Source organism: Phascolarctos cinereus, unplaced genomic scaffold, assembly GCF_003287225.1.
Source record: "Phascolarctos cinereus isolate Bilbo 61053 unplaced genomic scaffold, phaCin_HiC Scaffold_3;HRSCAF=262, whole genome shotgun sequence".
Taxonomy (NCBI): Eukaryota; Metazoa; Chordata; class Mammalia; order Diprotodontia; family Phascolarctidae; genus Phascolarctos; species Phascolarctos cinereus.
This window is the reverse complement of record NW_027555736.1, coordinates 95,458,509-95,519,456: the sequence shown is the minus strand read 5'-3', so window position 1 is coordinate 95,519,456 and position 60,948 is coordinate 95,458,509. Positions and strand designations below refer to the sequence as shown.

The following is a 60,948-nucleotide window of genomic DNA, read 5'->3' as shown; positions in this document are numbered from 1 at the left end:
CTGACATACTGGCCAGAACATGTGGGCCTTCACACAATCTCAGATATCCGGCTTCTCGCTAGCCCGGTTTAAAAAAAAAAGTAAAACTAAATGAATGAAAACTCGACCTTCCACATATTTAGTTCACGTTTCCTAAGTACATATTCATCAGCTGTCTCCAAACCTCCCCTCCTTCCATTAGAATGCAAGCTCTTTCGAGACAGGGATCGCATTTTAGCCTTTCTTAGTATTCTCTGGGCTTAACTCAATCCTTGACACATGTCGAGCACTTACTAGTTAGTTCACAAGCATTTATTACGCGCCTACTATTTGCCAGGCTCTGTGGCAAGTGCTGGGGACACGAAGACAAGAAGTCAGTCTCTGCTCTCAGGGGTCTTACATTCTAATGGGGGAGACCACGTGCCAAGAACTGTCGTGTGGTCTTTCACCGTTCCAGACAGATTCCAGTCTTCTTAACAGCCTGATTTTATTTTATTTTTTTAATTAAAAAAAAAAAAGAATAACTTCGCCAGATCTGCGTGCGCCTCCTATGAAGTTGGATCGGTTCTTCTTTCCCACCTTGGCTTGGAGCATCCCGGGCTCGCCGCCGGCCTCCTCTCTCCCCTCCCCCCTCCCCGCCTTCCCTTCCTTCCCGGGGCCGGAGGGGCGGGGCAGAGAAGCCTCGGCCGCGCCCCCTGGCGGCCTGGGAGGGCGGAGCGGCGGCGGCGGCGGCAGGCGGAAGGAGAGCGGTGTCAGCGCAGTGCCACGGTGTCTGCCCAGCCGTAGCCTCAGGGGGTACCCCGGCGGCCGTCCCGAGTGCCCCCCATCCCCGCCGCTCCCCGGCCGCCCCGCTGAGCCCCCGCCGCCCGCGCCCTCTCCCTCCCTCGCTCCGTTCGTCCCGCCCCGCGCCCCGCGCCGCACCGGCCTTCACTCTGGAGCGGCCCCGGCAGCCGCAGCAGGGGCGGCGGCGGCGGATCGAAGAGCTCTCCAGGTCGTCCCGGGAGAAGCTGCTGCAGTCCCGGGACAGGATGTTCTCCAAGTTCACGTCCATCCTGCAGCACGCCGTGGAGGCGGTAAGGCCGCGGGGTCGCTGGCAGCACGGCAGGCCGGGGATCCGCGCAGGGCCTACCTAGCGGGCCCGGGACTCGAGGGAATGGCCAGGGGTCCCCGCGAGGGTCGCGGGCTCGGCGGAGGAGGCCTCCCGGAGGCGGAGAGGACACCCTGGAGGTGCCGGGGTCCATCACGGCCTCCCCGGGGCTGGTGCCGCTGGTCCCAATCATGGCGGGGGAGGGCAGAAGGAAGGAGAAGAGGGTGATCCGGGCTCGTGGCCCCGAGCCCGGCGCTGCGGGTCTGGGGCCTCTGCGTCCGGCGCGGCGGGAGGTGGGGCTCAGCCAGGGGCCCCCCATTCTATTCCTCCATCTAAGCAAAGGCGGGCCTCCTGACACCTGGGCCCGGCAGGGGCCACCCCCCCATCCCCACCCTTGGGCTTCCTGGACCGTTAGCCCTCCCCTGGAAACAGCCTTCCGGGCCGAGCCCAACAAAACAAAGAACCGGACCCCAGGGGTTGTTTTGGTTTTCTTGAAAGGAAGAAGGAAATGTTTCCTCGCTGTGCTCCCCGACCTTTGTGGGCCCAGTTGAGAACGGCTCCTTTCATAAGTCCCTACTGGCTCTTTGCTTTTTTCTTTTTTTTTCCAGGCCCTTAGGTGCACTTGATTGATTTTTGCTTTTCTGAATTGGGGCTTGGGGTGGGGAGCGGGGTATTAATGAAGTATGGATTTGAACAATACCTAGGCTTTCACCAGTGCCATCTGTTTCATTCCTTGTCTTCTGCCTTTCCTGGATCTTTTCTTTTATCCAGCAATTCTGTTTACTTTTTCAGGATTTCAGACACACACACACACACACACACACACGAGATACTCTCTAATAAATAGGAAGAGGGAAGTGGGTAAATGAACACAAAATGTAACAGTGCCTTATTTTTTAAAAATATTTTTTGCCTTATTTTAAAGCTGATAACGCTTAGATTAATCTTCTGCAACTTGAAATAGTTTTTAATAGTCTAGTTCCATGTTGATTTTTTAAAAAATAGTGTTCATAATTCTTGCGTTTGTCATATGGCAGGCTATTTAATTATCAATGTCATCTTTCCAATAGTTATAATCCCTTTATTAGGTTCATTAACAAAATAAAAATTTTTTAAAAACCATACTTTTGTCAAGTGAGAGTTTAAACAGACAGGTGTTGATTTTAGCTCTATTGGAAGTACTGTGAGAAAACTTGGACAGTATGAGGTCAGGAAGGAGGGAAACTTTTAGCAGTTAAGAATGGCATTGAAGCTAGAGAAAATAGGATAGATTTTAAAACTCAAGTATAGTGTACATTTATTAGTTTTCTGTGTTCACCTCACTTAGTTAATTAACATGATCCTTCCAAAGATAATTAAAATTTCGTCAATTTAGAATAGCAAGGATTTTAAAAAATTTTTATTTATTGTGGTTTATTATTCCAGGTCATTGGAAATAAGAGATCTGCCATTGTTTCAAATCATCTTTTCAGGATGCTATGTATGGCAGTTATACTTGGAAAGGGTGGAAGACAACCTTTCTTCCCCTTTTTCCTAATAAAATTTAAGTCTATCCTAAGGCCCAAGTTTTCTGCCTTTATTTATCTTAACTTCTGTAATTGCAAATGTTGGCATCCATAGACTATCACTATGATATTGAGTTCTTTGGTTTCCTTCAGGTTGTTTATAGAAATCAACAGTCCTTTTTCCCTGTGATCTTAGGAACTAATATGGGCCTAGGAATGTAAACATTTTATAGAACTTCTATTAGTTTAGTGTTAATGTTTTTAGCCAGTGTTGTCTCTTCTGTGATACTAGATTTCATTAGAATTTGCTTCTTTGTAGACTGAACAACTTTGCACTTTTAAAATTTTATTCTATTAACATAGGATAAGAAATAGGGACTGGAATGGTGATTTCAGTAATATAAGGAATTCCTAAATGAGGAAACTCCCTTTACTACTATATTTCAGCATCTTCTCTGCCACTTAGAGCCTTGAGAGTTTCTAGAGCCCTGAGAAAGTAAAGTGACTTGCCCAGCGTCACACAGCCAATATGTGTCAGAAGACAGATTGAAATCAGGTCTTCCTGGTTTTGAACCCAGTTCTTTCTCTCTACCCATCCTCTTATGAAATATTGTATTAAATCTTAATCTGAGTTTTCATTGTGTTCACTATATTTAGTTCACTTTCTTCCTTAGTCATCTTTTAAATCCAAATGGCATTAACTTAACTCTTAGAATATTTTTTCCTCATAGAAGTCTTTATTCTTAGCTCATTCTATTGATTGTCTGTGGTTTCTCTCTGATATGATTCAGTCTGAATGCAGCTTTCCAAATGTATAATTATAGGGGTTTCATGAAGATTAGTGGAAAGTGGTATTGTTTTTCTTCCAGTGCTTGTGCTGAATAATTTTTAAATCATTTTTAGCCTTTTTGATATTATTACTTTCCAGGTTTCTTCATTCTATGCCATCTCTTGCAACTTATTTTTCTGCTGTTTGCTGAATCATTAGAATTATCAAGCAATTTGTGAACATGCATTAAAACATTTTGGAACTGGAAATTTTGCTTGTTTAGTAAAGGTTTCTTATTTAATTTTATCTTAGTTGCAACTAAGATATTTGCAAAGATCATTATATTAAAATGTGCAATAAGGTATCCTATTTTGGATTTAGGTGAGAAATTCATATCTTGGGGAAAAATTAATCTATTGACAAAGAAAAATTATTTTAACAGAATTCCAGCTAGCCCTCTTTGGTTTTAACTGGCTTCTGTGAGCCAGTAAAAATCATCCATTATACAACTGTAATCCTTTGTTTATTGCCAGTAAACAGATCAGTGTTACATGCCACACATCTGAGATGTGTTTTTAGATGATTTGGGGACTATATCATTTGAAGCAACTAAAGGGGAAATAAGTTGCCTTCTTTTACCTTAAATTCCTTGCTAGTCTAATTCCAGTTTTAAGGAGTATGTTTCCCCAGATAGGATAATATCCCCAAGACATTATGAAGGGGGATAACCATGTTTACTTTCAATTTTTATGTAAAATCTTGTTTCCCTTCAACTAGGTAAGAAGGGATTTTTGAGGTGAATAATCTCCAAAATTATTAGTTTAGGATTTAAAAGGGCAGCTAGGTCACACAGTGGATAGAGCATGGGGCCTGGAGTCCAGAGTCTGGACGACCTGAATTCAAATCCAGCCTCAGACACAAGCTATGAGATTCTATTTGCTTCCGTCTCCTCATATATAAAATGAGTTGAAGAAGGAAAAAATGGCAAACCACTCCAGTATCTTTGCCAAGAAAACCCCAAATGAGGTAATGAAAAGTTGGATACAGCTAAAATGACTGAACATCAACAAGGATTTAAAAAGTCAAATTCATAATACAGTATTTTGTTCTATCTTAAATATGTTTATGACTCCACCCCAGAACCATTTTATAACATGTGCATAAAAAATTGTGCTGTGGAGGTTAAACAGAAGCATAACACATGGCCCTTGCCTTTAAGGTTTGTATTATCTTATTGAGGAGATGACATATTATCAACACAATTCAATTATAATATAAGGAAGCATGTGTCATATGATTGCTACAGACAATAAGTATTAGAGCAGGAGAGAAATCATTGACTGAGGTAGTTAATGAGGACCTTCTACAGACTAGATTTGATCTAGGCCTTAGGGGGTTGACAGTATTTAAAGAGAGAGGAGGATGGTAAGGGCTAAGGGGAAAAGAGAATAGCACAAAGGAAAAGAAAGGTAGGAATGATTTTATTTTTTGAAGAACTGTTTGGTCAGGATAGATCATTTAACATTGGTATTAAACATATGTGCTCGTTATCAAAGCCAAGAATGTGTTTATTACCCTGAGGGAAACCCCCTTTTTTTTTTTAAGGAAAAGTTATAAAAGATTATTCACCATTAGTCCCCATGTTTGGAAGTTGATAGGATAAAGCTAAACTCCAAAATAAGATATTTTCTTAATCACACTTCTTATTTTTTAGTGGAAGAATTGAAGTTTCTATGCAGTGATTGATTCCACATTTCTAATTTACTACTCTTGCATTCAAACAGACAGTTCTGAGGGGGAGGAGATCACATTAGACACCTCACAGATAACTATGATATATGATCAGTGTAGTCAAGTTGCAAAACAAAATGTACTACCCTTAGTCCAAAGGGGATTAGCAATGGAATAGGTAGATTTACTAGGGAGTCATCTTACTAACCCCTTATTTTAAAATTGAAAACAAACTGTTATTTGGACCTTTTTAACTTTCTGTTTAAAATTAAGTTTCTTATTTCAAATCTCATTCTTAGGAGAGGGGTATTACAGAGCAAACACATGGTCCATGTTGATTATAGCTGAAGCCCAGTCTTGAACTCTTTATTTCTCAGTGGCCCATCCTGTAAAAAGATTGAGTTACATTGTTAAAATGATCTGAGACAACTGCTACTTCCTTTGATTCATCTATCATTCTTTCTAAATCTGTTTCTAAATCTAAATCTCTCTGAAGATTTGAAAATGAAACAAAAGGACTAAATTTTTAAGAATAACCTAGATATGTCTTCTGTATTAGCTACTAAATTTTGAGATCTGTCACACAACTTATATTTCTGATGAAACTGAAATTATTTAGGGAGGTATGCATATTTTGAAGAAAAATCTTTCTAAAAGTAGGTATCAACCTAAAGCAAGATTTAAGAATAGCCTGTATCAACATTAATTTTTCCCTAGTTTACTATTCCTTTCTATCTTTCCCTTATTTGTCTCACACTTCAATGTTCCTCATATTATCCTCAATCTTCCTTGCATTTATTTATTTGCACCATTCCCATGTGCATGTTTTTCTTTTTTAATAAAGGATTTTAATGACTTAAAGATTTTGTAGAAATCATATTTCTGTTGAATAGATTTATTTTCTTTTAGATCACTAATGTTAGGAGAGGAAGTAGGAAGGAGAAAAAAGAAAAGGCATGACTAAAGATAATAGAAGTTATGCATTATGGGCAAATATTTTTAAGACCTACTTTTTGTTGTGGTTTCTCTTTTCATTTTCAAAGGGGACCATAACTTCAGGAAGATGATGACATGACTTGCTAATGAATTGGATTAGAGTGAGGGAGGGCTGTGCTAAGTCACCAGCCTCACTTTTTCCTCCAGAGGCATCTGGGTCCAGTATAGTAGATATAGATGTGGACGACTGGAGATGGCCCAGGATGCAGTAGCCTTTTTAAGCTAAACGTCTTTTCAGGTTCTCACTTTGAGAATTTCAGAGAATAGGCCTTTTTAAGAAGTGAGCCAAGGGATGACACCTAAAAGAATCAACTGGGAGGGGAAGACCCTCAGGGTTTCTGGCCAAAAGAGAAACAATTACTATGTACATTCACTCTGAGCCTGGAGTACCTAAAAAGTAGCCATTTAGTGGTGCTTTCCTGGGACCTAATGTTGTCCAATCCATGAGAGCCTGAGTGAAAAGAGGGCCACTTGTGACCTCCAGGCCCAAGGTAACCCTTGCCTAAGAAAACTAGGTAGGTTTCAGCCGTCAAAATGTGGACTCAGATGGCCCTGGAGGAGAAAGTGAGGCTGGTGGCTTTGAACAGCCCTCACTCTAATCCAATTCATTTGCAAGTCCTGCTTTTTTTGTTAGAATTATCTATAAGGCTGACTTGAAGGGTTTCTTTGGATGATCCTGTGTTCAAGTGTTGCCTCAGAAATTTACTAGCCATAGGATGCTGGGCAAGTCGTTTAACTCTTCTGATCCACAGTTCCCAGTTATTGAGGAGAATAATAACACTTCACCAAGGTGGGTTGTTGTAAGAATCAAATGAGATAAATTATATAAAGTACTTTACAAACTTTAAAACACAACATAATTGTAAAGTATTATTATGATCCGTCTCTTGAGTATAGAAGTTGGTCCGAGGGTGTTCTTTCAGTCTTATATTCATGCTAAGTGATTTTAAAATAATAAAAAGGTCACAAATAGGTATCCTACTTTGTTGAGTGGCATATGAATAGCAGTAGGCCTAGAGACTGGTCCTAGAAGTTCATTGATATGGGGAACTCCCTGATAAGGAAACTCCTTCTACAAATGCCGTTCTAGACTATATTTGTAATTTATAGTCTTAGAGAGTCAGATAAGGATTGAAACTAACTTTTCCATCCATTATACTATACTGCTTCTCATGTAAGAAAACACACACACACACACACACACAGATAAAAATGTGTGTCTCTGTACTTATATGTGTGAATAACCAAATATAGTTTGTTAAAAGCATGTATTCTTCTTTTACTTGGAAATATGGGGAAATAGTTGGATATTTACATACTGTTTAGTCTAGCATTTGTTTAGGCATTGGTATTTCCAATTTCAAGTCCCTTCTGGCAATTCTTATACTTATTAGTTTCCCTAAAAATAACAACAGAAATAGTATGAAATTTTGGGTCCTCTGTTCAGGATTATAATGAATCACTATCAGTCTTAAATTTGTAGCTATCAAATCTATTCATTCTAAGTCAGACCTGACAGGCTCTCTGCCTTTAATAAAGTAAAAAGTAAAAAAATAACAGTTACTAGCTCTGTTACCCTGGGCAAGTCACTTAACACCAATTGCCTCATCAAAAAAAAGAAAGAAAATAGGCGATTTTGATCCTTAAAATGCCCTGAAATAAATTTCACAATAGAACTAGAAAATATCCTTTTGAAATATAAAATTGTGACATAAAGTAACATAGGTATATTTCTAAAATGACAATTTGCTAAAATATGTGATATTCATTTAATATCTAGTACAGCACAAATTGGGAAAGACTTAGTTTTAAATGTCTCTGAAAGTGTTACCTTTAATCTGCTTACTTAGTTGGCTTTATATATTCTTTTTTGCTGATGTGGAAATAGTACTGCTTTATATTTTAAAGTCCAAAGTAGAAAGTTCCCTTGATATAGTTTCATTCTTCTGATGCTAAATATTGATATGAGTTTTAGTTTAAAAATAAATATTGGCAAAATGAGGATGAGTTAACTGTTTTCTTTGATAAAAACATGGCACATCTTTACCAGTAGATTAATAAAAAAAAAATTTTAAACCATGCCAAGAAAAGATAATGGTCTAACAGTAATGCTAAATTGTAATCCTTGTGTTGATAATTTATATTTTCCATCTTCTGTATAAATTCTATTTCTATTTTCTTGGTTTAGACTTTTTTATGGTTCACTTTAGTACCTGATCTAGAGGAAAAGGCATTTAAAAGTGGGTATTTTATATGATATCATATATATAAATAGACTAGAATTCTTTTTCATTCTATGGAAAATAAAAAAATGCTGTTTTCTAAATTATGAGATATTTCTTTTTGTTTCTTTGTAGCTTGCACCTTCTCTTCCTTTACAAGAAGATTTTGTTTATCACTGGAAGGCAATTACCCATTACTACATAGAGACTTCAGGTAATTTTTTAATTGGGTACAGAAATTGTATATGAAGAAAAGCTAGGTTTATGAAATGCTGGGATCTCTTTTCATTACCTAAGTTCCCCCCAAAAGGCGGTTTTTTTAGACAGCTTCTTCTTTGATTCACTTTTTAGAAACTAAGTCTTTCCCAATTTGTGCTGTACTAGTTATTAAATGAATATCACATATTTGAGCAAATTGTCATTTTAGAAATATACCTATGTTACTTTATGTCACCATTTTATATTTCAAAAGGATATTTTCTAGTTCTATTGTGAAATTTATTTCAGGGCATTTTAAGGATCAAAATCGCCTATTTTCTTTCTTTCTTTTTTTTGATGAGGCAATTGGCATTAAGTGACTTGCCCAGGGTAACAGAGCTAGTAACATAGCAAAGGCAAATAGTAGACAATGTCACCCTTCATTTTTTTATTCTTTGTAATTGGAAATGTGTCCTTTAGTGTCAGACCTAATTTTTTGCATCCTTTTCTGTTCAATCTGGATAGCAGAAATTTGCAGAAATGTTTATTAAAGGGTGCTACCTTTCCTGATGACTGTGCTTAGCTCTTGAATTCCCACCCCCGGCACCATTAAGGAAAACACATTTACCATGACACACTTCAAGTTAATTTCTTTTCATTTATTTTTCATCATTAAGGAGTCATTCTAGTAGTATTTTTTTATTAATGATAAATAGCAAATACTCATTATGATCTGGTGAATTTGTGGAAAATTCATGAATTATTTTCAAATCAAGATTTTAAAAAAACATTGTATCAGTCAATTGATCAGTAAGTATTTCTTTAGTGCCAAGGACTATGCTAGGCACTGGACACACAAAGAAAAATGAAACAGCCCTTGCCTCCAGGGAGCTTATATTCCATTGGAGGAAAATGAGATGTGCACATATAAGCAATGTACAAAGGACCTATTTTTGTAGGGAGAGGAATGTTATGGCAGTAGCGCCTGAGTGGATCAGTGCATTTAGGAGGGGGCACTTAAGCTGAGTTTTGAAGGGAGGGAATTAAACATTCTAAGAGATGAACATGAGGAGATAGGAGTGCATGTCAGGCATGAGTGAGGCAGCCAGTACAAAGACAAATAGCCAGTAGCCATCTTTTCAGTATGAAAACTATCCCAGGGAATAAAAAAGAAATGGCTCAGTCTCCAATCTCAAGAAGTTTCCAATATCTTTCAGAGAAAATATTCACAGATGGGGTCAGCTAGGTGGCGCAGTGGATAGAGCACCGGCCCTGGATTCAGGAGGACCTGAGTTCAAATCTGGCTTCAGACCGAGCACTTGACACTTACTAGCTGTGTGACCCTGGGCAAGTCACTTTACCCCATTGCCTAACCAAAAAAAAAAATTCACAGATGAAAATTACTAATAAGCTGAACAAGGACAAGGACTAACCTATTTCCTATAATTTCAAATTCCCATAAATTCCCTGGTTCTGAGCAAGTAACAAATAGCTTAATAAACGTTGTTAAATACATGTGTCATACATACAATGTATATGCAAATTTGTGTACAACTCAGCCTATCAACAAATATGCATTAAATGTCTATACTTTGTGTCAGGCTCTGTGCCAAATAGCTGTCAATACAAGTGAAAAGAATGAAACAATAAGCTCATATTTTATACAAATCAGTACATCAAGTATATGCCTACTAGAATGTGAGGTGTGATTTTTTTGTGGGGTTGGTTTTGTGTGTGTGTGTGTGTGTGTGTGTGTGTGTGTGTGTGTGTGTGTGTGGCAGTTGGGGTTAAGTGACTTGCCCAGAGTCACACAGCTAGGTGAGTTTCTTAAGCTAAGGGAATGTTGTTTTTTAAATTTGTATCCTTTGTATCCTTGCATTGTGCCTTATCCATAGAAAATGCTTAATGATGACTTGTCAAATTGAACTATAGCAACGTAGTACAGTACATATTAAATTTAGAAGTTCAGAGAAGACCCAACTAGAGGGGTTAACCAAGAATTAGCTGGACAAATAAAATGTATTATAATAATAACGTGAGCTTTTAAAAAATTCTTTAAAACTCATGAATCCATTATTTCATCTCTATTGGCATTCCTTCTTTTAACATTCTAGACAGAAACTTATCCTTGACTTCTTATTCTCTGAGATTTTTATCCACGTCCTCCTATCAGTGTTTCTCATGGGAGATACCCAGTGTGTGCTAGAGGCTTTCCTCTGTGTCTTCTAACATTATATTGATAGCAGTGCAACACTGTTTGCTATTCCTTACTCTCATCGCATGATTCATCCATTTTCTTTTGTGTCTAAACATCTCCTGAGTGACATCTTTTTCATCTTTTTGGGTTCAAGTTAGTGTTGGTAATTTATTTCATGCAGCCTATTTATGCCTGTTGTGAGTCTCTCCATGTCCTTTTGGATCATCCACAATTTTGAGGATCACAGAATCATAGCTTTAGAGCTAGAAAGGATATCAAATACCAAATAGTTCTTCTATTTCCTAATTGAAAATGGTTTATTTAATCTTTCTGGGCCTGTTCTTTATAAAAATGAGCATTAGACTTAATGACTTCTGAGTTTTCTTCCAGCTCTATATTATAGAAGCAGCGTATTGGAAAGAGTACTGGTTTGTAGTCACAGGACCTGGGTTCATGTTCCTATTCTGTACATAATACCTGTGTGACCACAGGCAAGATATTTAACTTCTCTGGGCCTCAGTTTCCTCATTTTTAAAATGAAAGGGTTGAGTTAGATGACCTCTTAAGGTCAGGTCTTGTCTAGCTCTTAATTCTATGATCCTATGAACTCCTTCCAGTTTAAACCTCAAGAGGTGAAACAATTTAACTGTGGTCAGATCAATAGTATGTATTTTTTAAAATATATTTTTCCCAATAAAAATTTATTTTCTCTCCCTGAAATGCAATAAGAAAAACAAGACCCTTATAGTAAATAGTCAAGCAAAAAAATTCCTGTTTCAGCCATGACCAAAAATATATGTCTCATTTTTGATGGTGAGTCCATTGCTTGTCAGTCAGGAGGTGGGTAGCTTACTTCATCATTGGACCTTTGGAATCATCGTCATTGTGTTGATCATGGTTCTTGTGTCTTTCAAAGTTGTTTGTTTTTAAAATATTGCTATTATTGTATAAATTGTTCTACTTATTTTGCATCTATTCATTGCAAGCTTGGCAGGTTTCTCTGAAGCCATCTCTTGTCATTTCTTAAAGTATAGTAGTATTCTATTACATTCATACATCATAATTTGTTTAACCATTCCCCATTATTGGACACCCCCTTGTGTTTTGGTTCTTTGCTGTTGCAAAAAGAACTGCTATAAATATTGTTGAACATATGAGTCTACAGGTAATAAGTTAAAAAAAACCCTTTTTTTGAAACCAAGTCCTTTGACTGTAAATCCAGTACTTATTCCACTGCACTTGCCATCATGGATATGTTTGGCATTTTGAAATTTCCAGTATATAACGTACTACAGAAGTATTGGTATTAAAAGCTTAAGATAATTGAAATTGTTATACAATTTCCTAGATGTCACTTAGGTCACTTAATACCTCTAACTAAATTCTGGGTCTAGCTCATTGTTTAATCTACTGTTATAATATAAAATCAGATTGAATTGGGGGCAGCTAGGTGGCACAGTGGATAGAGCATCTGCCCTGGAGTCAGGAGGACCTGAGTTCAAATCCGGCCTCAGATACTTGACACTAGTTATGGGACCCTGGGCAAGTCACTTAACCCCATTGCCTAGCCAAAGGGGTAAAAATGTGTGTGTGTGTGTGTGTGTGTGTGTGTGTGTGTGTGTGTGTGTGTGTGTGTGTATGTGTGTGTATATATATATATGTGTGTATATATATAATATATATATAATATATATATATATATATATATAGAAGAGAGAGAGAGAGAGAGAGAGAGAGAGAGAGAGAGAGAGAGAGAGAGGTTGGATTAAAAAGGGGAAAACATGTTTTCCTTACTAAATTAAATAATATGACTATAAAAGTGGGGGTGGGGAATACCGGGGGGAAATCTGTAATGTTTACTATGCCTTAACAGGAAATTTGAAAAGTCTAATCAAAAGATTGTCATTAACTTAAAAGGGTTTTCTTTTGTTTCCTACTATATTTAAAAAAAACAAACCCACACATGAAGAGATGATGACCAGGTAGGATAAATTGACTTTCCCAATATCACATGATAACCCAGTGACAGAATCAAGAAAGAACCCAATGGTACTCACTTTATTCTCTGTGCCTTCCTCTCCTCCCCAACTTTCCTCCCCTCTTCTCTCCAATCCTGACCCCAAGGGTACTCTCAGACAGCCAGTTTTCTTCATAATTCATCTTAAAAGTCAGGTTTTCCAAATTATAGTTAAATTAAATATTTTATTTGTTATTTTTGGAAGTGTTGAATTGATGTTGCTATTTCCTTCTGTAATCGTGTTTTCTTATGGAAAATACACTGCAATTCTATTTAATTCAAGAATGATTTATTAAACACCTACTATGATGCATTGTACTACTGGAGATACAGATATAAAAAAGATACACATGGCCTTGTTGGCTTTATAATTAGGCGGAGATAAAGCAGGCACAGAGAAATTAACAAATAGGATAAGTGCAAAAGAGGTTCTTTGTTGGTTATTTTGGATGAACAAGATTTAATGCAGAATATTGAATAGATTCTTTGAATAGGATTATGGCAAAAAAAGTATTATTTTTAATGGGAAAACATTATCATATGGATTCATCCACATTTTGTAGAGTCCAAATAGTAGTAAGAAAATAGAGGTATTTCATAATCTATGTGATTAAAAATACAAATATATTTTAATGTATAAGTTTGGTGGATACTATTTTTACTCTTTAGATGATAAAGCTCCAGTGACAGATACAAACATTCCATCTCATCTGGAGCAGATGCTAGATATCTTGATACAAGAAGAAAATGAACTAGACTTTGGAGAGACTGGGCCTTGCATGGAATATTTACTTCATCACAAGATCTTGGAAACATTGTACACATTAGGGAAAGCTGATGTAAGTTCTTAACTCATTCTGTTCGTATGCATTTTATGAAACTATGAATATTTTGAAATCAGAATATGGAGTGACTTGGGATCAAGCTTGCTAAAATTAAATCATTTATTTGTGTAGACTATATATTTTCCTTAGTGAGCAGAGGTCATTCATTTCAAAACTTTTGAATAACAAATAATACACTAAAATTCTAACACAAATAATCAAGTAGATTGGATGGCAGTACAAATAGATGGTCAGAAGATGGACAGTAGAGTGTGAAACATGATTTAGGACCAACTAATTATAGTGGATCATGTGACAAACCGGTTAGGATAAATTGAGCCTCAGGATGGAACTGCTAGAGCCAAGGGGTTAAATCTCCCACTTTATGATCTCATGAGGTCCTGTGCCCTGGAGGGAACCATCAGCAAACAAAACAGATGGCCAGGGTAGATAGTATATGGGATGGGAAATGTGGTCTGGGGTCTGGCTATATATATTGATTCAGGTACTTTTGCACTGGCTGACTCACCAACACCAATTAGAATAATCTAGCTTTTAGTTTCCTCACCTTTCAAATAATGGCTTGGATGCTAGATGATATCTCAGTTCTCTTCCAGCAATATAAAATTTTTTAATCAGATTCTATATGAATGATGTTCAGATAAGCAGATAGAGAAGTAAATTTTCTTTAAGCATGTCTTTCTAAACATTATAAATTTAAATTCTCTAAAATTATTAGTGATTGTATATTATATGTGTTTGATTTACATGTATGTGTATGAATAGACATTACTAAGTATCTTGTTGTCTTATTAAGTTCTCAATTATTCATTCAATTTTTATTTCTTCCTAGTATACCAGATGCTCTGCAATTCAGTTTTCACTGATTTTTTTTTGGTTTGTTTTTTTAAATAAAAGTACTGGAAAAAGATAATGATTCTTCAGCTACACTGGTATATTTGTAATTTGTAATAACACATATGTAATAGCATGAAATGAGAACAACATGTGAATTACAGAACAAATGTTTTTGTGACTAAAGTTATAGTTCATATTCTTTCCTGATACATAATTTTTAATGCTTAGAAAATGCTCATTGAAAGGCAGTATGATTAGTATTGATTATAGGACATGTGACTAATATAACTTCATTGTTAATTCCTTACCCATTTAATCTCACCGTGTCAGTTCTCAATTTCTTTTAATTTTTAGCTGATATTTCATGTTTAATACAACATATTTGGGTTTATATTTCAAAAACTTTATTAAAATCTTCACTAGCTATAAAAAATATAATGCATACTATTTTACAAATAATTAAATCAAGTACAGTTAAATCAGTCCATTAAGATACAATTTGTCCCATAGAATCCCATTTGTTTATATCTGTTTACACATTGGGAAATTTCCAGCCATTATTAAGTAGTAATCTCTTTAGTTGTGAAATGTAAGACCAACACTTAGAATATACATAATCTGACTTTGCTTGTGCTAAACTTAGATCTCAACATTATCTTGTCAACAAACTTTCAGTAATTACAAGTCTTTAACTTCACAAACCATGTAGTCTGATACAGAATTTTATTTCTAGAATATAAATTATGATGATTGATATTTTAATTATCTAATTGCATGTTGTGATTTTGAGGAGGCAATAAATTAATGAAAATTCTTTTAGCCATCTCTTCACTTTGGGGTTATTTAACCCCAAATATATTTATATTTATATGTATATTTATATTTATTGTCTGTTTCTCTTTTTCTTGTGTCTGTAGTGTCCTCCAGGAATGAAACAGCAGGTATTGGCTTTCTATACCAAACTTTTAGGAAGAATTCGACAACCACTACTTCCACACATTAATGTACACAGACCAGTGCAGGTATTTTTCCCCTCCTTTAACATAAAAATATTTTTTATTTGGTTTGATACAGAAATTATTTTAAATCTTTTCCTAAAGGTTCTAACAACACACTTGTCTTTAAAAGGGAATGTTTAAGTCTAATCAAATATTTGAGTTCCACATATTTATAAGATACTGTGTTAAAGTTCATTGATATAATTATCAATTTTTTATTTGAAATATTGGAGATACTAAGAAATACATTAGAAAATGAGAATATTTTCCCTATCTACATAACATGTGGTATATGCATCTTCTACAAATTTGAAGTATCAAAAAATCCTTGCTTTACTTTAGTTAATATTTATATGAATTATACAAAAGAATTCATTTTTTTTAAACAGAAATTAATCAGACTTTGTGGTGAAGTTCTTGCAACTCCAACTGAAAATGAAGAAATTCAGTTTCTCTGTATAGTGTGTGCAAAATTAAAACAAGATCCCTACTTGGTCGATTTTTTTCTTGAGGTATGTAGAAGTATGCTTTATGGCTAGAGATACTCAATACTGGTTTTAAGTTATAATTTTACAAGAACTTTGCTTTTGGAAGTAGTAAAGACTTAAACTACTTGTTTTTGTCATTTGCTAAGAATTAACTTCTTATTTAGCACTTGCTATTTTATTCCCAATTTGATGCTAAAATAATGCACTTGAATCACATTGATGGAATTTTCATTGTGAAATACAGTTTCAGAATTAAGATGTAGCCAACACTAAGGCTCAACTGGAAAGGAGGACACAAGGAGTAGACTAAAAAGCCCCTGTAGATACAACCTGCAGCCAGATTTGCTGTAACTATTGTCTGATAAGTCTGATATTGGATAGAGATAAGTGTAGATATCTAATTTTATGCCAGGTATAAACAATGGGTGGGGTTTCTCTTAGATTTAATATGTTAGGCAATGTGGCCAATTTTACATTATTTTACTGATTATTTTGCATTTTCTTTTTGTAAAAAATATGTTTTATTAAAACAAACATTTTTGAATTTTAGTTTTATACTTAGTGGGAAAAGTACATTTGTTGATTAGCCTCATGATGAGCAACATTAGCTTCAAGTATAAGCAAATGTTTCCTAGCACTGCAGTCACTGAGGATGGAAAATTTAGATTAGTATTCAATTCATGGTTTATTCAATATTACCTATAGGCACTTCAGGTAGGCTTCCAAGTTGCATGAATTTGGTGGAAGAAATGCATTAATATATTCTGAAAATCTTTTTTTTATTATGGTTAGTATATTAACTATGTTTCCTATTTATCAATGAGAGGAAAATGCATACTATAATTTGACTTAAAAGAAAATCTCTGAAATTAGAAATATCTTCTCTTGTAGTGGAAAGAATGGTGGACTGGGAATTAGGAGACCTGTATTGAAATCCTGACTATAGAACAGAGGAAATTTTTTTAATATAATGGTTAGTAATATTAGCTATGTTTCATATTTCTTTAACCTTTTTTTTGTGTCATGGACACCTTTGGCAGTCTAATGAAGCCTGCAAACCCTTCTCAGAATAATTTTTGTTGCGTACACTTCTAATAGGAGGAAATGATAAATTAAAGGTTAGTGAAAATAAAGATGTAATTTTTTCCCATCCAAGACTCCTTGTCCACGGACTCCAATTTAAGAACCTTTGACCTAGTCCCTACTAGCTTTGTGACCTTGAGCAAGTCATTTTCTCAGTCTCCATGGGGATGATAATATTTGTACTAACTACCCCACAATGTGACTGAAGAAAACATAATAAATCTTAAACTCTATAAATGTGTGTGCCCTTATAATCTCTCAGCTACCTACTGAAGTTTTCCAGCCATAACATGGATTTCTCAAACTTAAAAGTACTTATATTCGAAACTAACAATATTGTCTACTAGAGTTCCTTGTTTAGTTTGCTGTAATAAAAGAGAATAATGATCACTAATTAGTATATTCATTGGAAATGGTGCTTCTGAGCTGCTTGAAAATAGTTTGTCCTTGACATTCTGGATATTTTACCTGAAATATCTACTCTTTTAGTTTGGCAAACCTTGTCTCATACACAGTTAAAAGGCAAATTTCAGCCCAGCATGTCTGAATTGTTAGAAATTCAAATTAATTGAATCTGAATTAATGAAATTTTATTGTATTTCATTTTTTTACTAGTAAAATTTAGGGAATATGATTTTGTGTTGTAAATGGGAAGGGAAAGGAATTTCACAACATGAAATAAATTCTAAATACTTTAAGACTCTCTTTAAACAATTATATTTTATTTGTTTCAATGAAAAAAAAATTGCAGGGCAGCTAGGTGGCACAATGGGTAAAACTCCAGCCTTGGAGTCAGAAGGACCTGAGTTCAAATCCAGCCTCAGACAGTTGACACTAACGGTGTGACCTTGGGCAAGTCACTTAACCCTAACTGCCACATTCCCCCCCCAAAAAAAAATTTTGCCTTCTCCCATTCCCACTGTAATCCTCTCCCTCATTCCAATTGAGAACAAAATAACAAAACCCCTTGCAAACTTATGTAGTCAATCAAAACAGATTTCTATATTGGCCATGTCCAAAAAATTTTGTCTTATTCTGCACTCTGAGTCTTTCACCTCTCTATCAGGAGGTATCATGTTTTGTCATTAGTCCTCTGCAGTTGTGGTTGGTTATTATGCTGATAAGAGTTCCTAATTCTTTCAAAGTTGTTTGCTTTTACCATATTATTGTAATTGTTTGAATTATTCCAGTTTTATTCACTTCACTCTGCATTAGTTCCTACAAGTTTTCCCAGGTTCCTCTGAAACTCTTCCATCATTTCTTTTTTTTTGAGCTTTTATTTCATTATTTTATTTTTCCCCGTTTACATGTAAAAACAATTTTTAACATTCATTTTTAAAACTTTGAGTTCCAAACTCTCCATTCCTTCCTCTCTCCCCACCCCTTCATTAAGAAGGCAAGCAATTTGATATAGGTTGTACATGTGTAGTACTGCAAAAGATATCCATAATAGTCATGTTGTGAAAGAAAACATACACCAGAAAGAAAACCCTCAAGAAAAATGAAGTAAAAAAATAAGCTTCAATCTGTATTCAGACACCATCAGTTCTTTCTCTTTATCTCCAGAAAAGAGCTACTATAAATATTTTTGTACATATTTTTATCTCCTTTGGGGTACAGACCTAGTAGTGGTATTGCTAGGTCAAAGGATATATAGATGGTTTTATAGCCCTTTTGGGCATAGTTCCAAATTGCTCTACAGAATGGTTGAATCCATTCACAACTCCACCAACAGTGCACTGAAGTCTCATTTTTCCTACATTCCCTCCAATATTTGTCATGTACCTTTTCTGTACTATTAGCCAATCTAATAGGTATGAAGTAGTACCTCAGAATTATTTTAATTTGCATTTCTCCAATTAATAATGAGTTAGAGCATTTTTTCACATGGTTATAGATAGCTTTGATTACTTCATCTGAAAACTGATGATATCTTTTGATCATTTATCAATTGGGGAATTGCTCTTAATTTTATAAATTTGACTCAGTTCTCTATATGTTTGAGAAATGAGGCCTTTATCAGAGAAACTTACTTCAGAATTTTTTTCACAGTTACCATTGCTAACTGTATTCTTCTCCATCCTACCCTCCCTCCTCTGTTTATTCTGTTCTCTCTCCTTTCCTCTCTCCTGTCCCTTCTGAAAAGTTTTTTGCTTCTTACTACCCCCTCCTGTAATCTGCCCTCCCTTCCATCACTTGCCCCCTTTCTCTTATCCCCTTCTTCTCCTACTTTCCTGTAGGGTAAGTAAGATAGATTTCTGTTCCCAATTGATTATATATGTCATTCCCTCTTTGAGCCAGTTCTGATGAGATTAAGGTTCATTCACTCCACCTTACCTTCCTGCTTTTCCCCTCCACTGCAAAAGCTTTTTCTTGGCTTTTTTATGTAAGATAATTTACACCATTCTGCCTCTCCCTTTCTCTTTCTCCCAGTACATTCCTTTCTTACTCCTTAATTTTATTTTTTAGATATCATCCCTTCATGTTCAACTCACACCTGTACCCTCTTTTTAATATATGCTGCTTCTAACTACCCTAATAATGAGTAAGATCTTATGAGTTACAAATATCATCTTCCCATGAAGGAATGTAAACAGTTTAACCTTATTAAGTCCCTTATGATTCCCCTTTCCTGTTTACCTTTTTATACTTCTCTTGAGTCTTGTATTTGAAATTCAAATTTTGTTTTTAGCTCTGGTCTTCCTGACTCCAGGGCAAGTGCTCTTTCAGCTGTGCTACATAGCTTCCTCTTCCATTATTTCGTATAACACAATAGTATTCCCTGACATTTATATACATAAATTATCCATCCCCCAATTTGTAGACACCCCCTCAGATCCCAATTCTTTGCCACTTCAAAAAAAAATATAAATATTTTTGCACATCCTTAGAGTTTGTTTCAGTTAGGACTGTCTCTCCCTTAAGCTACTTTCCTTCTAATTCTCTCTCATTCTTCTCTTCTTTCCCTCATTTTTCCTGGTTGAGTGAAATATATTTCTGTACCCAACTGCGTGTATGTGTGTATGTATTCTTCCTTTCTTCCCTTGACCAGTTCATTTGAGAGAGAGGTTGAAGTGTCAGCTTTTCCCTCCACACACACATCCTCCTTGTTTGTGTAGACTCCTACTGTGCATGCACCCTGACTGTGTAAGATAATTTCTTTTCCTTTCCCTCTCAATTCTCTCTTCATTCTTCTCTTAAGATCATCAAGACATAACAGAACCACTCCCAGGAGACTCCCTTTATGATCCCTCATGATGCTAGAGATCAGCAGAGATACATGTATCATTTCCCCATTTTAGTATGTAAACAGTTTATGCCCTTGTTTAGTGCTTTACCATTGTTTATTCATGTTTACCTTTTTATGTTTCTCTTCACTCCTTTGTTTAAACTTCAGAGTTTCTCCACAGCTCTGGTCTTTTCATCTGCATTTCTTAGAAGTCTTCTGTTTCATTAAAGATTTTTTTTGCTCTGTAGGATTATACTCAGTTTTGCTGAGTAAGCCTGTTTCTTTTGCCCTTAGGAATACTGTATTATAGGTTCTTGATACCTTTATAATGGTAGCTACTAAATCATGTGTAATCCTAACTGTGACTTTTTGTTATTCGAATTACTTCTTTCTGACTGCTTGCAGTATTTTTTTCTTGGACTTGAAAGCTCTGGATTTTGGCTGATGTTCTTGGGAGTTTTCATTTGGGATTTTTTTTTTCACAAGCTGATCAGTGGATTCTTTTCATTTATACTTTGCCTACTGGTTCTAAGAAATGTAGGCAGTTTTCTTTTAAGATTTCTTGAAATATGAAGTCTCGGCCCCACCCCCCATTTTTGGGGGGTCATAACATTCACATAGTTCAATGATTATTTTTTTAAATAAGTTCTTATTTATTTCATTAAGTATTGACCAATTATGCGTTAAAAAGTTTAACAGTCATTTTAAAAATTCTCTCCTTCCCTTGCTCCTCTCCTCCCTCCTTGAGAAGGCAAGCAATTTTTTTTTTATTAATGATACATGTATATTCATGTAGAACTTGTTTCCATATTAGCTATGTTGCAAAAGAAAATACAGACAAAAATAAAAGCAAGAAAAATAAATATTAAAAGTATGCTCCAATCTGCACTCACAGTTCATCAGTTCTCTCTGTGGAGGGGCATTGCATATTTCATCATGGGTCCTTATAGAATTGTCTTGGATCATTGTCTTGATCAGAGTGGCTAAATCTTTCACAGTCGATCAGCCTTGCAATATTACTATTATTGTGTGCATTGTTCTCCTGGTTCTGCTGATTTAACTTTGCATGAGTTCATGTAAGTCTTCACAGGTTTTTCTGAAAGCATCCTACTCATCATGTCTTATAGCACAATAGTATTCCATCCCAATCATATACTATAGCTTGTTCAATCTTTCCCCATTTTATGAGCATCCCCTCAATATCCAATTCTTTGCCACCACAAAAAGAACTGCTATATTTTTGTACAAATGGATCATTTTCCCTTCTCTTTCATCATTGCAAATGGTTACTATTTTCATTTTTTTGCTTATATCCAAATCACCTGGCACATACTAGATGCTTAATAAATATTTGTTTATTGATTGCTGCATAGTAACTATTTATAGTCTATTATTTCCTTTGTAGTTATTCACCTCTACTTCATGTGCTCTCAGCTTGATTTCTCAAGATAATGATAAACCCTATTATTAGTACTGTGATTTTAGTTTGGTGAAAGGAAAATATTGAATTTACTTGCTAATCATTTTAAGACCTGTTATGATAGATTCTAATTTGTGTCTGTGATATAGTTTTGCTCATCTGTTTATGTGTCCCAACTGAAAACTTTTGCATTAAAATTCATCTTTTCCTTTAAGATCCTTTTTGTGTTTCAGGGAAACAAATTATTGTAGTAAGAAAGGTTGGAGTCTTATCTTTGAAGATAGTAATTAAAATGCCTTCAGATTGTTTCTTATTCTTGTTAAGGAGTACAGATGCCAAGAATATATGTTGAGATGTTTACATTTACAAAAACCTAGATTTATGAAAAAATCTTGAGTGTGATATTAAGTTATTTAAAATTTTACATTTCATAACTTTATTTGGATGCATATTATTCTCATGATCTTACTGTAATCATAATTGACATTTCCTTCATGACGACATGATTGTATGAACTTTTAGATCTAGTCTCAAAATTTTTTATGTTCTGTTTTATCTAACATACAGTATCAATAAAGAAAGTTAAAGCAAGTAATACCCAAACTAGTGGTCACTTGTCTCTGCTGAAAAGATTTTCCAGCTAGTATTATGACTATCATAAAACGGTTAAGGGATGTATTAAATCTATTAGATACATGGTATTATGTTGAGCTGCAGTATTGTTTTTTCTGAAGATAATTAATACCTTGTTGATTATTACAATAACTGCACTTATAAAATACTGATTGTAGAAGAATCCGCTTTTTCCCCCCCTAGGCATTATAGTTTTTAGGGCTGTTGGTATGACTTTGAGAATGTTGTGATTCTTTTCAGAACAAGTTAAAACCATTCGCTTCCAAAGGAGAATCAGATGTAGTTACAGAGGATACATTAAAAGGACAAGATTCCTTGACAACGGATACAAGGCAGGCCTCTCTGCCTGAAGACCTCTCTGGTAGTATTGGAATGGAGCCAACAGAGATGGAAGATGATCTTCCTCATCAGCCAGATGACCTGTCCACAAGATTGGATCAGCTAAATGTTACTTCACTGCCTGAGGCTTCTGCTTCTCGGCCACATCAGGATTACAATTTAGTAAATTCTTTGCTCAATCTTACTAGAAGCCCAGTAAGTTCTTTTGTTATTTACAAGTCTTGTAGTTTTCTTCTTGCATGGTTGTGGTAGCAAAAGTTTAAAATAAAACTTTTAGAATCTTAAAAATCTGTTCTTAGTTTAGAAGAAAATGTATTAATATGTTTTTCCCCCTAAAACTACTTATTGGAAGTCAGAATTGTGATTTGAAAGGCTACTATTTTCTTTTTTCATAGGATGGCCGAATAGCTGTGAAGGCATGTGAGGGCCTGATGTTGTTAGTAAGTTTGCCAGAACCTGCAGCTGCCAAATGCCTTACCCAGAGTACTTGTTTATGTGAGCTACTGACGGATAGACTTGCTTCCCTCTATAAGGCCTTACCTCAATCAGTGGATCCCTTAGACATTGAAACGGTGGAAGCAATTAACTGGGGGTAAGAAACTTCATTTGTACTTCTCCATAAAGAAAAAAAAAATTAAATTGTAAATTCTTTAGTAATTTCTGTTTTATAGTGACCTTTACTTTTGAAAATTGTCGTTTCTCTTCTAGGGATGTTTATATTTCACTGCTCTGTTTCAGGTTTGTAGAAGTACCTAATTTTGAATGAATGATTGTAATGGAGTGGGTATTGGAGAGTACCAGCAGTTATATATTTAAACTACTTTTCTTTTGTCTTTGTTTCAGAAGGTAATCTTTATGGATAGATAGTGCTAGTTCCCTTACTCAGGAATCAAGTACCCTAGCCCTGGTGATAAACCTTTCATATATTTGCCTGCCTGAATGCTTAGGATATCTACCTTTAAATTCTGCCCTTCCTTCACGTTTTTTAAAACCGGAATTGTAGTACTGTTTTAGTTTCTTACTTGAAAAAGGGACCTCTTGTTTTAGCTGTCCAACCACTGGTAGTCTTGTTATCACTCTGCACAGCAGAAAAGGGAAAGAAGACTTACCTACTTATTTATCATTTATTTGCAAATTCTTTTACCTTCCTTCACTTCTGTTCCATACCAACAACAAGGCAAACCTAGCTTTCTATTGTTAGTTTCCAGAGATTATGGGGAAGGTGAGAGGAGGTAATCAGGCATATTTTCTTTTCTCCTTAAATTCGGGTTTTTTTCCTCACTGTTTCCATTTTTGCACACTAAAAAAGACAACTGAAATGATTTGTTTTTCTAATCCTTCTTTATTTTCTTTTCACTACTTTGTGTAAACACTGTATTTTTGGGAATCATTTTTGCCTTCCTCATTGTCATATGGACAAGAAATGAACCCAGGTGACAGAATGAAATGTGTGCGTCTTGAAAGTTATAACTAAACTTTTTTGGATATCTTATACTAAGTACTTTTCTGTATATTACAGCTTGGATTCATATAGTCACAAAGAAGATGCATCAGCTTTTCCAGGAAAACGAGCCTTAATTTCCTTTCTCTCATGGTTTGATTACTGTGATCAGCTAATTAAAGAAGCACAAAAGGTTTGAAATATCTTTGACTCACAGATCATTCAAAAAATATAAATTTGTATCTGCTTATGTGAAATTTGAACTTCTTGCATGGCACCCAAGATAGATTTTAAGTATGTTAATAAAGTTTATTACATCACCTAGTTTAAAAAAAAACCAAATAATTTTTCCTTGGAAAATGACACAGACTGAGGTTCAAGGTCTGGATTTTTTTTATTACCTTGAATAAGTTACTGTGGCCTCACTTTCTAGTGTGTAAAATGGGCATAACATTTGCTTCCATAATTTTCAGAAATATTATAAAGCATAATGAAAATAACATATTTCTTTGAGAAAGTTAGAAAACTTGCTGTATTATAAGAAGGAGCTGTTGTAAATATTCCTGTAGCAATCAGTAGATTATTCCACGAGCTCCTCCCACCCCTGAAAAGGAAATGCGGTTTCATTTCTTAGCAGATTTACTTCAAGTTACTTCTCTGCTATTTGCCTAGAATGCTTAACTGTTATGATTTACTATGATCATAATGGATAGCATATGATGCTTTCAGGTCCTCCAAACACTTTACATGCATCTTTAATTTGACTGGTTTAACAGCCTTGTGAAGAAGGTACTGTTATCATTCCTATTTTACAGGGGAGGAAACTGAAGCTCAGAGAGGTTCTATGACTTGCCCAGGGTCACATAAGAGTGTCTGAGGTGGAATTCAAATGCAAATCTTCTGACTCCAAGTCCAGCTATTCACTAGTTTTCTGAAATAGTTTCTCAGAGAAGATAATTTGTTTCACACAAATGTTTTTTTCTGAGTGAAAATATTTTATGACATAAATGAGCTTACCAGCAGTCAAATTAGCTTATGAACTCTGACAGGTTACCTGGGATGCCATTTATGCCTTTGTCCTCATGTTTCTGGACATTTGTCTAATGTGTGTGGATAGGGCCGAGAAATAATGTATCATTTGGGTGCATCGTGTCAATACAGCAGGGACTTTTTTGGTCAGTCAGTAGGCACCTATTGTTCAGCACCTGTTATGTGCCAGACACTTCACCAAGCACTGGGGATACAAAGAAAGTGAAAAAGACAGCTCCTGCCTTCAGGGAGGGTATGGTCTGCTGGAGGAAGGCTGCGTCCAAAACTGAGGGAGAGGTACCTGATGAGGGCATGGTGGAGAAGTTCAGAGGACTATAGCTGGGTGGGAAATAAAAAGATGACAAGCCTAGGTGCCCTCCTTAACTGAAGGTCCTGGGAGGAGCTCTCAGCTTTTTCTCCTCTAATCAGTGGCAGCAGGTAGTGAAGAGGTGTGAGTTCCAAGGCTGAGGCAGTCTTTTGGGAGAGCACTGACCAGATGTCAGTGATTTTGTTGGTGCAGAACTCCCTCCTGCCAATGCAGCTGTCATCCATCATTTCCGGTCATCCTGATCTGTATCTTGTCACTGGATCTAGATGACTCTAGACGAGAGAGTGAGGCTTGTGATTTTGCACAGCTGTCTCTCACTTAAATCCAATTCACTTGTAAGTCAAGACATCTCCTTCCTGATGTCGTGGTCCTCTTCAAGAATGAAGGACAAACAACAACATCCATCATTTGTAGTCTTAGACAGTTGCCTAAGACTGGGAGGTTAAATTCTTTGTAGACATACAACTGTCAGAAGCAGTATTTGAACCTGTATCTTTCTGACCCCAAATCCAGCATTCTATTTGCTTTACACCAAGATGCTTCTCAGTTTAGGTCCATATGATCAATTTATATACTTAAGTAGGAAAGATTATTTTCCCCGCATAATTAAATTAGGAAATTACTTTTTAAATTTCCTAAATATTATTTAAAATACAGGGGTTTTTTCCAATTTATAAAATGTTACTCTTATATTGTATTTTAGTCTGCTGCTGTTGCTCTGGCCAGAGCTGTTCGGGAAAGGTTTTTCATTGGTGTTATGGAACCACAGTTAATGCAAACGTGAGTAGACTCTTTCCATCGAAAATAAATAATAATAAAATCAGTGTTTTTATGTCAGGTTAGTCTTTTCTGATAACACTAAGTATCTTTTTATTTTATCCAGTTCAGAGATGGGTATTCTGACATCTACCGCTTTGCTCCATCGCATTGTTCGGCAAGTAACCTCTGATGTTTTACTTCAAGAAATGGTTTCTTTTATTCTTGGAGAGCAGAGGGAACCAGAAACACTAGCAGAAATTAACAGACATCCACTTCGGCATAGATTAATTGAGCACTGTGATCATATATCTGATGAGGTGAGAAAAAAAATAACAATTTTGAATTTAACTTTAGAATGTTTAAAATACTAATATCTACTTATGTATATATAATATATAGGTATGTATATATTATATACATTTTTCCATGTATTTGGTTACTAAAATTTGGAAACAAAAACTGTATGCACAAAGGCAAGAATAATAATTTAAAAGATATTTTAAAATTCATTCTTATACTTTTGGTTACAGATTAGCATTATGACTTTAAGGATGTTTGAGCATCTATTACAAAAACCCAATGAGCACATTCTTTATAACTTGGTTCTGAGAAATCTTGAAGAAAGAAACTACACAGAATATAAACCTTTATGCCCAGAAGATAAAGATGTGGTGGAGAATGGATTAATAGCAGGAGCAGTGTAAGTTTTTAATGTGTCAACTGAGCATCTTAAGTAGACAGTTTCTTAAACATGGAATCTTAGAATTGAAAGGATCTGAGCGATTATCTGGTCCAACTTCATACCTAATGCATGAATGCTTTCTATAGTGTCCCTGCAGGATAAATAAGTATCATTAAATTCAACCTCTGCTTGAACAGCTCCAATGACAGGAAATCACTATTTGACAAGGGAACCAGTTATGTTTTAGGGACAGCTATAATTCTTGAAAAATCTTTCTTTAAGCTGAAATCTTCCTTTTCACTGCTCCTCCTCACCCCTCATCTCACAAAAAAGTAATAATTGGTTGTAATTCTTCCGTATTCATGAAAATTAATAAATGATATTTTCTTCATATAATAAAGCCCTTAAAAATATGAAGATAGCTGTATATTCTCTTTAAGTACTCTGTAAACTAAACATTCCTGTTCTTCTCTAATCCTCTTAGGGCATGATTTCACATCCACCATAATCTGTCTATTTCACTTTTTGCTTTCTCTTTCCTCATGTCTCGTTTTTATTTAGGAGATGAAAAAGCCAAATCCAAAACATTTTAGCAGTTTAAAAGTTTAGTTGAATGAAGCTTAGCTGTCATGACAGCATAGTATAGTACTACTAGATTACCAGACTTACAATTAAGACATTGTTTAAATTCCACTTCTGCTACTTAACTAGCTATGAGATCATGAAAAAAACACTTCATCCTTCTGAGCCTCAGGAAGCTCTCTAGGACTCTTGTTATAGATGGCTTGTGGTCAGTATCAATGGAAGAAGTTCCCACGGCAATTTTGCCCACACTGATGAAATGACAGATCCTAGACATATTGATAAATGGATATTTTAATCCTATCGTACTTTTAATCACAAAAAAAATTTCTGTCTGCTTTAAGCTTAAGACAAAATTGATTTAGATTAACAAAAGCTAACTTGTCAGTTATATATTAGCACAATATTCCTTTTATTGTTAGCTAAATGATGACATAGTATCTATATAGCAGAAACAGAATTTCAGAGATATTGTACAACTTGTACTTGATAGAATTGGAGGTATCTAGTCTAACTCACGTTGGACTACAAGATAGCTGATGATTTATTATTTAGCCTGCACTATTTCTTTATCACTGAGTCTTCGTGTTTCTGAAGCAGGCCATTCTACTTCTGAACATCTTTAATCGTTAAGTCATCTTTCAGTTGTGTCTTACTCTTCATGACCCCATTTTGAGGTTTTCTTGGCAAAGATACTGGAGAGGTTTGTCATTTCCTTTTCCAGCTCATTTTACAGATTAGGAAGCTTGAGGCAAACAGGGTGAAGTAATTTACCTAGGGTCACACAGCTTATAAGTGTCTGAGGCCGAATTTGAACTCAGGAAGATGAATATTCTGGACTCCAGGCCAAGTGCTCTATGCACGGTGCCACTTTGCTGACTTTGACCCTCTGCTACTTCTACCCGTTTCTTCTATTTAAGTCCTTTGGGTCCAGGTGAAACAAATTTAACCTCACTTCCATGGAATAGCCCTTCACTTACACAAAAGGCAGCTGTCATGATACCCTTAAGTCTTCTTTTCAAGCTAAATATTTCTTCAATTTCTTCAACCATGTTTATGGCATGGTTTCCAATTCCCTCTTCCCCTCTTCATCCTGAGTACTTTGCTTAATTTTTTAAATTTAATTTTTTTAATAAGGAACCTAAATACACAAAAAGGGACATTTTCCTACACACAGAAGAAATTCTGGTTTTTAAAAAAGTACATAAATTCTACATGTTGCTTTCAAAATTGTCCTACTTGTCTGTGCTTCTTTCTGAGCTTCCTTTTATTCTTTTCTGTGCATTTAAAAGTATCTTTTTTTTGAAGGGAGGGGTTTCACTATTGCTACCCTCCCTCTCCTGATCTCTTTCTCACGCTATCATTAGCTTTAATAGAGGAAAAAAAGCAACATTATTACAAATAAAGCAAGAGTTAGGCAAACTAATCCACATAGTGCCTATATCCAAAACTGTATGTCTGAACCTTGTGGCAGTCCACTCTTTTTCAAGAATTGGGTAACATATCTCAAAAAACAGAGTTGATCATTGCTTTGATCAGCGTTATTAAGACCTTTTAAAGTTATTTTTCTTTACAATGTTGTCCTTCATATAAATTGTTCTTCTGGCTCTGCTAACTTCATTCTATCAGTTCAGTACAATTATATATTACAGTTTGTTCAGCCATTCCTTAATTGTCTTAAGAGGCAGTCTAAAGTAGTCCCTCCTACTTGCTTTCAAGATCAGGAAACTTCTTTTCCTTGAGACTGTTTTCTCTCTTTGAACACTACCACCTTCCTAATCCTGATTGTTTCCTTATTAATTTTGAAGCATTTTTACACTATACTCTTTGTATGTTGTTCAACTTTCCTTCGTCCATTTCAGATAAGAGTGAAGTTCATCTGATGCCCACTCTCCCCACCCCTTCTTCCTTGTTTGTGCATTCCTTCCACATACCTAAATTATGAAAAATAGCAAATTCTACTCCCTTCTTCTGCCCTGGGCAAGTCACTTAACCTGTGCTTGCTTCAGTTCCTTTAGTTGTAAGATGGGGATAACAGCAGCATACCTCCCAGGATTGTTGTGAGGATCAAGTGTGATGATAATTGTAGCATGCTTATTAATACAGTACCTGGCACATAGTTATTGCTATGTAAATGTTAGCTGCTATTATCATTATTGTTACTATTTACTAATATTACTATAATTATGATTATTCTTTCTATATTAGTGTTTTCTTCCTTTTACTCTTTCTTCTGTTTCCCCTCTTAAAGACCCTCAGAATAGAACCAGTACACATTCTCTGATTTTCTTAACTCTCTCATTTCCTTTTAAATACAGTAAGGTTCTGAAGGGAAGAAGGGGGAGAATAAGCATTTATATAATGACTCCTATGTGCCACTAATAAGCAGTTTACAAATATTATCTCATTTGATCCTCACAATGACCCTGACAGGTAGGTGTTATTATTACCCCCATTTTACATCTGAGAGAACTGAGGCAAACAGAGGTTAAGTGACTTGCCCAGAGTCACATAGCTAGTGAGTGTCTAAAGCTGAATTTGAACTCAGGTCTTCCTGACTCAAGCCCACTGCTGTGTTCATTCTACTACCTAGCTGCCTCATCACTTATTCTCCTCTGTTGGAATGTTAGCACTCTTTCTTCATACAACTCCTTCCAGTTGCTAATACTTTTGTTGGTTTCTTTCAATTCTTGAAGTTCTGTTTCAAAGTTCCTACTTAGCTCTGGTCTTTTCATCATGAATGCTTGAAAGTACTTTATTCTATTGAAGGTCATTTTTCCCCTATAGAATTATATTCAGCTTTGCAGGGTAAATTATTCATGGTTGCAAACCCATTTTTTTGCTTTTTGAATATTATATTCCAAGATCTGTTCTTTTAGTAAAAGTTGCCAGTCTTGTGTGATCCTGGTCCCTTGATATTTCAGCTGTTTCATTCTGAATGTTTGTAGTATTTTTTCTCTGACATGGGAGCTGTGGATTTTGGCTATGACATTCTTAAGATTTTTCCTTTTGGCATTCCTCTCAGGAGGGGATTGGTGAATTCTTTTCATCTTTATTTTGCATTTTAATTTTATTAGTTCTGGGCTTTTTTAAAGAATGAATTTAAAGACTATATCAGCCAGGGTTTTTTTTTTATCATAGTTTTCAGAAAGTCCAATAATTCTTAAATGATTTCTCTTTCCCAATTGGATGTTTTTAATATCAGGCATCTTAAATTTTCTTCTATTTTTTGCAGTCTTTTGATTTTGATATTTCTAGCTGTCTCACAGAGCCATTGATTTCTGTTTGGTCTTTTTTAGTTCTCAGGGATTCCATTTCTTGGGTGATATTTTACTACTTATTCTTGTTCTGTTTCTCTCCTTGAGAAGTTGTATTTCATTTTTGATCCTTCGTTTTTTTGGTAGGTATTTGAATAGTCTTTGTGGAAATTTAGTTTTTTCTTCTGCTTACAGTTGTTATGGAATTAGATTTCAAATAACTTTTTATACTTGATGGTGTTTTCTTTCAGTTACTCAGTTTTCCATCTTAAATTTGTCAATTAGGGCTTTGTCCCAGGGCCAGCCCTACGTGTTCTCAACTTGGAATCCCTAGGTTCTCGCCCTGATTTTCACCTTCTTATGCTTAGCTCCATGACCATCACCCCTTATCTTTGAGGTTCAAAGCACTGGATCTTCAGAACCCTTTCTAGTATCTCAGGGCAAGGTATTAGAGACCACATAGCTCCTGAGCCTGGTCTGTCCCAGTCTGAGTACTGCGGTGGTTCATTGCTAATTATTTCCTGTTGCTGTTCCATCGGGCTTCTAAGATTTCCCTTCCTTCTCCCCTCTACGTTCTTTTTTTTTTTTTAAACCGTGTTGGGTTTTTCTTAGAGGAGCCCTCTACTCTTATTCCTTCTGGCCACAGAGCTTTGCAGGCTACAATGTATCCCTAGTTGTGCTGGGGTACTGTCCTGGAATGAGCTTGACTCAAGACTAGCTAACTTTATGCAGTTCAAAGGTAGATGAAAATCATTGTACTTTTTCATTGGAATTCTTGATCATGATTCAATCTAGTATAAACTTCAGGGTTTTACTAGAATGCTAGGTATATAGGAGCTGAGCAGTTTGCCTCCTATTCAGGTGGCCTTCTTGAAAGACATCCCTGTTTGCCAGACTTTTGACTATGTTGTCAATGTCTTAGAATGTGGTTTCCCAAAATTGTAATCATCAAGTTTGATATTGAAGTAGAAATAGAAAAAAAAAAAGAACCTTCCGTTTTTAGCAGAGTTGGGTGTGGAACATTATGTGTATTTTCAGGCTTTGCTAAGTTGCTCTCTTCTCCCCCTCCCCCATTTATTCTTTGTTGCAAGGGATGGCTTCCCGGGTGGTGAAAAGGAGGGGAGAGATTTTTAAAAAGAAGGTGATATAAAACAAATGATAATGCTAATTTGCCTCCCTGGGTAGTGAAGGGCCATGAGGGGGGGTGGGAAATATTTTTTTTAAGGTGATGTGAAAATGAAAGATAGCAATATTTTTTTTTCCTTGATGTGGTACTCAAATATGAACAAAATATTCCAGATGTCATCTGGATACAGTGGGACTGTAATGTTCCTTCTACTCTACATTTTATTTCTCTTTAAGCAGCCGAAGATCAAAGTAATTTCTTTGGCTTCCATGAAACAATGTTGAATCATACTGTTTACAATCCACTAAAATCTTCATGTATTTTTCACTTGAATTGTTATATGGACATGCCTCCTCCATCTTGTACTTAGGTCATTGATGTTTTTTTTAACCCAAGTGTAGGCCTGTTCATTTACTCCTATTAAACCATATCTCGTTAGATTTGTCCCTTAATCCTGCTGAATCAAGATATTTTCAGATCCCCATTTTCTTGTTTAGTTACTTTAGATCTCTTCTGTCTTCATGGGAGGCAGCTTGGTACACTAGAAAGAGCAGTAAGTTTATAGTCATAGGATTTGAAGTTGAATCCTGGCTCTGTTACTTACTACATGGGTAAGTCATTGAATGTCTCTGTTTCCTTACCTGTAAAATCAGAGTATTAGAATAGATGCCCTCTAAAATTCCTTTTAGATCTATATAATCTGTGTGTGGGGCATCCCTGACATGGACTTCCACCTGCAATCCCTTTTCATGGAGTGTGGGCCACTCGCTCTCCCCTGCTCTGGCTATATCAACTTAGTTCCCCCTTACAATGGCAGGTCTGAATTCCCAGAGAAGGGCCACCACCATGTGACCATGCTTAAACTTTTTTTGGTTGTGAGAGGTAACCCTGTTACACTCCCCCTACTTACCACAACTGTAGAGCCTCCACCAGTTTGCTTCCGCTAAAACAAACCCAGTCACCCAAAATCATGATAATATTACATCTTATACATAATCATTTGTTTAACAATATGGCAAAAGCAACCATAATTATAGCATTGCAAGGACCCATAAGCAAATACAGGAATAGACAATCTATTGCATAAACCTGGTTCACAGTCTTCCACCAACACACTCGCAGAAACTCGTGAATGAGCAAAACTATGTGCTTGGGGTTATTCACAGCTCTGAACTGCATGCTTTGATATCATTGATCCATTCAGGAACATCTATATCATGGGAAACCATTTTTCTACTTAATAATTTCCTGTTTCTAACTGCTCCCCTTTTGGCCTAATTTAATTCTTTTACTCTCAACTGATGAAGCATTCACAAGCTCTTTTAACTCACAGTCACTCTTAAAAAGGTGCTGAAAACGTGTTTGGCTATTTTGTCTACTAATTCCCTGCAGCCTAAGGTCTGCAGAAGTTATCCTGCTGGCTTTCTCAGCAATGCATAATCAATCTGGTGTTAACCAACACAATCAAACAGCAAATCAGCTTCAAAACCTTCCCCTGCCTGCTTTTCCCTTTCAAACCAGAGAGGGCAACAGAGAGCAATAGAAACTTCTGAGAGGCTTCACAACTGTACACTAGCTGTACATTGCACTAATGGGCAATAGTGGTATCCTAATGGAATCAGCCTTTCTCTAGCTGATTCTCCAGGAATAAGCAACTAACCCACTCTTCTGTTACTGGCTTCTTCTGGCAGCTCAGAGTTGACCTCACCATACCCTGCTTTCTCCTCCCTCTCTTGCCCTTTCTTCACCTCAAACTGTATGGTCACTCCCTTCTATGGCTCAGATCTCAGGTGCAGAACTTGCTTTTCTCTTTCTGGGTAAACGGTCTCAAATTCCTATTTTCTGTTAATTACTAAATCACCCCTCCTTATCTAAGTCTTGCATAATCTCCAAACAGCCATTTGATTTATCATTTTGGTTTGTTTTAACCTTTTAAGCCTAAAACAGTTGCCTATATAAGAGCTCTAGCACCATAATACTCTGCAGCCCCAGCCATTCCACTGTCCACAATCTAGTCCTCTTAACAGTCTCTGACTCTGAACTTTCCTTCCACATGCATTATGTAAGTTTTTAGTAAATAAAAGTTTTTTTTCCTTTCAAGCCACCAAACTCTTCACCTATGAAAGAAGAGTCACTGTACATCCTTTACAAGGTATTTTTAGCCTTATCATTGTATAAAAATTTATTTTCTTCCTTTTTGGCAAACTACTCACATACTACCAGAAAAACTGTATTTAAATATGGATTTTAGGGTGTTTTTTTAAGTAAACAAAAGTTCTTTTTCTTCCCCTTTCATGTACCAAATTGTTCTGACCTTACATCTAAATCCATGATTCTATGCCATCTATAAATTTGTTTATGCCTTCAGTAAGTAAATGATAGAAATAGTGAACAAAACAGATCTCAGTCAAAGGCAGATGCCAAGGTCAATTCACTAGAAATTTCAATCCAGACTGTCATTGTTCTTTGGTTTTAGTCATTAAACTAGTTCTGAATCTATCTAACTTTACTATCTTCCAGCCCACATTCATTATCTTTTCTACAAACATTTTATTAGAGACTTCGTTAAATGTTTTCTTCAGCTGTCTGCACTTGATTTCATCTTTCTGTACATGTCTTTCTAAAATCATTGTTGACCAGTGTGTCAACATCAGTCTTTTTTCTTCCTTACTTGAAACATTTGTGTTTATCAAGGAAATTTTGTTCTTCAGATCAACTTATCTTTTTTAATGCAGCTTCTGCTCTAGAATTGTAGTCTTGCAACTGCTTTTAGCATTAGGCAGTGCTCTAGCAGATGTCCAAATACCAGATTTCTCTCATCATTACTCTGTCATGCTTATGTGGCAGATTTGTGATCTGTTTCTGAAACTCTGTCCATTTCTTTCTGGCAGGTGCATGCTTACTGCAGTATTAATTTATACTTTTGTTAGTCCTAACACAAATGTTCTCTTTTATGCCTCCCCAATCTGGCTTGTGGTTCTTGCATGAATAAATCTTCTTGGTATACAGTGCTACTCCATTGCCCTTTTTGTCTTTTCCTTTTGGATTAAATGTACCTGTCTTTTGCTATGTTATAATCACATCCTATTCTCAAGTTAAAATCTATAATTCATTTATTATCTACTCTTTGCTCTAACTTGAGACCTTCAAGTATTATAGTGTTGGCTTTCTTTTTTGGATGTGATCTTCTGCGAATTAATTACTGGGCCTTTAGCTTTATTTTCTTTTCTCTTATATTACCTATTCCCTGTGATATTTGACTTAGTGGATGTGTGGATAGGTTGGGTTTTTGAGGTGGTGGGGGTTTTTTTTGCGCCTTCCTCTCTGTTTTCCTGTGTAAAACTAATTTGTGTATGTATAAGTCCTTAAACAAATATATTTTACTACTTGTTAGATGTACTTCATCTGGCTAAAAGTCTATAGTTTTCATATGTGAGGTCTTTATTAAGAAATCCAGATCTTTGTTCTCCAGCATCTTCTTTGTATTCTTAAAGTTCATATCCCACTTTAGAAATGTTGTAACAAATTTTTTTCCTTATTTCTAAAATTTAACTTAGGGATTTGGAAGAAGATCCATTATTTACTGATCTTTCACCAGAAAACACTTTGTCAAATCAAGAGTGGCTTAGTTCTTCACCACCTACTACTCCAGAACATCCCAAAAATGATGGAAAAACTGAAGTCCATAAAATTGTAAATAGGTAAGTTTCTGTGTAAATGTCTTTGTCTTTGTTTTCATTTTGTATGCATAATTTGTATGAATATTATTTACATACATACAAATTTTCATTTGAATTTTTCTAAATTGTGAAACTGGTGGAAATCTTCTCTTTCACAGCTTTTACTTATTTAATACAATATAAGGAAACTGACAACTATTTGCCAGTCTTAAAAATTAAAGCTGAGGAAAGTAGTCAAGCCCAAGAGGAGATAAGTTTGATTGGGGTCTAACTAAATATGCAAAAAATAATAACAGTGGTTTTTACCAGGATTAAAATATCGGTTGTTCTTATAGATTTTTAAATTAAATAGTTTGTTTATCGGGAAACATTAAACAATTCCACATTGCCTTTTGATTCAAATAAATTTTCTTGGACAAACATGTTTCTATCCATTTTCTTTTTCTGTTTAGACTTTACTGAATGAGGCCAACAAAATATAGACATTTATCTGCCTCTTCTTCCCAATGACCAAAAGCCTTTCTCTTCTCCCTTTGCTTAAACACTAATTTGAGATCTCATATTAGGATAGGGTTGATCTCTTTATAGATTTGCTTGTTATTTAAGATCAACAATGTCTTAAATTTACTTGGGAATTGTAAATCTGTTTCCACTGATGAATAAATATCATGTCTGCTTGTTCATGAGCAGAGGCAAGTTGTTTGATAAAACGCTTTTAAGTGTAACTTTTGAAATTACAGAAAAATATTTTGCTGGTAATGTATTTGCTATAAAGTTAAGTCAAGTAATATATTCATTTATAATTTTTCAAAGAAGTCTCCTCTTGAAGTGACTTACTTCTGCTCAAAAGGCATCACTAGGCAAAGGCATTTGCTTTTAAGGATACTGTTAAATGTAGAAACAGTAGTACTTAGTATATCTTACTTTTTTGTTTGTTTAAGTTTTCTCTGTCTGGTACCCGATGAAGCAAAATCATCCTACCAGGTAGAGGGCACAGGTTATGACACCTACCTCAGAGATGCTCATAGGCAGGTAAGTAAAAGCAACTAACGTTTTCATTAATATTTTTAAAAATGAATTCATTAAGGGGGTACAGACTCTGAAACGAGAATGGTATATAAAATTTATTTTCTATATCTTTGTGTATATAGATTTGACTTACCTATGCCCCTTTCTACTTTCCTGGTACTAGATTGTTTCCCTCCTTTTCTTCCTTCCTGTGGTGGACTTGACTCCACTAGCCATGTCTAATCACTCTTTCCCCTAGCGGAGAGCAGGATGGGAGGTTGTTTTTTTTGTTTGTTTGTTTGTTTTTAGATAATTGGGGTTAAGTGACTTGCCAGAGTCACACAGCTAGTGAGTGTTAAGTGTCTGAGGCCAAATTTGAACTCAGGTCCTCCTGACTCTAGGGTTGGTGCACCACCTAGCTGCCCCTGAGGGGTCTTTCTTGCATCTGAAGTTATAACTTCAAATGGTTTTCCTCATAGAATCATTTCCAGCTGCTAAACAAACTGTGGAAAGAAAGGTGTTCCTAGAATCCCCAGTTTGAAATTCAAATGTATTTTCTCAGGCAATCATTCTTTTAAACAACTGAATACTTGAAATGTAATCTTTCAGTCTCCCAAATTGTGAATTACCTAAATGTACTTGTAGATGATTTATGATTTAAAATAATATATTTAAACCAATTCTTTCAAATTGGCTTAACACCACATTATTTATGTTTGGAATAAAAGGTCTATAAATTTATAAACTCTAATGAAACAATATAATATAGATATTAAAGAGGACTCTGGATGATTGGTAAATATCAAAGTAATTTTCAAAACTACTTCTGTATCAGAATTTCAAAGAATTTAGTGTAAAAGTGCTTTTATCTGAGTTACACAAATAAAATATTAAAGCCTAAGGGCCAAAATCATTTGAAATTAATAGTTAACTTGAATTCCATTGTTTCTGATTCTCCCTTGTATAGTCTGAAGTCCAGAAGTGTAGTTATCTTTTCATCACTGCCTCTTTTCATTATTTGCCTTTACGTTCTAGGTCTTTATTTTTCAGAATGTTTTGTTATTATTTTATTGTATTCTATAAGGTATCTCTTTGGTAATTTCATTGGTATAACATTAAAATGATAAATTAATTTGGGCATTGTTGTCATTTTTATTATATTGACATGATATAGTGATGAATATTCCTCAGGCTCTGTAAGTTGTTTTTTTATTTTAAGGAGCACTTTGAATCTATACAGGTATTTTGTGTGCTTTGAAATTCATAGTAATTTGAGGGACTTAGCATTTTAAGCATTTTAATTGTCAGTTTTAAAATGACTTGTCTTGTTTTTTAATGACTGCTGTTGGGGGCAACTAGGTGGCAGAGTGGATAGAGCACCGGCCCTGGAGTCAGGAGGACCTGAGTTCAAATTTGGCCTCAGACACGTAACACTCACTAGCTGTATGACTCTGGGCAAGTCACTTAATCCCAATTCCTCACCAAAAAAAAAAAAAGACTACAGTTAATACTAAAAGGAGTTTTACATTTTGTCACAAATGTCTTTTGTTTAGACTAAGGAAAGTTTAAGGAGACACATTATAGGGAATATTCTTTTGTTTAGATTTTGGAAGTTGCCTATTTAAGAAGATAATGTTCTTTTTATTGTTGATTCTTCAAATTTTTGAATCGGAGATGAGAGAAAAATTCTCATGTAAATTTGAGAGTACCTCCTTTCTTGAAATAGCAATTATAGGCCCAACTATAGACACATACTACACCATTGCTTTTTTGCTGATAAATATCTATCTACTAATTTTCATGCCATTTGATAATAAATGTGGTGTTTTTGTCAGGACTTATCCTACTTTTAAAATCCAGTTGCAAATATTGAAGGAAAGAAGTAACAAAGCTTTTTGTGACGGTGGTGCTTTGTCATTGTACTTTATGCACTCTGCCACCTTGTCACCTCAGAGCAATTTCAGTTAAATGTTCCTCCTTTGGGCCTCTATAAGCCATGTGGGGAGAAAGGCCCAGTGAAGATCAGAGACTAACAGATGGTAAAACTGGTAGGCACTCTAGAGATTCATCTACTCTAAACCCCTCATTTTACAGATAATGGAAACCAAAGCCCTAAGGGATTAAGGACACTTGCCTGAGGTAACAATCTCTGGTAGTCTGGATTCAAACCCAAGGTTTTTGAGTTCCAATCCAGTATTCTTTAGTGTTTTCACTGTGTTCCACTGTAGTGTGTATCCAGCATAGCACCTGTTTTGTTAAATACATATACAGCAATGTATTTCTGAAAACCTTTTTTGTTTAAAATTTGTTAGCCCAATTTAACTATCAAAATGCCTTTTCCCTAGTTCCGGGACTACTGTTCTATCTGCTTAAGATGGGAGTGGCCTGGGTCTCCAAAAGCATTGGAAAAGTGCAATTTAGAAGCAGCTTTCTTTGAGGGTCATTTCTTGAAAGTTTTGTTTGACAGAATGGGAAGGATTCTTGATCAGGTAATTGGAAATCCAGTACTTACAGTTTTGTGTTTTTTTAGAATTACTATTCTCTGTAAATTGTACTTGTTCTAATTTATCTTCAACATAACAATTAGATATTCTTTGATTGTCTTACTTGATATACTCTTATGAAACTTTCTCAGTTTAGTAACCTGACTGCTTCTTTGGTGACCTAAGTAATTTCCCTCAATGATCAGCTTAGAAAGCTAAACTTGGATTTATATGGACATTTAAAAAAGAACATTAGAGAGTTAGAGGTGCCATTAAATGCAAATTAATATTCATTAACTTTTTTTTTCTTGTAAAATTGCTAAAGTTCGGTATTTATTTTCTTGGGTCCATGATGCATATACTCCTTTTATTGTGGCAGTTCTCAAACCATGCACACCTCTCATCCTTTGTACTTCTTGTCTACATTCCTCTCTAATGAGAGGGAAACTTTCCTCCGGGTCTTTTAACATTTTGTGTTTGCCATTGCTGCACTTAGGCTATCTGTAAGTTTATCTACCATATTAGAAAACCAAGCTTGCTGATCTAAACCAGGCATCAGCAAACTGATATGTCCCCTGTTTTACAGTCCATGAGCTAAGAATAGTTTTTATATTTTTTTATGGCATTTTTTTTATATCTGGGTTTAGATCTCATTCTCTCCCTCACCCACTAACAAATCATCAGAGTACTTAGCTTTCAAACAAGACTTTGTATTGACTGTGCAATTGGGAGAAAATGGGAAGAAAACCCTTTTAAGTTATCCAATATAGAATAAAATTTTACATGTTTTCAAATTGTTTTCCTCTGAGATCTTCCAGAAAATGTGCCAATGATTTTTAAACAAATTCTGGAATATTACAAAAATTCTGTCCCTCAACTTTGAGAGGACAGTACTAAGTACTGAGGAAAATCAGGTAAAGAAAATAAAATTAAGAAAATAAAGAAATGTCATGAATTGGGTCAGACCATGTTTTATAAAAACAAACAAACAACATGATGTAGGTTTTCTGTGTTTTCTGTTGCCTCTTAATAGTGGGTAGCTTCTGAAAAGTTTGTTATAAAAGGTTCTCTAATATTTGAGTAGTATAAACTTTTAGAGATTAAGTTTTTGTAGGTTTAGGTAATATTTTGGAGTCTAGTATATATAATAGTTATACTACTCTTTAATCTTACTACTTTATTTGTCTTATTGAAAATTTCTCCTACATACCCAGAGCTAGTTGGTCAGGCGCAGTATCTGATCACTGAAGATTCAATAAATGCTGCACTTATTCTCACTTACTAGCTTTACTTGGCTACCTACTTAGGATATAAGTTAGGATATGTAAACAACCTGTTATTTGTCATCATTCCAGTGCTTAGCTCAGTGTCTTCCACATAGCAGGCATTTAATACATGTTTATTAGCTGATGAATTGATCATTAAATACTCTGAGAAATATGCTAATTAAGAATCTAAATGTTGGGAAGCAAGAATTTCAGGATTCAAATTAGATGCAATTCAAATTCAATTTAGAATTTTTTCTCTAGGTTTCTTTGTGTGATCTCTGTAGTACCTTTAAAAAAGGATATTAAAGACAGAGTATCCGAAGGTAAAATAATTGTGGTTCTTAGATAAGGGTTTTAATTTAATTCTAATCCATCATTAATGTAAAATCATATAGTTAGTGCTCAAATGATTCTAGTGGTCTAAAATAAGTAGTGTTTGGACTTTTACCCATACTATTTTCAGTTTATCATTCTAATTATATTTTCCTTAAGTAATGAATGGAAGAACTAAAGTAAGCTTAAAAATTGAAGACCATCTTATACAAAAATTATGATATAATTCTTCATAGTTTGAGTTATCCTTTTCATATTCTTTGATACCAATAGCATAACCCTTAAGTGGAATTCTTACTTATTTTTTCTAACATTTCATTTGAACTTGAAATGAAAGAAAAATGAAAGTTTATAGGCCAGCTGTTGCTATTGTTATCTTAGTTGTGTCTTGTTAGGGAAAACTATGTCATGTTATCAGAGAAGGAAAGTACAGATGAGGATAGGAATATGTTTCTCTTCTGTTCTGGCAAAAACAGGTAGAATTGTCAGATTGGGGGTGGCTCATAGATAACCCTTTTGAAAAGATTAATTCAGTGATAAAACTAGATTTGATTGAGACCATGGAACTGAAATCTTCCACTTACTCAAATGAGTATTAGTTTTGTTTCTTTTAGCACTTGATTAAACATAGCTGTTATTATAAACTACCTGTGTTTACCAGATTTGCACCTGGCATGGCTAGATGTTTTGTTGTTGTTTTTTTAAGCTATTTGGTTGAGTTACTCATGAAATATCTTTAGTATTTTTTTTCAGCCAAAGACAAGGTTTATTAGAACATCTGTCATATTGGGCAGACTCTTAAGGAATCTTAATATTAGTGAGCTATTGGCTAGATTCTAAGAATCTGAGCCTATCTTTAGTATTTTTGAAGATTGCATAAAAATGATCATAAATCATTCTTCCTTCCCTTTCACCTACCATCCCTGCTATATTCATGGCTCCTTTCTGCCCACACTGTCCTCCTGTGGAGACAGAGGAGAGACAATATAACATTTTTATATGTATTTATATAGATGTTAATCATTTACTTCTCTTGAAAACTGTTCATATTCTTTGATTGCTTATCTGTTGGGAAAATGGCTTACTGAGATATAGATCCTACAGAACATTTTAGGAACTAGAAGAGATTTGACTTCTATAGTCCAAACCCCATAAACGATCTTAGCCAAAATGCTGAGAAGCAGTACCCCTTCATTTTAAGGAGAAGGAAATGAAGACCCATTGAAGTAAAGTGATTTTTCCCTAAGTCAAAAATTAGTGTCAGAGCTGCAATTTATACATTAGACAGTGAAAAATACAAATAAAGTATCTTAGTTATGTTTTTGTGTCTGTATCTATGTGATGTATGAAAAAAACCTAAGGTTTTTTGGGTTAGAGTTTTTTTGGCTAAGCTCATTCGGGCTAATGGTGATAGATTTCCTTTCCTTTGGTTGCAGAATATCATAATGGGAAAGCAAAATAGTAGATTGTATTTTCTGATGAATTTAGGTTGAGCAGTAAATTAAGTAGAATGGTATTAAATATAAGAAAAATCACTTAAGATGTTTCTCTTTCTGTTTTTTCCTTTCCACAGCCATATGATGTAAATTTACAAGTAACATCAGTGTTATCCAGACTTTCTCTTTTCCCTCATCCTCATATACATGAGTACCTTTTGGATCCATATGTGAATCTGGCTTCTGGCTGTAGATCACTTTTTTCTGTTATTGTCAGGGTGAGTGATTAATATTGTGTGTTACATAGGGTCTATAAAAGTGCATAGAAGTGCTAGCATATTGTTAAAATTATTAAGGAAATATAGCATTATATGCCAGATTTAATAAAGTACATGCAAGAGGAAATATTTTATATGTGTTCCTTGAAACAAGTTTACATTCACTACTCCAAAATCTCTTCCAACCCTGATATTCTATGACTTAGGTTGTACGTAAGGAAATAGCTTAATATAAAACAATTTTATTAGACATATGCCTACTACGAAAAGAAGGTGAATATATACGGGTGTTATGCTATAATATACACTGGACACTGGACTTGGAGTCCTGTTTGAGTCCTAGTTATTAAATGGCTATGTATGTGCAATTTACTTCCCTCCTTTTGACTTAGTTTCTTTATCTCTAAAATTAAGATGTTGGATTAGATGAGCTCTGAGGTCCCTTCCAGCTCTAACAATCATGAGATCATAGCTCTAGAGCTGGAAGGGACCTTGGAACTTACCTAGTCCAGCCCCATCATTTTACAAATGAAGAAACAAAGGCTAAAGAGGTTAATTGACTTACCCAAGGTCACCCAGAGAGTGACAGAAGTATGAGTTGGATTCAGGTCCTTTTATTTAAAGTCCTATGTTCTTTCCATGTTCCGTTGTTTCATACTGATCTCAGTCCGTGAGTATGTGAAATTCTGCTTTAGCTGTAGATAAAAAAACTGTAATGTGGTACTAAATGCTGGAGTCAGAAGTCCTAGATTTGAATCTTGACTGCTACTTATGATGTCTGTGACTTTAGGCAGGTCACAACCTCTGAACTTCAGTTTCTTATCTGTAAAGTGAAGGGGTTGGATTCAGTGCCTCCTAAGGTCACTTCCAACTCTGTGTCTGTGCTCATGTGAATATTGAAAAATAAACCTTTAAAAGCCTTTGTGTTAAGTTTTTACATTAATTGGGTACATGTGAATACATTGTCAAAAACAGGCACATTTATAGTAAAAACTGACATTTCCTCTCATATCTTAAGTAAAGTGGGTTATATAGAAGCTTTATAATAATAGCAACTCTCATTGTACATTGCTTTAAATTTTACAGAACACCTGCAGTATAATTCTCTTTTAGATAGATTGAGGATATATTATTATCCTCTTTTCCATATAAGTCAGCAGATGTCCAGAAAGAATTAAGCTTTTAAGGATCAAAGCCTAAATTAAAATGAAATTTTCCTGAAACCTACCTTAGCATTATTCCTCATACTATACTACTACGAACTGCTCTTATTTTCCTGGAGGTTCCCATGCATAAGATTTGAGAGACGTGGTGTCTTTTGTTCCTGTGTGTTACAGGTTGTTGGAGACCTTATGGTCCGAATCCAGCGGATTCCAGATTTCACTCCCAAACTTCTGCTGGTCAGAAAACGACTACTTGGTTTGGAACCTGAAGGCCCAATGTAAGCCATAATTACGTGTGTTGTCATAAAAAAGCTTATAAACATATTGCTGTTTTACTGATTCACTTTTAATGACCCTAGCTCTTTTCTCTTTTCCAGGATTGACCACATGACATTACTAGAGGGTGTGATTGTGCTAGAAGAGTTCTGTAAGGAACTGGCAGCAATTGCATTTGTGAAGTATCACACTTCATCAACACCATGAGGAACATCTTAATGGTAGCCTCCATGTCACCCAGGCAAGAAAGGATGAAGCCTTAAACTGGCCAGAACCATGGAGGACATAACGGAATGGACATTCTTGATAACAGGTGTACAGTTTTGGACATTGTCTTTATTGTAATGGCTCTGTATATAATTGCACGTCATTGAACCCAGGATGCAATCAAAGAAACTTCAGGAAACAAACATTTCTAAAGACTGTTTCAAAAGCTGTAAAAATTTCTGATGTCATAACTTTGATGATCTTGTCTTATTTTAATATCATTTTAGGTAGTGAGGCTTTTTGACACTCTGAAGCTCAGTGCATATGTTCTTTTGGATTGATATGTAGCGAAGAAAATCACTGGTTTTTGTAACTTTTTGATGTCAGAATTCTTAGCAAACAAAACATGAAAGGAAAGTGGAAATCAGAAAATGCTATAAAAAGAAAACTTCATTGAATACAGAAAAAAGGTAGGGAAAAGCAGAATGTGATAACAGAAGATAAGAATTTTTAAAACAAATTAGCTTCAATCTTTTATAAGAAAAAGAATAATTTAGTACAGTGAAGAAATTCTTGATTCATGTACTTGATATTTAATCAATTACACATTTTTCAAAATATTATTTTAATCTCACTTAGCAGTGTTAAGAATTTATTTCATATGTTGGTCCCAATTTATTTAAACTATCATATTTGCCACTGTTTGCTAAAACAGTATTTTTTTAAGAAGCTTATTTAACACAAATTGGGTTAAGAACATTTTGTGCCTTGGCAATGTATTTTGTGATTTTTATTATCCTGTTGAATTTCATGGTAGTTTCCCAGCAAGGAACTGACTGATACCACTTTAGTAAGCAGCAATCAGAATGCCAACATCCTCAGTGTTTACATTTTTCTTTATTGAAGTCTTTCTTGTATAGGATTCTAAAAGATAAAAAAATCATAGTCTTTCAATGTCCTGATTCTATTTAAAAGGATTTTGGTAAATTGTTGTGTGTATGTCTGTGTGTAGAAAGAACATGCTGAATCTCTTGGATTCTTCAGTAGCTTATCCAAATGGCACGGGTTGTAAGCGCTTCATGGACAAAGCAGTGTTTGTTGCTGCCACCTAGCCTTTTAATTTAATTGATTTTTTAGTACTCAGATCAGTTCTTCTAAGTTTGTCTGTTTAGGAGTTTTTTTTGTTGTTAACATTTTAAAAGTTAAGCAGCTGCACTTTCTTTTTTTTTCATTACCAGTCCACTTAAAGATATTTGGGGGAAAGAAGTTAACTTTATAGTCATTTAAAAGGAATCTATCACTGCCTCTTTGAGAAGGTATATTTACTTAGCACATATTTGCATATATGAAGACTGCACTGCCTATTTGTAGGACCAAATTATAAATCTTTGCATGTTTAGGTCTTTTGCTTTTATTCCATTTTTTCTGTTCTTTTATGTTTCATAAAGCTTCTTTTCATTATTACATAAGAACAGAATATTAAACAGTTATGAATATTCTTAACAGTAGTAAATTTACCACCTTTTTAAGAGAATATATGTTCTAAGTAATTTAGTCCCAATTTGTAATGACATTCCAAATTTGCAAAGTAAAATAACAAAAAAAAAATCAAGTTCCTAAACTGCAGGTATTAACATCATGTGTTGTTTTCTTTAAAAGATTTTTACAATGGAGTCTCATTCAGTCTGCTATTGTTATCAGTCAGTTCATGCAAAGAATACTGCATTCTTACTCTATTGTAGAAGTTGTTTACTTAATTTGGATTATTTAAAATTTAATGCATTAAGGTAAATTTTGCTTTTTAATATTTTCTTATGTTTGGTATATAATTGTTTAATGCTTAAGATGTCACTGTGATGCTGTTACCTCTCAAGCCAAATGCTATTCATTTCCCACTCTCAGAAATGGGTGTTCAAGCTCATCCATGAAATCAAGCTAATAGCTTTAGGACTTGTTTTTGTAATGGGTGCTGCTTATGAAACCATAGTTATATTAATACAGTGATTCTTCCAAATAAGTTAACAATTAAGATATGCTTTGCTTTTATTTTTAATTTTTTTCTAATTTTCACATGCACTTTTCATGTTTAGGAAGATATGAAAAATCACTTAATTTTAGATCTGGATTTGTCAGTGGAAAGTTGCACTAAATAGCTAGTTTTTATTGTTGTTTTGTGTTTAGGGCTCTTTATTACCTATCAGTGAGTGTTTAAATAAAAGGTTGTTAATAGCTAGTGTTGGACTAAAAAACACTGCTGAGATAATTACCTTAAGCAGATCCCAAATTGAATTTTAGCTTTGCTGCCTATTTGTGTAAATATGGGGTGCAATTTAAAAAAATTTTTTTTCCACCAGTATAGTACTGTTTTTAAACCCTATTGAAATTTTCATAGTGAGCATCAGTCTTAGCCTATTACCATTGTAATGCTCACATTGTGACTATGTATAGTTCTCATAATATATCTGTCTGTGCAATATGGGAGCTGTGAGTTAATACACAGCTTTTCAGTCTGGTTGTACATTACTTTATGTATATATATAAGGACCAAAATCCTTAGCTTGCTTACACTGTTGCTAGTGTAAAAATTGTTACACCTAATTTTACAGGGCACAAATTATAAAATTACTTCATAAATTGGAAAGTTATTTCCATAAATTATTGTACAAATTAAAAAATTACCATTTAATTATGAAGTTCATAGGCATTGAAAGAAACTGTAAAATGCTAACTCACAAATTACATGGTGTTTGTATTTTGGGTTGTATGATAAATCCAGATATTTATGCCAAGGTAATAATCCAGTGCTTTAACACAACTGATAATCATTTCAGGCCCTGTAAAATAGTGTTACTATAAACTCTTTGTTTGCCTCCTGCCTTGTTTACATTAAACAGAGGATATTCAGCAAATTTTTTCTATTGAACTTTGTATAAATTGCTGACTTAACAGTGTTACCATGGTTTGGCAGTCATGGGGCTATCCAGTGAAGAAACTATCCCAAGCAGTGATCAGAGTACATACTTTAACTTTTACAAAGAAGATTGTGATAAAGTTCAACTTTGTGCTAACCAATGCATGCAGGACTAAGAGGGATATTCAAAAAATAAATTAATTTAATTTAAACTATATGTGTATTTATATTTTTGGAATTTGAATTGTATAATTTCATTTGTTGCATGTATTTAAAGGAAGAAGGGTTTATATAACAATGTTGTAACAATAATATGTCATTTCATTCCAAATATGATTTTATTTCAAAAACTTATTACTATTTTGCCTGATGATTAGCCATTCAGTTAAGTATAAAATTCTCCAAATTGGTAACTGAATAGAACAAGTACAGTGTATAGCATAGTCTGAAAGAAACAAAGCCAGCCTTACTCAGACTGCCTGGCATCTTTTCATCCCTGCCTTTCAATTTAAAGCTTTAGAATTTGAAAGTAGAAAAGATAATGGGATGAGGATGCACCAGCAGAAAAGATTTGTGTATTAGTGATTGGAGGCCCTTAACCATTGCTTCTCCTCTCTTTGCTAACCATTTATACAGAAAGTTGCAGGATGAGATGGGGGGGGGAGTGGCCAAATATATACATAATTTTTATGAGTTAAGAATTTACCAATATTTCATCTATTATAATACTGTAATAATCCCAAGAATAATTTGGAAAATTCAAGTCCTGCTTCAGAGAGAGAGACAAGAGTGCGTGTATACACACTACAGGTAGTAGGGAAATTTTGCCACTTGTCAGTAACAACAAAAAAAAGAGCTGAGTCATTGTCATAGCATGGTCCATGCCAAGCAACTTATGTGGCAAACTAGTTCAGGAACAACACAACAGCTACCAAGTATATTTTCCTATTTTTTTTTTGTTATTATTTGACCGCTGCATGTATTAGAATCTACACGTACATCAATGGAGGGCACTGCCACATCAGGGTCTCTACACAATGAAGAAATCACTGGTGGTCCAGATCCACCTATACATTCCTTCAAAAAAAGAGTTGATGGGAGGCAACATTGAAAGTATTCCAGAATGAAATTTGACTCTTTAATACTTACATTTGACTGTAGATGTGTCTGATTTGAGAATCCACAGCACTTCAGATAATAAAATGAAGTCACACTATGAGAAGTTAATTCAGGAAGAACTGACTCACTTTTCTATCTCAATGGCAAGTTTACATCACGTATGTAGCTCTCATCTCTTCTGGCCTAGATCCTGCATTTCCAGTTGTCTTCTAGATGTCTCTACCTCGATGTCCCATAGATATCTCAAACACAACATGCTGAGTACTAAACTCATTATGCTTTCCTCTTCCTTCTGACTTCTCAGTTTCTGCCAAGAGTACCACCAGTCATCCAGGTTCACAACTGGGGAATCATCCTGAATTCTTAATTCACATTTACTCCCTTATCCAATCAATGGCCAAGACTTGTCAATTCTACCTCTGAAATATCTCTTGTATACATTCTTTTCTGATTATTTGCAGCATGACCACTGTAGTTCAGACCCTCATTACTTCTCACACAAATTATTTCAAAAGCCTCCTCATTGGTCTTCCTACATCCATTCTCTCTCATCTCCAATACATCCTCCATTGATATTCTGTGTCACATTCTTGCTCACAAAACTTTAATGGCTCACTTTTGCCTCCAGTATAAAATAAAAACTCTTTAGTTTGGCCTTTTTAAAGCTTTCCTGCCTCTTGCTGAGCTAATGACCTTCCCTCATTCAGTTTGTGCTCCAACCATGCTGGTCTGCTGTTTTAGGGGTGCAGCATTCCATCTCTCACCTCAGTGCCTTTGTACAGGCAGTCTCTCATACCTGGAATTCTTCCTCAGCCCTTCCCTTTGGAAGTCCTATTTCCCTGCAAGAATCAGTTCCTGTATGTCACCTTAAAGTGACCTTTTCTCCTGGCTCTGGAGTCAGAACCTGGGTTCACGTCTGATGCATATTACCTGTTTGACCTTGGGCAAGTCACTTAACTTTCTTGGGCCTCAGTTTCCCCATCTATTAAATTAGGGTTTACTAGATCACCTCTGAGATCCCTTCTAGCTCTAGTTTTATGATCCTATGATTGCCAGTAGGTAATGCTGCCCCCAACAAAATCACTATTTTCTGCATAGCTTGCATATACTGATCTGTGCATATGGAGTACCTCCTCAATAGAATGGAAGCTCCTTCACAAGGTAAGGCCTCTCTGCCTTTTGCATCTGTATTCCCTCCACCTCAGTACATCACACAATGGCTGGCACATATTAGGCTCTTAGTAAATGCTTATTGTTTGATTGAAACGACACTTTTTTGGGCACTGGTTCAAAACACCAACTCACATTGTTGTTTTTGTTTGTTTTCTCTGTACTTTCTTTCCCCATTGTGGCTCATGTCTCCCAGGAGGCCAGGAGCAGTAGTTAAACATGGTTTAAAAGACCTTTCTTCCTAGCATGTAGACTGTATAAAAAGAAGCACATGTAGAAATAGTAAATTAAATTACTAATGGATCTGAGTAGAAAAGTAAGCCCAAACAGCTATGGTGGGTTTTTCATGGCTTAGACCTTTCTGGATGTGAGATAAGTAAGATTCTGGTTTAAAAGGCAATCTCTTCCCTTGGTTAGCTAGGCCTCATTAGCGGCCCTTTTGCTTATTGCTACAGCTCAGAACTCTAGCTCCTAAATATGGGCTTAATTGTCCAGTCTGCATGGGGGAAACTTGGAAGAGATAACATGGTTTAATGAAAAGAACACTAGACTTAGGAGTGAAGGGATTGGATTTTAAGTTCCATTTGTGCCTCTTATCAATATGACCTTGAACAAGTAACTTTGCTTCTGGCCTTCAGTCGTCTTATTGGTAAAAGGAAGTGATCTGTAGAGATCCACTTAATTGTAATAGTCAATGACGCAAGGATCAGGAAGGATTATGTGGGTTGGAATCAGTACAGCTGAATTAAAAAATTACTAAGCATAGATCAGAAAGACATCTAAGTTAATGATTGCCCCCATAGTTGACCATGCCACGAATGCCTCAGAGATACTATAGGTTTGCTTCCAGATCACCTCAGTAAGTGAATATCACAATAGAGTGAGTCAGACAAATTTTTGGTTTCGCAATGAGAAAAGTTATATTTACACTATACTGTCACTATTAAGTGTACAGTAAGTAGTATGTCTAAAAAATATGCATAATGTTAATTTAAAATACTTTATTGCTACAAAATGCCAACCATTATCTGAATTTTCAGCAAGCCATAGTCTTTTTCCTGATGGAGGAAGGTCTTTCCTCAGTGCTGATGGCTTGCTGACCAGGGTGGTGGTTCAACAATGAAGTTTCTCTCAATTGACTCTTCCTTTCACGTGAACATTTAGAGGCCATGTAAGGTTATTAACTGGCCTAATTTCAATATTGTGTTTCAGGGAATAGGGAGGTCTAGGAGAGGGAGAGGGAGATGAGAAGTGACTGGTCAGTGGAGCAGTTAGAACACTACTCCATCTCTGGATTCCAGGCATTTTCACTGGCTGTCCCCTACCTAGAATGCTCTCATTCCTGCTTCCCTGATTTCCTCCAAGTCCCAACAAAAGTTCCACCTTCTAAGGAAGCCTTTCCTAATTCCTCTTCATTCTAAGTGCTTTACTTCTGTTGATTATTTCCAATTTATTCCACACATAAGCTAGTTTGTACATAGTTATTTGCCTTTTGTTTCTCTCATTAAGACTGTGCTGCTAGAGAGCAGGTAATATCTTCTTCCTTTCTTTGTATCACCAGTCCTTAGGCATGTAACAGGTGCTTAATAAATGTTCAGTGAACATTGGAGGTTTAGCTGAATTCGTACTGTCCTGCAAGGAGACCTTTCTGACTTGGCAAGGCAGTTGTAGTGGTGAAAAAAGAGGTAGAGGGGAAATAGCATTTTGTCTGAATGCTGTCTTTTTTATTCTTATTTTAAGCAAGTTGTTTTCATTGCATTTTTGTGATACCTGAATTATTGGATTAGCCTCAGTTGGCCTGACCCAGAATAGATCTTATAAGTTTTCAATGGATTCATGATAATGTTTTTTAAAATGTTGGTCTGGGCCTGCAGTTTCATCAGTGTGAGAAACATGCCAACTGATCTAAGAAATCTATCTGTAAATTTTGTAGCCTTTTAACCTGATTCAGCTCTGCCTCAGTTGCCTCCTAATGCTAGAGATGCCTCTGTTTCTAGCCTCTAATGAATTTCTTACTGGAACCTCCATTTCTGGAATCACCCATGGCAGTTATATCTTCTTCTAACCTAGCTCAGTTCCTAACACTCCAGACTTTTCAACCTTGCCTCTCCCCTAACCCTGCCCCATTTCAGTTCACATAAAATGTATGATTTACTTCCATTAGAATGTAAGGTCTTTGAGGGCAGGGATTGTCTTTCTTTTTGCTTATGTTTCTTTTCTGGCCCTTAGAGTAGTGCGTGGCACACAGTAAGTGTTAATAAATACTTTAAATCAAAGTCTTATGTATAGAAAACTAAGTGGACACTAAGGTCACATGACTTGGCCATGGTTACGTAGCTAGTACATGCAAAGACAGGACTTGGACACAGGTTCAAGTTTACCCAATTGTAAATCTGGAAGTAACCCTCTATTATACCACCATGCCTCTCCTGCTGTTAATAAATCTTAAAGTGACTATCTCTTTCAGCTCCTTATTAATAAATTATAATCATGGTTTCTAATGATGATCAAAGGGCACTAATAAGAATGTTAAGTTGAATTAAGATCATCAAAATATAAATCCCAATTTTCAGTTCTCAAAGCATAGTGTCATGTCAAGAACTCTAAACTGAAAAGTCAGGGTACCTGGGTTCTAGCCCTGCCTTTGCTACCAGCTTCATTTCTTTCATTGAGTCACTTTATGTGCCAGGCTTCAGTTTTCCTTACTGGAAAATGAAGGAAGTAGATGAAAAGATATCAGGGACCTATTTCAATTCTAAAATTGTAGGAAAAAAAAGTACATTCTCTTCCTTCTTTGTGTGTGTGTGGAACTATGAACGTGCAAAAGTGCATATTTTCTCAGACTCGGTTGATGAGTTACTTTTGCTGAACTGTTCCCCTTCCCCCCCCCTTTTTTTTGTAACAAAAGATGACTTTCTAGATAGAGGAGGAATGACAGATTGAGAACTGAAGATGATGTGAAAACAATATGTAGATAAAAATTAAAATGAAAGTGTAAACCTAAGGGGCAAATATGATTCCTAAAAGAGAGCAGGAAGACTGTATCCTCTCTGTGAAGCCCATGAACCCCAATCTGAAGCTGAGTCTGCTCTGAGACAAATGAAATTGGGGTACATGTGTCCATGGTTTAATTTCTCAAAGTGGCTTAACATGCATTGTGTGGGAGTTCAGTCCAAAAACTGGGCCTCCCTAAGGGGGCCAGTTCAGAGCTGTTGGTTTGGGATTTTGGGGTGCAGTGTTATATGCCCTTCAAAGAGTAGTTGTTCCCAAGGGGGTGCCAATCAACTGTGACTAGCATAACCAAGATACTAGGAGGTGTGTGGGTTCCTTAGATCACTCAGTCCACAGGGGCCGGTATCACCACTCCTAGTCTTGGAAGTCTGTCTTCACCCAAATCTGAGTAGGATAAAATCAGTTCAGGCCTGGGTTGGAGTTTCACCAAGATAAGAAGATTCAATGCAATCTCATTATTGGAGATGTCCTTCTGAGCAACTTTGGTCAGAACTCTGAGTCTCCAAAACACAGATTTCCAAGAGAAATGATTTTTCACATCTCTGCAACTATGATTTTTCTCACCCACCAGATCTCTGTAACAAGATAAAGCAAGCCTGGTATTGTCTAGGACCTTTGATTTATGGGTTAGGAATAATAAAATCAATTTTACTGTAATGTAAAAGGTTGCAATGATTTGCAAATTCACTGTAGTCTTGATAAAGTCATATTTTTAAAGCCTTGGAATGGAGATTCATTTATGTAATTATATGAAAAATGTATTCCCCATTCCATTTCACAAGTATAGTAGCATGCAACATTTTAATTGATTTCCTTTCCCTAGAGAACCATTTGCCAAAGGAAACAAATTAGCCAACTCCATAAACATTAGTCTTCCATGTTGAAAAAATATACTTTTGTACTTCACCCTTTAGGCCTTATCAATTGTGTAACAAATCAGAGCATGCAGAGGTTAGAAGCCTTCAAGCCAAGGGTGAATGATGATTTGGATAGAAGAAATTCTTGTCCAGATGGAGGCTGGACCAGCTGGCCTCTGAAGTGCTTTCCAGTGCTCAGATTTTTGTCACTATATTTAAGTGGCTTTTCTGTGTATGTTTAAATTCCAAATTGTCCTTTGTTCTGTGTTCCCATGACTTCCTCTCCATAAGACTTTTAAAAAATAGGAATGATTGTGAAATGGTTGGTTTATGTAATCTTTTTTTCTACTTAAAACAACACTTGTACTAGTCTGCAACAGAAATAAAAATTTAAAAGAGACCTGTAGGTTGAGAATTATTACATTTATACAGCGCTTTGCAAGTTACAAAGTACTTCTCACAACTACTCTATGAGAGACAACATAAGCTTCTTGAGGGCTAGGACTACTTCATTTTTGTCATTGTATTCCCAGCACAAGGCCCTGCCTGCAGAAGATACTTAATAAAATTTCTTGAACTGAATGTGGCTCAGCCAGGACTTCAACACCTTAGCTGTCTGACTTCAAGACAATGTTCCTTTCAGTGTACTGGTTTGCAAAGTGCTTTAAAAATCTTATCTCGTTTTATCCTCAAAACAACCTTGAGTGATAGGTGGTATTGTTATCCCCACCTCCATTTTATAGATGGATAAACCAGGGCAAACAAATGGTAAGGTCACATAGCTAGTAAGTGTCTGAGCTTGGATTTGAACTCATATCTTCCCGACTCCAGGTCCAGTATGCCACCTAGCTGCCCAGATTAGAACTAGAAGAGGCTTTATAGACCTTCTACCTTATCCTTCTCATTTTATAGATGAGGAAACTGATGCCCAAAGAGTTTGTGAGTTTCCTTAAAGTCATATAGGTTAATTAAAAAAGCCAGATTGAAGCAGGTCCTCTGATGCCCAATCCCATCCTCTAACTATTGTATCACAGTTGCATTCTGGTACCATAGCTGCTTTATCTCATTGGCATTTCAGTCTTTGTAGGTTCAGTAAATGAACTTTAAAATGTTATTAAACACTTTTTGGTGAGCATTTTGGCAGCCACTGAAAGGAATTTGAGGTGAGGTACAGGGTGAGAATAAGGAGAATAAGAGGCAAGGAGGAACTGGACATATGATTTCATTGGTATAGGAACTCTTCACAAAGAAACACCCTCTAACCAAGCAGACCAGAAACTGTGCTGCAATTTATATTCTGAGAGAGTTACCTAAGCCCTTGGAACAGTAAGAGACTTGCCCAGGACCTCATAGCCAGTATTCATCCAAGATAAGAATTGAACTCAAGACTACCTTACTCTAAGGCCAGCTCTTCATCTTCTAACCACAGCTGCACTGCCTCTCAGCATTGAGCATAGTGAGTAGAATGTAGGTAGGTGGGGTATAAAGATATGATACAACACAAACTCTGCCCTCAGAGCTTAAAATTAGGATGCTAAACTAAACACAATTGCAAATAAATAATACAAAATAGAACACATGCATAAAAGAGGTGATTTTTTTAAAGCTACATTAGGTCTGCAGGAAAACATTTTCTCTACGAGACCCCAATCCAAGGTACCTTTAACCATGTATCTCCCCAGCAAGGCTGTTGGCAAGAGCGGATGTGATCAGAAAGCTCATTAGAAAGTTAGATTAAAAGCGATGACTAATAAAACTGTAAATACAGATTGGAAATAGTACTCCCTGGGTGTCACCTATTAGAATGAACTGTGGAAATGAAAGTGTTTTCATAGAATTCTCCACTGGTGGGAGCCTGTTCAAGGCAGAGCTGTGTAGTGCCATAGAATTGATATTCATTGAATTCTGAGCAGGAAGAGAATTGACATGAATCTTGTGAAGCCTTGTTGTTCCATTGTTATGATTTTCATTACAACAGAAAAAAAGGCTACTTGGAAAGTGTAATTAATTTGATATAGATAATTCTGGGCTGAGTATTTCATGGGCCATACAATGTTAAAGAACATTGTTAAATGTACTTTGTCCTCATTATACAACATATCATTGCTATGCTGTCTGAGATGAGGCCATTATGCTTTTGGTACTTCCAGTTAGCTCTGTGTAATCACTTATATTAAGAGTGGTATTAATCCTTTAAAGCTAAAATTCTTGCTTCCAGTCTAATTTGAGTAAAGAAGACATGTACAGCTTAAAAGCACATTTTTCATGGATTTGGTATCATTCTAATCTTCTCATTTTAGGGGTGAGGAAACTGAGGCCCCAAAATTTTAAGTAATTTGCCCAAGGTCACCCAGGTAGTAAGTGGAAAAACCAAGAATCAAATCTAGCTCCTCTATCTCCAAATCTAGCACTCCAATGCTGATCTGATTTTAGTCTAGCCTGAGGAACTTTCAGGCTATTAACTGTACCTGCTGGCTGAAGAGCTCTTCATATTCAATTTGGAAACTTAAGACCTGTATCAGGATGCTGTTCATCAAATGTTGATGACCTCAGAGGATTAGGAGATGGTCCTCTAACGGTCAGGTCCATTGTCAACCTCCAAATATTCTCATTTTCCTTGTTCTTCTTCTAGTCATTTCATTTTATGCTGGTGAGTATCCCCTTCCTATCAGTTCAACTCAATAAACGTGTTAAGTGACAAATCTTAGGCCTGTTTTGGGCAAGGCATTATTCTATTTGTTGAGGAGAAAAAGACAAAAAAGTGAGAAGTAGTCCCTACCCTCAAAGAATTTATATTCTATTCTAAATTTTAATGTGCACAGATAAGTAGGAACAAACTAATTTGAAGAGAGGAAACACTAACAACTAAAGGGATGAGGAAAGGCTACCAGTAGGAGGCAGTATGTGATATGAACCTTAAATAAACTCCCTTCCAAGAGATGAATAGGGGATAGCCTGTGCAAAGAGAGAGCTAGCCTGACTGAATGCTGACTTCTGGAACCGCAAGTAAGTCAATTTGCCTACAACAATGAGTGCATGAAGGCAAATAGTGTGAAATATCCTAGAAGCAATAGGGATAGACTGAAGATTCTTAAACAGGGGAATAAGGCAAATAGTGTGAAATGTCTTAGAAGCAATAGGGATAGCCTGAAGATTCTTAAACAGGGGAATAATATAGCACAAGTCAGACCTGAGCTTTCAGAAGATTATTTTGATTGCTTTATAGAGGATGGATGGGAAAAAGGAGACAATAGAAGCAAGGAGACCAATAAGAAAGCTGTCAGAACAGTCCTGACAAGAGGAAATGAAGGCCTGAACTAGGCTGTGTGTATGACTAGCCACTAAAGTTTAGTCCAAAGGATATCTCTGCTCTTGAAATGGAAGTCATCTGCCAGTATTGCTTCTCCTCCGTAATAGGCCATCACTAGTTTCCCGTGTTGTCATTTCAAAAAGATGGCTCTTAGACTCACCCAAGATGTCCAAACACAGACTGAGCTCTTTAATAAAGAAAATTCCATTGCTAAATGTTCAGTCCTGGGGCCCAAAATCAAGTGAATGTGGAAAGGAGCATTTGAAATCGTTGGCAGCCTGACAAAGTCCAAGACGGTAACAGGCTTGCAAACAATAGCCAAGGCCATTAACTGATACTCAGGGGCAGTTGAATGGGCTGGAAACATTGTTGAATCTAAATGCTCCAATAAAACTTAAACGTGTAAGAACTATTAGGTTTACTCCTTGGGAAGTTGGGCTACACTAGCAGAAGCCAAGGGACAGGATAGTCCTACTTCAGCACAGAATGTTCAAAAGAATGAACTTTTCTATTAATAATTGGTAAATTTTAAAATGCTATCAGTTGCAATCATGAAATTATGTTGTTGGAATTGAATGAACTTCATAATGTCTGGGCTTTTCATGTGTTTGTTAGGAAGTATCTATTGTGTCAAACCAATATAAAAAGAACAAGGGGATGGACAAGATGAGCTGAGGACAAATTAATTTGAATATGAACATTAGGGGCTGGAAATATATTGATAGAATCAATATTGGGGCAGCTAGGTGGTGCAGTGGATAGAGTTCCAGCCTTGAGTCAGGAGGACTTGAGTTCAAATCTGACCTCAGACCCTTGACACTTACTAGCTGTGTGACCCTGGGCAAGTCACTTAACCCCATTACATAGCCAAAAAAAAAGATCAATAAATGTTCATTGAAGTGTCATAGAGATTATACAATTTAAAGCTAGAATGGACTTTACCCCTTGGATAAATGAAATATCAGGGAAATTTGGGGATTAATTTTTTTTATTGTGATTGTTTTCCTAGAAAAAAGGAATTCATGCATGTATTTTATTATACATTTTTGTATTTAATGTTTTAGAAGGGAAGATATTGCTAGTAGGGAAGGAAAAGGGGATAGGCACTTTTTTTTTTGTGAGGCAATTAGGGTTAAGTGACTTGCCCTGGGTCACACAGCTAATGAGTATCATGTGTCTGAGGTCAGATTTAAACTCAGGTCCTCCTGACTCCAGGGCTGGTGCTCTATCCACTGTGCCACCCAGCTGCTCCAAGGAACAGGCACTTATTAAGCATCTACTATGTGCCAGGCATCATAAGACATGCCAGGCATAAGAACTTCACAGATTTTATTTCATTTGATCCTCACAACAACCTTCGGAGGTAGGTACTATTATTATCCCCATTTTACAGATTAAAAAAAAATTGAGGCAAATGAGTTAAATGACATGCCCAGGGTCACACAGGAAGTATGTGAGACTGGATTTGAATTCAAGTCTTCCTGACTCCAGGCCCACCACTCAGTCCACTGTACCACCACCACTGCACCACCACTACGATTTTCTCCCATAACTCCTGACTCCTAGCTCATAACACCAAGCTCCATAGCACAGTTTAAAAAATATTGCTATAAGTTTCTGTCTAGTTGTGATTCTCTGAAAGGACAGAGTTAATTTTTTTTCTTTCTTGTTGTTACTTGTTTGTCTCTTACCAACCAGCTCATTCAGAGTTATTCTGACAATATGATTGGTTGTTTCTTTGGGGATGTCAGTCAACCAAAAATCATGTTTCAAGGCAACAGATGGGTAGGGTGGTTCTCAAAGTAATAATAGTTGCCAATTTTAAGATGTTTTAAGGCTTACAAAGTGCTTAACGTGCACTTTCATTTGATCCTTACAACAAATGAGAGGAGGTAAGTGCCATTAATCCTCATCTTAATAATGATATGGTCACTAGTTAAATGAGGGCATTAGAAGGGAAACAAGCAGGCTTTTATAAACAATATTCAAACAACAGACTATATACTTAGTATTTCCCGATTAACTACTAAAGGACATAGAGGATATAACATTCCTTTCTGCTTATTATTGGTTGGTTGCAAACAAACATTTGGTCAATAAATAAAACAGACCCTTACTTACAGACACCTTACAGATTTTACAAGGTGTCTTCAATCAATACATTAAATTACTCAAGCTCCCATGGAGAGCATAACAACGGAAATAACCCTGTTCAACAACTGTGATAATAAACATTAGGCAAAACATTAAAAAGGGAAATACATGCTCACCAACAGTTTTCACCAATGTGATAGAGGACATACAAAGGAGAACCTGAATTGAAGAAGGATTCACTGTGGATGAAGAGGTCCTCTATATGACATTGTGCCAAATGAATCAAACCCTGGAACATTGTAGAACCTCAAGGAAGGCATCTGTGTAAGTAGAGGATTTTGAATTATCCATCTACACAGGAAAGACCAAGTGGATGAAGAATATTGTCACAAATTTCTATATGCATTTGGGTGACCAACTCATAGAGCTACTCCATTAGTATGTATATCTGGGACAGAAAATAAGATGGATAAAAGATAAATCCTGAACAAAGCAGGTTGGATTGTTTCCTAGAAATTGTAAAACTGTATTACCGACCCCAAGCCTCCTGTGAAAGCAAAGGCCCATCTTATCAATACTAATGTTCCACTAGTGCTGGAAAATGGCAGTCAGACATGGAATATAACTGCCTCTGAAAAACTAAAAATCAGTGTCCCCCAGAGGGCAATGGAGAGGCACATGGAACATGTGAGCAGGTTTCATGATTAAATCAATCAGGAACTCCAAAAAGGAGCAAATGATATTATCAAAATAAAAAAGAGGAGCTAGGCAAATGGTGAGGATAAGGGATGACAGACAGCCTGAGTGCCCTACTGATACCATCACTGTGTCAGAAAAAAAAATTGAGGAAGGCTTCTAGCACATTGGGTGGACTCCTGTGATGAATTGTTGGGAGGACATGGAAAAGAGTGGCATAGGACAAACATGGACAGGCAGGGATGGGTCACCATCTGCATTATTGAAGGGAACTCCTGAAGTGATGAGGTCAATCAATAAACACTTATTAAGCACCTGCTAGTACCAAAATTATTGATCCAACTGAGCATTTCATGTTTTTACAGATGATCAAACTGTTGCAGTTACCAATGAAAGCAAAAAGAAAGTTTACCAGACACAAGGAAGTTTTTCCTTTCTTCTGATAGTAGTATTAACTTATCTAAATATTCTGAAATGAAGACACAATTTCTGTAAAACAGGATTTGTTTTTGCCAAATAAAAGCCATGGTTTATTTGCCTCAAACTTTCCAAATATAGCTTTCCTGTGTGAGCAAATTGATCTGAAATGTTGTCTTGTGAAATTGCAGTGAGTACAATATTATTTCAACGCTGCTGAAAAAGAAAGCATGGCTCAGGAATAGTTTTGGCCAAGGAGAGGCAATGTTGTACTGTAGGAAACTTCATGGCCCTTGGTGACCTATTGGGATTGGTTTTTACTCCCTTCCCCACTTTGAGTATTTGTTAATCTCTCCCAAGAGATCTCCCAAGGATTTCCCAAGGGATTCAAAGGAATTTTCAAGAATGGATCTCTATGAACTGGAATAGAGAAAACAGGTTAAAAAAATAAAAGGAGCAAAGTGAATGATGAAAAGGAGATGAAAAGAATTATTCCAAAGAAGAAAGGGATATAGGTTAAAGGATGGCACATATAGATCAAGAAAAGAGAATTAGCACAGAAAGAAAATGAAAATTCACATTTATACAAATTCTTACAGTTTAAAAAGTGGGCTTTTTACAAGAACTCTGTGAAATAGGTAGTGCAAGCATTGTTTCTTCCATTGTTTTCAAACAAGGAAGTAGATTCAGAGAGATAGTCATGGTGTGGTAGAAAGAGAGCTATTTTAATAGCCTCCTAACAGATCTTAAAGTTTCTTCCCTTTTCGATCCATCTTCCATAACTGCCATAAGTAATCTTTCTAATACACTATTTACAAAATATAAACACACCTGTAAATTCCTTAACCTTAACTGTTTAATTTAAGGTTGTCTGTGATCTGGTCCCAACTTAATTTTCCAGATGTACTTTACGTTATGCCCTGTCGTGCATTTTATACTCCAGCCATAGCGGAGCATTTGCTGTTCCCTGATTCTAACTGGCCTGGTCCTACCTTCATGCCTTGGCACATACTATATCCTGACTGAAATGGACTCCTCCTATATCACCTTCTGCTGAAATCCTTTTTTCCTCCCTGAGGCCCAGCTCAGGTACCATATCTTCCACAAACATCTGACCTGATCACTCCAGATAGAAATGATACTTTCTTTATTAAATTTCTGAGGACACTTTGATATCTCAAGCACTTAATCATATTCTGACTTTTATTATTGTTATTTGCATGTGTGTGTCTCTTCTAGATTCCTTGAGGTCAGTGATAAGAGTTGGGTTTTTTTTTCATCTTTGAATTACTGTCCTATATGTAGAAGGGACTTTAAAGATATCTCTAATTAGACAGATAAGACATCTAGAAACAAAAAGTTAAATGACACTAAAACAATCCAAGAAACATCATGAGACTGTACCTAATTAGATTAATTACCAAACCGTCTATTTATATGAGTCGGTCTGGTG

At 35.8% G+C, this 60,948-nt stretch overlaps 1 protein-coding gene across 2 annotated transcripts; it reads left to right on the top strand.

The window, feature by feature from the left end:
- Nucleotides 1-706: 706 nt before the first annotated feature.
- FHIP2A (FHF complex subunit HOOK interacting protein 2A) lies at nucleotides 707-47,032 on the top strand. 2 transcript variants are annotated; one of them, XM_020988140.2, is made up of 17 exons: nucleotides 708-1,052; nucleotides 8,425-8,503; nucleotides 13,371-13,540; nucleotides 15,301-15,405; nucleotides 15,771-15,893; nucleotides 22,475-22,768; nucleotides 22,969-23,165; nucleotides 24,093-24,207; nucleotides 26,075-26,151; nucleotides 26,255-26,447; nucleotides 26,661-26,830; nucleotides 35,335-35,478; nucleotides 36,399-36,489; nucleotides 38,811-38,954; nucleotides 42,123-42,263; nucleotides 43,601-43,704; nucleotides 43,804-47,032. In XM_020988140.2, exons 1-17 carry the CDS (start codon nucleotides 1,008-1,010, stop codon nucleotides 43,907-43,909), a joined length of 2,298 nt encoding a protein of 765 aa, XP_020843799.1. In that variant the 5' UTR covers nucleotides 708-1,007; the 3' UTR covers nucleotides 43,910-47,032. The 2 variants fall into 2 exon arrangements, with proteins under 2 accessions (XP_078007168.1, XP_020843799.1); XM_078151042.1 differs by lacking the exon at nucleotides 15,771-15,893 and having other exon boundaries at nucleotides 707-1,052.
- The last annotated feature ends 13,916 nt before the right edge of the window (nucleotides 47,033-60,948 follow it).

What these genes read in the sequence shown, in the direction of transcription:
- FHIP2A (XM_020988140.2), top strand. Translation starts at nt 1,008, where the DNA reads ATGTTCTCCAAGTTCACGTCCATCCTGCAGCACGCCGTGGAGGCG. An exon ending in TGCAGCACGCCGTGGAGGCG is followed by an intron (nt 1,053 to 8,424) that starts GTAAGGCCGCGG and finishes GTTTCTTTGTAG; the next exon opens with CTTGCACCTTCTCTTCCTTT. An exon ending in TTTTTTCTGTTATTGTCAGG is followed by an intron (nt 42,264 to 43,600) that starts GTGAGTGATTAA and finishes TGTGTGTTACAG; the next exon opens with GTTGTTGGAGACCTTATGGT.